Source organism: Dendropsophus ebraccatus, chromosome 2 (assembly GCF_027789765.1).
Source record: "Dendropsophus ebraccatus isolate aDenEbr1 chromosome 2, aDenEbr1.pat, whole genome shotgun sequence".
Lineage (NCBI taxonomy): Eukaryota > Metazoa > Chordata > Amphibia > Anura > Hylidae > Dendropsophus > Dendropsophus ebraccatus.
The window spans coordinates 137,238,171-137,310,259 of NC_091455.1; positions in this window are offsets into that span (position 1 = coordinate 137,238,171).

The window sequence follows — 72,089 nt, forward strand, 5'->3', positions numbered from 1 at the left end:
CGAGATGGGTAGGGTTCTGAATAGATATAAGAATCTTAGAAGAAAAAACATCTTAAAAGCAGCTACGTGCCCTATCCAGGATATCTCCAAAGAGGAAAACTCACTTCTTCCATGATGCTCCAAGGAAGGGGTTCCTAATTCTTTTTATACAAGGCTGCATGGAACGGTGTAAGTTTAAGGCCCAAGTAATTTTCAGTCAAATGTATAGGTGTCCTTAAACCGTGACCAGACCTCAACAGGCAGATTTAGTGGGAGTGCCCGAGTTTTTGAGGTGTTGAGGTGGTGGTAGGAAAGGGTATCAAAGTGCTGTATGAGGGACATGACAGCCAGCTACGAGCCAGTAGGATTAGACAACGTAAGCAAAACATCATCGGCATACAATGTCATAGTGTGAGTGGTGTGCCCGATTGTGACCCCGAGATTTCATGGTGTATCCTAATTGCCTGCGCAAGGGACTTTAATGATGAAATAGAGAGTAAAGGGGAGAACGGGCAGCCCTGCCTCGAGCCTTTAGTAATCATCAGGTTGTCAAACAGCACTCCATTTAAGAAAGGTTCAGCTGAGCTATAACACAGATGGAAGACAATATCTAACTCTGGAAGCCCATACAACCCAACACCACATTGTGTGGACAATCTGGTTGTTTGCTGGGCTTAGGGAACATTATGATTATGGCCTGGAGGTTCTCTTTTGGGAAGGTACCCATTTGCGTCTCGGACGTGGTGGGATGATTCAGGTGTAAGATCTTAGCTGTAGCCTGTTTGATTTTTCAACACACAGTCAGTAGTTTCCCTGCTTAATTATTTTGGGAATAATACTTAGCTTTAGTTCTCCTCAGAGCCTTTTCATAGTCTACTAGCAATAAATGGCGCAGGTCAGTGCGCAATTCGTTCAATGATTCAGCTCTACCAGGAGAAGAGTTTAGTTTATTAAGTGTCTCCATATTAGTAAATTGCGACAGGAGGTCTCGTAGCTTGGTTTCTCGTTCCCTTTTCATAAAATAGCAGAATTTAATGAAGTGGCCTCTCATATAGGCCTTGTGCGCATTCCATACGCTGAAGGTGCCTACAACCTCTGTGCCACTTTCGGCAAGGAAGTGTTCCAGTTCCCCGCTATAATTGGGCCATATTTATGATGTGATCTGACAAACATATACACATATACACTGGTGGGGGCCATATCTTTCTTGGACAGTGATAAGGTCAAAGCTGCATGGTCTTACCATTTGATGGCCTTAATAGATGATTTCATTGCTAAAGAGATAGTATATAGAGATGAGCGAACCTCGAGCATGCTCGAGTCCATCCGAACCCGAACGTTCGGCATTTGATTAGCGGTGGCTGCTGAAGTTGGATAGAGCTCTAAGGCTATGTGGAAATCATGGATATAGTCTTTGGCTGTATCCATGTTTTCCAGACAACTTAGAGCTTTATCCAAGTTCAGCAGCCCCAGCTAATCAAATGCCGAACGTTCGGGTTCGGATGGACTCGAACTCGAACTCGGTTTGATCATCTCTAATAGTATATCTATCTAACAGAAAAGGTCAATCCTCGAGTAACAATTTTGGGGTACAGAGAAGTATAAGAAATCACACTCAGAAGGATGATGAATGCACCAAATATGGTAAACATCATGCTTCCTCACCATAGGCTCCAAAAGGCCAGAAGCCAGCCCAGTGGCATTAGTAGTGTCCAGTGTGTTATCTACAAGCCCTCACAAATGATGGTGTGTCCTGTCTTATAATATTAATAATAACAATAATTATTTGTGTGGTGCACACAGATTCCGCAGCACTTTACTTAGTTTTTTTTTTTGCCAAATATTGCTCCCTGTCCCCAATAGGGCTCACAATCTAAATTCACCTATCTGTATGTTTTTGGGTGTGGGAGGAAACCAGAGTACCCGGAGGAAACCCACACAAAAGTCAAGTAGCCTAAATACTTTACGCAGGAACCCTCCTTGATTTCTATTAGGAGCATACAAGCATAAAATGGTATATGTAATGTTGTTGATCACATAGACTAGCAACAGAGCACATATAAAAGCAACCCTTAGGATATGAAAGTTGTTCCTTATGCGTCAAGGCTAAGGAATTATGGATCAGAATCGCTACACTTCTGGATTTTTTACTGTTGTGGGTATGGTTAATGTGGGGAAAGCAAACATGATTATGTCTGGAAGTGTCCTTGCCCACTAAATGAGTCTCCTGTAAACACATGACAGCCCACTTCATACTCCTGGTTTCTATCTAGAAAGTTAACCAATTATTCCGCCCCTTCAGCCCCTTAACATTAAAACCCATTATGTGTGCATTTGTGGTAACAGGCAGGAAAATTAAAGCATCTAGCTGTTGCAGTTGTGCAGAAGTACCGTTATTGCTCTGTACCTCAGAACTCTCAGGAGACATTCTCGGCCGCTGCTTTTCTGGGCTGTGAGCGGGAGTCGTCATCATGGCAGCTTGGTGCTGTTCTCCCCTCTGCTACATGCTCCGGGCTCTGAGAGGCAGAGCTACCCACTGCGTCACCAGCTAGATCGTCTGCCAAACGGTGCAGCTCCAGGTAAGAAGAGGATTGCCTGCTATGAAGAGGCGTTCTTCGCCGGGGTAAGCCAGGCTTGCAAGGCTGCAGGGAAGACAGGCCAGGTCCATCACTGCCGCCTGTGCCATCTTGCGCACTGGCCACATTCCTCATTTTGCCACTGGTTATGAGTGTTTGAGCCAGAGATCAGAACCCTGGCTAGGCTGCCAGACCACGCCCCCATAATGAGGTATTTCATGAGGTATAATGAGTGAAGTCAGAAATGGATCCAGCGTCAGTAAGATCCAAATCTCTAGGAAAAAAAACCTCACACCATCTTGCACTTTCTTTTTTTAAGTCAAATTTAAATTTTCTGTTTTGTTTCCAGTTATACACATTAACAGTGACATAATCTTGAGCATCACACTTATATTTCTTTTGTTTCATTTACAAAATTGACAATTCAAGTTGAGCTATGCCATCTTTAATTTATATGTGCATTAAATCAAAACCTTGAAAGCCTTCTAGGGAAACCAAAGACTCTTTTACTTCATCGATTTCTTTCTTTAGCTCCTGCAACTTAATTTTCTCTTATTTAACAATCAAACTCATTAGCTTTAGGGAGCATTCAAATAACATCTTATTCCACGCTTGCATGAACTCTTCATTAAAGACAGTAGTTGGAATTTTATGACTCCTTAACCCTCTAGGGATGCTACCTTTTGAATGCACATCCTTAAAGGGATCATCCTTTCTTCGAAAAATATGGCCACTTTCTTTTAGACATGTCACCACTCTTGTCTCCAGTTTGGGTGGGGTTTTGCAACTCAGTTCCATTAAAGTCAATGGAGCTTAATTGCAAAATACACCTGGACTGGAGACAAGTGTAATGCTGGATAACCGCTTTAGGCTAGGTTCAGACTATGTAACTGTGCGGCTGTATTTGCGGCTGTAATTGTGCGGCGGTATTTTTGGTGGTTCATGCGTACGCTGCAAAGTATACGATATACGGCTGCACAGTGCACACTATGTATGAATCTACGGCCCTAAACAGACCCGTAAAAAATGAACAAGACCATTGTTTGCGGCTGGAAATGCGGCCGTGGATTGACAGGCGGTCCGTACGGAGTACTTCAAAAATAGCGAGCAATGATGCCGAATGCCGATGCCTCTAATAGTTAATATATTAAATTAATAAAACACATTTTCTTTGTAATAAAGTCCCTTTCGTTGTTCAATAATTTAATTCTAACGAATTCATCATTGTGCAATTAAATATACTGTTAAAATAAATATATATATAAATAAATGTATATTTATATATATATTTATTTTTTGACAGTATATTTAATTGCACAATAATGGATTCGTTAGAATTAAATTATTAAACAACGAAACTGATTTTATTTAAACGAAAATGTGTTTTATTAATTGAATATTAATTAGTACAGGAAGCTCCAGTAAGCCGTTGATTCATATTGCCGGCAATAGAGCATTCTGTACTAATCATTACTTTACTTTAATTAAAACATCAAATGTTTTTTCTAATTATGTTATCACAATTGCATTATTAGAAGAAACATTTTGAATTATATGTGCCCTCAGCTGATTGGCTGATCGGCTGAGCGCACATATAAAGAGCCGGTCCGCAGTACAGTGACTTCATTGTGCTGCTGACCAGCGAAGAGACAACATCGGGGTGGGTATAAAGCTTTCCCCAACCCCTCCCCAGCACTGCACCCCTCCCAGCAAGGAAGGGGGGTCACTTAACCCCTTCCTTGCTGGGATGGGTGCAGTCTGACATCAGTCTGGCCCCCAAGGGGTTAAGGGGGATGCAATACATCCTCCCTTAACCCCTTGGGGGCCAGACTGTAAGCAGCGATCTGTAAAGATGCTGCCTACTGTAAGGAGCATAACACTGCTCACAATGATGGGTGTTGTGCTCCTGTTTGTGTGTTTTTTGTGTGTTTCTCCCTTTTTGTTTTTCAGATATCGGTATCCTGTGGATTACGTCGGATTCCGTGGACTACGTTGATGACCAGCGGTTGTTTTTTTTTTTTTTTTCTTATAAAATGGTCAATGAAGGGTGTGGGGGTGTTTTTATTTGAATAAAAAAATTTTTAACTTGTGTCTTGTCTTTATTTCTTTACTTTATAGACTTAGTAGTGGAAGCCGTCTAATAGACGGAATCCATTACTAAGTTGGGGCCTAGTGTTAGTCGGTATAAAATGGCTAACACTAACCCCCTATTATTACCCCAGTACCCAATGCCACCAGGGGTACTGGGAGGAGCCGGGTGCCAGTGGTCCCGGAGCGGCAAAATTGGCGCTCCTGGACCGGGCGGCAGCAGGCTGGTAATATTTATTTAAAAAAAAAAACGCATAGGGTCCCCCCTATTTTTATAACCAGCCGGGTTCAAAACCAAACGACAGCAGCCTGGTAACACCAGGGTGGGAAGAGCCATTGGTTTAGGCCCTCCCCAGCCTAAATCTTACCAGCCTGCTGCCACCCGGTCCAGGAGCGCCAATTTTGATGCTCCGGGACCACTGGCACCTGGCTCTTCCCAGTACCCCTGGTGGCATTGGGTACTGGGGTAATAATAGGGGGTTAGTGTTAGCCATTTTATACCGGATAACACTAGGCCCCAACTTAGTAATGGATTCTGTCTATTAGACGGCTTCCACTACTAAGTCTATAAAGTAAAGAAATAAAGACAAGACACAAGATAAAAAAATTTTTATTCAAATAAAAACACCCCCACACCCCTCATTGACCATTTTATTAAAAAAAAAAAACAACAAACAACCGCTGGTCATCGACGTAGTCCACGGAATCCGACGTAATCCACAGGATACCGATATCTGAAAAACAAAAAGGGAGAAACACACAAAAAACACACAAACAGGAGCACAACACCCATCATTGTGAGCGGTGTTGTGCACCTTACAGTATGCAGCATCTTTACAGATCGCTGCTTACAGTCTGGCCCCCAAGGGGTTAAGGGAGGATGTATAGTATCCCCCTTAACCCCTTGGGGGCCAGACTGATATCAGACTGCACCCATCCCAGCAAGGAAGGGGTTAAGTGACCCCCCTTCCTTGCTGGGAGGGGTGCAGTGCTGGGGAGGGGGTGGGGAGATCTGTATACTCACCCCGATGTGTCCTCTTCGCTGGTCCGCAGCACAATGAAGTCACTGTGCTGCGGACCCGCTAATTATATGTGCGCTCAGCCGATCAGCCAATCAGCTGAGCGCACATATAATTCTAAATGTTTCTTCTAATAATGCTATTGTGATAACATAATTAGAAGAAACATTTGATGTTTTAATTACAGTAAAGTGATGATTAGTACAGAATGCTCTATTGCCGGCAATATGAATTAACGGCTTCCTGGAGCTTCCTGTACTAATTAATATTTAATTAATAAAACACATTTTTGTTAAAATAAAATCAGTTTCGTTGTTCAATAATTTAATTCTAACGAATCCATCATTGTGCAATTAAATATACTGTCAAAAAATAAATATATATATATATATATATATATATATATATATATATATATAATATATACATTTATTTATATATATATATATTTATTTTAACAGTATATTTAATTGCAAAATGATGGAATCGTTTAAATTAAATTATTGAACAATGAAAGGGACTTTATTACAACCAAAGTGTGTTTTATTAATTCAATATATTAAACATGAGAGGCATCGGCATACTGCAGAGGATCGCAAACCCCGGTAATAGCGATTCATGTAAACTGTTTCCCTGCTTTCGCAAATGCATTCCAGAGGTGTTTGCATCACTTTCTTAAGATTTTATTTGTTATTTTTAGTTGAACCAGATTTCCAAGTAAATGACCGTATGTTTTCAGCCGCATGTCTATTTTTTCCCACGGCCGTAGTTTCATCCGCACATTTACAGCCGCATAAAAAATACAGCCGCACAGTTACATAGTGTCAACCTAGCCTAATGGTGAATACTTTGCTCCAGCCCCTGTAGGGTTAAAATGCTCATTATACCCCAAGAATAAATCTTTAAGGTGTGTAGTTTCCAAAATGGGGTCACTTATGGGGGTTTCCAGTATACAAGCCTCCTAAATCAAATTTTTTTTAATTTTTCATAATATTTTGATGTTTTTCACAAAAAACACACAAAGTAGTGACCAAATTTTGCCACTAATATCAAGTGCCATATGTGACGAAAAAACTATCTCAGAATCGCTAGCATACGTTAAAGCATCACTGAGCTATGAGCGCATAAAGTGAGACAGGTCAGATTTTGAAAAATGAGCCTGGTCATTAAGGCCCAAATAGGCTTAGTCTTGAAGGGGTTAATATGTAAGGCTATATTCATACGTCTTCTTTTTTGCCATTTAAGGCTCTTTCCTTGGACACCTGTCATTTTAGCACCAAAACTCATCAGTTTTGTGCGAATCATGGCCGTAGTGTGAATAAAACACACAAATTTTGGTGCAAAAATTATGGCTGTCCAGAAAAAGACAGCAAAGCGGTCAAAAAAAGACATTGTGAATACATAACCAAAATAAATTTGTCAAGCATAAGTAACATAAGCATTGCATTATTATTTTTTCTGTAATTGATTCTTCAAGTGAGATTGAGAAAATCTGAAACATAGTAAATTATATTTTGCATCATAGCAAATGAAGGACAATACAAGCAATAAACCTAAATAGCATTCCTTGTGAGGCACATTTAACTTGAACATGGGGGAGCCATAGTAAATATAGAAGCAGATTTGCAGATACATAGGATATTGTAAAATATAGTAATCAGCACATCTGCAAGCCCGGGAGGTTTTGAAGCATTCACTCTCTTCAATCACAAACTTGCTAAATTGAGAAACCCATTACAAGCAGTATTGCAGATTTAAAGCACTGTATTCAGGAGAAAAATTTAACACTGTGGTGGGCGTTAGTGGGGACTGTGTTTACAGTATTGTCAATGTAAAAAATTTGGATTTGGAGTCACACACAAAATTAAAGTGGAAAAACTACACACTACAGGCTGATCCAACTTTGATGTAATGTCCTTAAAACAAATCAGAATTAGGTTCAGTATTGTGTGTGGCCTTCACATGCCTGTATGACCTCCCTACAATGCCTGGGCATGCTTCAGATGAGGTTGTGGATGGTTTCCTGAGAGATCTCCTCCCAGACCTGGACTAAAGCATCCGCCAACTCCTGGACAGTCTGTGAAACAACGTGACATTTGTGGATGGAGCAGGATATGATGTCCCAGATGTGCTCAATGGGATTCAGGCCTGGGAAAGGGGCGGTCCAGTGTATAGCTTCAATGCCTTCATCTTGTAGGAACTTCTGAAACACTCCAGCCACATGAGGTCTAGCATTATCCTTCATTAAAAGGAACCCAGGGCCAACTGCACCAGCATATGGTCCCACAAGGGGTCTGAGCATCTTATCTCGGTACCTTATGGCAGTAAGGCTACCTCTGGTGAGCACATGGAAGGCAGTGCGGCTCTCCAAAGAAATGCCACCCCACGCCATTACTGACTGAAAAACTGGTCATGCTAAAAGATGTGGGAGGCAGCAGATCAATCTCAGCGGTGTCTCCAGACTCTGCCACGTCTGTTACATGTGCTCAGTGTGAACCTGCTTTTACCTGTGGCGAGTGGCGAATTTGCCAATCTTGGTGTTCTCTGGCAAATGCCAAGCATCCTGCACGGTATTGAGCTGTGAGCACAACCCCCATCTGTGGAAGTCAGGCCCTCATACCGTCCTCATGGAGTTGGTTTCTAACTGTTGGAGGTCATTTTGAAGGGTTCTGGCAGTGCTCCTCCTTGCACAAAGGGGGAGGTAGCTGTCCTGCTGCTGTGTTGTTGCCCTCCTACGGCCTCCTTCACATCTCCTGGTGTACTAGCCTATCTCCTGGCAGTGCCTTCAGCCTTTGGATACTATGCTGACAGACACAGCAAACCTTCTTGGCACAGCTCACATTGATGTGCCATTCTGGATGAGCTGCAGTGGGTTGTATAGTCCAAAACTGACTAAAACAGCCAGAAAGCATAGGTACTGAGAAGTGGTCTGTGGTCCCCACCTGCAGAGCCACTCCTTTATTCAGTATGTCTTGCTAATTGCCAATAATTTACACATGTTGTCTATTCCATTTGCACAATATCATGTGACATTGATTGTCAATCAGTGTTGTTTCCTATGTGGACAGTTTGATTTCACAGAAGTTTGATTTACTTGGAGTTGTATTGGGTAAGTGTTCCTTTTATTTTTTTGAGTAATGTATTTTCTTCCAGCTTGACTAATGTTGGGATTTGTCAGCAAGACTAATTCAGGCCAGTTAAGTTTTTTTTTTTACTTTTCTTACATGCCATTTCACACATGCCTAGTCTCCAGGCTTCAAGGAATGCCCTCCTTCAACTGGCTCTAGTTCTGGAATAAGTGCAAAACCTAAGCTTGTTATGAGGGATACAATCCAGTTTTTAGGCCTTACCAAACAGGATTTTGTAGGGATTAAGTCCAGCATTTCTCTGGAACGTTGATGTGTATGCAGTATCCCAGAACCCTTGCACCACTGCTGGGTCTTAACTATGTTTGCATCGAAGGTATGTTTTGCTGAGTTCCCCTGTTTTCCTCTAGTGTAAGGCTGCATTCACACGTTCTGGGAAGTTGTCCATGCTCACGGATCCGTGCGCACGGACAATTTTACAGCCCATTGCTTTCTATTGGGCTATTCAGATGTTCCGTGATTTCACGGTTCCGTGATCCTTTCCGAGTAATGACATGTCCTATTTTTTAACGGAACGGATGAACGGAAAGGATTCCCCATAGAAATCAATGAGATCTGTGTTTTTCACGGATGTACACGGACGTGACATCTGTGTTCATCCGTGAAAAACACGGATGTGATGTAATCAATGTAATTTAAAATGCTTTAACACAGATCCGTGAAAAAAAAACGGTCACGGATACAAAACGGATACAAAACGGATGCAAAACGGATGAAAAACGGACTGTTTTGCACGGATCACGGAGGTTGCTGCCGGGAAAAACACTGAACGTGTGAATGCAGCCTGAGTGTAGTATTGCTTTTTAAAGGTCTATTTAAAGGTCTGTGTAGGGGTCAAGTATCTTACTTGTAAGTGCATGAGAGGATGATTGCCAGCCAACTCCCTCCTCCTCAACCTATCAAGAGCTCTTTCTAGAATTTTCTAACTTATCATGTACCAAGGAACCTTAGGTTGATTTCCTCTAATGGAAGACTGGCCTCAGTTTCTCCTTTTTAACTCTATCTAGTTCCCAGTGGGTTGTGTATCATGGTACTGTAGGTGAACTAAGGAAAACTGTCTCACCAAAGCTTTGGCCTGCTAGTCAACTTCAGGGGACCCAACCCATCTACTTTGTGGGAGCTTGTCCTATTCATGTCTACAAATTCCTTTCAGCTGAACGAGAAATTTTTTTTTTTTTTTTTGCAATCAGATTATTTTAATTGAGAGTTTTCAATGAATGATAGAATAAACAGAGCAGTATGCCACATAGGGCTCCAGCAAATATTGTTCACTTATAGCAATACACTAAAAAACCACATAAAAAAAAAACACTAATCAAAACACAAATACAAGATAAAATGCTAATATAAGGAACACATTACTGTCTAAAACATCCCAGCCATGCAGCCATTTAAATTCCAGACATTCAAATCAGAAAGTTAGATAGATTTGTAATTTACTTCTATTTAAAAATCTCAAGTCTTCCCCTACTTATTAGCTCCTATATGTCATGCAGGAAATGTTTTATTTTCAGTCTGACACAGTGCTCTCTGCTGACATCTCTGACCAAGACAGGAACTGTCCAGAGCAGAAGAGGTTTTCTATGGACATTCATAGAAAACCGAGACAGAGTTCCTGTCTCGGCCAGAGATGTCAGCAGGGAGCACTGTGTCAGACTGAAAATAAAACAACATTTCCTTCACAACATATACTGTAGCAGCTAATAAGTAAGGAAGACTTGAGATTTTTTTTAATATAAGTAAATTACAAATCTACATAACTTTCTGATATCAGTTGATTTGAAAGAGAAAGATTTTCACTGGACAACCCCTTTAATATTGTCATCAAGAGGTCTCTAGGGTATAGTCTCAACACCTCTACATATACTCAGAATTTAAGGGCTGTTCAAACACATTTGTATTGGGTTTCAGCATATTTACAGAAGAATGGCAGTAGGTATTCCTGGGTTATCTAGCCAGTGATCCCAGATAGACATTTACGCTTCAGATATACCCCTCTCTCCAAATGTATTACAGCATTTAACCTAGAAATCATTTAGAAACTTTATTGATGAGCGAATACTGTTCGATCGAATAGATATTCTATCTAATAGTAAGGTATTCGACCTATCGAATATTATCGAATAGTTCGCCGAATATTCGAAAAATATTCGATAAGCGTTAAAATCCCCCAGCTTCCAGTTGTTACCTCCAAGTGGTCGAATAGATGTTTTTCAATAATCGAATACTTCCCATTGACTTTAATGGTATTGAATATTCGATCGCTTATTCGGGAGATATTCTTACAAATATCAAATATTTGTAAAATTTTAATATTCGCTCATCACTAAGAAACATAGATTAGTGTCGGCAGAAGAAGACCACTGGGTCCATCTAATCTGCCCTTTTAGTATTTCCCTTCTTATTATCTTAGGATATATGTATGTTTATCGTAGGCGTGTTTAAATTCTGTTATTGTAGACTTACCAACCACATCTGCTGGAATTTTGTTCCAAGTATCTACTACTCTTTCAGTAAAATAATATTTTCTCTCATTGCTTCTGATCTTTCCCCCAGATAATCTTTCACTGTATCCTCTTGTTTTTGAGCTCAGTTTTTTTTACTAAAAACACTTCACTCCTGAACCTTATTTAATCGTTTAACATACTTAAAGATTTCAATCATGTCTCCCCTTTCCCTTCTTTTCTTCAGACTATACAGATTCAAATGCTTAAGTCTTTCCTGATATGGTTTATGCCTCACACCATTTTTGTAGCCCATCTTTGGACCCGTTCTATTTTATCAATATCCTTTTTTAGATGAGGTCTCCAGAACTGGACACAGTATTCCAGATGTGGTCTCACGAGAGCTCCAAACAATGGGATTACAATCTTCCTACTGGTTATACCTCTAGCTATACAGCCCAGCAAGATTTGCTTTCCCCACCGCCTGGTTGCACTGGTGACTCATTTTAAGGCTGTCAGAAATCACTACCCCTAAATCCTTCTCTTCTGAAGTCTTTTCCAACACAGTACAGCCAATGTGATACTCGGATAGAGGATTCCTCCTCCCCATTATTTTACATTTGGAAAAATTGAACTTCAATTTCCAATGTTTGGACCACTTATCTAGCAAAGCTAAATCATTTTTCATATTACTGACACCTCCAGGAATATCAACCCTATTGCACACTTATGTGTCGTCAGCAAACAGACAAACTTTAGCTACCAAACCTTCTTCTATATCATTTACAAACATATTAAAAAGAATAGGACCCAGAACAGACCCTTGTGGCACACCACTTGTAACTTATCTCTGCTCTGAATATACACCATTAACGACAACCCTCTGTTGTCTAACCTTCAGCCAACCACAAATACACTGAACTATCCAGGGATTAAGTCCAATTTTATCCAACTTCTCCATCAGCTCTTTATGGGTAACTGTATCAAAGGCTTTGTTAAAGTCCAGATAGGCAATATCCATGGCGCCACCTTCATCCAACACTTTTGTGACATAAAGAAATCAAAAAGATTAGTCTGACCATCCCTCAGTAAACCCATGCTGGTTTGTATCCATCAAACTGTTGATTCTTAGGTGATCCATTATCTTCTTTTTTAGAAGAGTTTCCATAATTTTTACTACTACAGATGTTAAGCTCACTGGCCTGTAGTTACTGGGCTCTTCTCTACTCCCCTTCTTGTGGATGGGCATAACATTTGCCTTTCTTCAATCATCAGAGACATGTCCTGTTAGCAGGGATTGGTTATACAGATCTGTCAGGGGGGCAGCAATTACAGATCCGTGTTCTTTAAGAACCCTGGGGTGGATACCATCTGGACCAACTGCCTTATTCAACTTTAAATGGGCAAGTTCCTCTGCAACTTCAGCCTCTGAAAATACTGGAGCTGAACCCAAATAACTGGAGGCAATGCTGTGTCCAACCATCCTGTGATTGTGAAGTTCTCCTTCCTGATTTCCTGATTAGTGGGCGATTAGTGGGCGAAGCAGGACCCAGGACACCCTATGCATTAGATATACTGTAACTGTGGCAGTAAATGGTAGAAGTTGGCAGTAAACAAGTGAACACCAAGCAGTTGTGTGAATGCAAAAGATATTGCCCGAACGGGGACTACCAGTTTGGAGAAGTGCAACTAGCCTGCATGGTCTACTTGGGAAATCTCAAGGGAATAACTCCACCTTTACTACTGGATCTTGCACTCTGTGATCTTTCCAGCATTAGATGGAAATTCATAGCTGTCAGTAAGGGTAATTCTTGTATTTTAAAGTCATGCAACCTAGCCAAAGTTGCAAGAATTACCCCAACAGCATACTGTCCTAACTAGACAGGACCCCTTCTGGTAGCCCCCTAGTCTAACCTCAAGTCTTCTATCTAAAAACACTCAACAGAGATTTTTCTTTGCAAAACAAATACTATTCTTTCAAAGTCTGTACTGCTCAACAGGACCTTACCAGTATTAAAAGGAAAACACTGGCAATCTTCTCAAGCACAAAAAGCTGCTCCTGAACTTACCAAAAACGTGCTGATTGTTCCTTTAAGAAAGCTGCCAGTAAACTTGTTCGGCTATTTAAGTCATCTGGACTTAGGACATATGAGTAAATGAGTACCATTAGTGAGATGAGCTGATGTGGTATTTTCTAGTAATGCCAGTAGAATATCACTAGGAAGCAGATAGTGAATAGAGAAATCACTGTTGCTGTAATTTAGTGGCCTGAGGTTTATCTAACGCGAAGAAACAAACAAACAAACATGGTGTAAAGTGAAACTTGCTCAGTTGCCCCTAGTAACCAACCAGATTCCACCTTTTATTTTCAAAAGAGGAATGTGAGGAATGAAAAGTGGAATCTGATTGGTTGCTAGGGGCAACTGAGCCAGTTTCACTTTACACCATGTTTGATAAATCTCCCCTATTGTCTTGGACACATTATAGGCTTTTCTCAGAGGTACAGTATGTTGTTCAAGAGGAGTATATGGTTCACAAACAACATTTTTAGGTGACCCAAATAAAGATAACAGGATTGCTTTGGTTAAACATGAAGAATATTTGAAAAGCTCAATGATTAGAGATGAGCGAGAATGCTCAGTCCAGCATACTGCTCGGTGCTTGACTGAGTACCTTGTGCTGCTTGGGTCAAAAAAAGCTTGTTGAGGGAGCAGCCTTTCAACAAGCTTTAAAGCTGTAGAAATTCATTATGTATTCATATCCTAGTGCCAATCATATCTTAGTGTCAGAAGCATGCACTTACAAGGCTTTATACCATATTTATTGCATCATAGCAATGTAACCTTATAAATGCAATAATAGCATTAAACGATATCTTAGTATCATAATGGAAGAGGTGGTTGTCTACTAACTTGTAATCCATAGATAAAGACATACTAGCAGAGACAATGCCGTTACCAAGTTTACCGCTGATCAAGCTTGTTAGAAGTGCCTAAGGCTACTCAAAAACTTAAATGAGCATCAGGATAATATCTGAAAAACAAAGCTCAGGCATTTGATGGCTTGCCAAATGCCAAACTTTATTGTGAAAATCTACTTAGTTTTACTTACAGAGGTATTTAGGGGATGTTTTTCTCTTACTGTATCAGGGTGCAGTTAAATAGAAAAAAAGCCTCTATGTACTATACCTCTCTCACTATCCCTACCATACCCGCTAATTCCATTTCAGTCTTGCACTGCACCAGGTTCCCTTTTGTCTGTTCTTGTGTGATACAGACACAAAGGGGGGCATTTATTATGCAGCTAAAAGGTCTTTTCAAGGCACAGATGAGCCTAATCAAACCATTTGTGCCTCTTGCGGCAGAGGGACGAGCAAGGGGCGCAACGGGTGGTGGAGCGGCAGAACGCAGAGTAGGAGCAGCCTCTGCATGTGCCAAATATATCATTTTTCCGGAGGATTTAATCAGTAAAACCTATGCCAGCCCTGAGCTCGTGTAGGTTTCACTTTATTCGTGTGGAAGGGCTTTGGTGTTCAAAGGATTTATGTAGAGGTAGTGTGCCTCTACATAACTCCTTAGAACTCCGGTGCTGCAAGTACATATTTAAACCTGCAGCAAAAAAAACGCCAGATTTAATAAATGTCCCCCAAAGAGTTGCAATATTAGTAGGATGTTCCAATGTTCCAATCTTATCAGATCCAGTTGTGCAAGACACTGGGAAAGGCACTGCTGGAAGGGACCAGGGATCATGACCACCACTGCTGCACCCGGACCACTTCACATGGATGGTTCATATCAGCAAAAGCAACCAGTATGGAATTTACAAGGAGTACAGATTGGCATTCAGAAGTTATATTTTATAGGTTGTAAGCTTAAGGCCATGTTCACATGGCATAAGAGGTCACAGAACGGCCGGTCTCTGAAAAGATCATCCCAGCCGGTACTACAGTATCAGCCAGATGATCTTTCCTGCCGCAGGGTTCTGATGCGGGCGCATCCGTACACGCCCGCATCAGAACTCCCCACTGCACGCTATGAAGCTTGCAGCCGCAGCCACTCGCTTCATAGTGTGCACTGAAATGGTTTTCTACGGCCGCTATTCACTGAAAAGTGGCCGCAGAAGACTGACATGTCAGTTGTTTGCAGCGCTGCTAGGGGTCCCGGACGGAACGTGTACTATGTGTGTGCGCTCCAGCCGGGACCCCATAGACAGCCAGCCAGTGTATATTCTCGTATTAACTATGGCCATTGTTGCAATCGGCAACAACTGCCATAGAAATACAAAAAAAATGTTGTGTGAACATAGCCTAAAGCTTTATTTCAGGAACAGTATGCAATGCATTTTGGGGAGGGTTTCCAGACAATGCTGCAGACTGTAGGGAAAAAAGTAAAGCACTTTTTTTTCTTTTTTTGTTCCACAAAAAGTACAAGAATATTAAAAAAAATGCATCTAAAGATGACCAAAACCTTTAAACACATATCATATATTAATGTTTTTTGAGACAGGGTTATAAAGAAAAAAAATCGCAAATAGAATTTTACCCATAAAGTGTAAAGATACAGAAAACTTGAAAATGAATAAAAATAGAATTTGATAGATAACAATTTTCTGTTTTATATCAATATTGGGAAAAATTAATTATCAATTAAGCACAATGGAATATTGGAGCTTTTGTAAGTATAAGAGAATAATATGTTTGAAAAAAATCCAAGAAATGCTAAGATTGTTTAAGAGACATAGTAATTTATTTACAAATATAGTGAACTGAGATAATCATTACTGAGTCAGAGCTTTTGTAAACAAGAATATTGTATCTTTAACCCTAAGAGGATCGGGCCAATTTAATTTTTTGCGTTTTCGTTTTTTCCTCCTTGTGCTTAAAAGGCCATAGCACTTGCATTTTTTTTTACCTAAATACCCACATGAGCCCTTATTTTTTGCATCACTAATTGTACTTTGCAATGACAGGCTGCATTTTTTCATAAAGTACACTGCAAAAGCAGAAAAAAATTAAATGTGTGGTGAAAATGAAAAAAAAAAAAAAAAACACACACACACTTTTTATTTATTTATTTTTTACACTGTTCGCCCTGGGGTAAAACTGTCTTGTTATATATGTTCCTCAAGTTGTTACAATTACAACGATATGTAACGTGTATAACTTTTATTTTATCTGATGGCTTGTAAAAAATTCAAACCATTGTTAAAAGAGATGAGCGAGTAGTGAAATATTCAACTTACGAGAATTCGAATGGAATAGGCACCGAGATTAGACTATTCGAACAAATATTCAATCCCATTATAGTCTATGGGAAAAAAATTCTCGGCACTTGGAAATCAAAATTCGACCACTTGGAGGTCACCAAAACCTCCCTAAACGATGCGAACACCTCCGGAATGATACTGGGACATTAGGGGGAGCATGTCTGGGTGCACCCAACACCCCAAAATCGCAGTATAATGCCACTCTCCACAGTTTATGGCAATGTTTACACATTTTGTTCGTATTTCTTGCACAGCATTACATACATGATTCCAATGTGCGTCGGTAGAGCGTTAATTTATTCACGCGTATCACGCATCATGCTGTACAAACGTTACTGGAACAGCATGAATGACGTGCCTTTTTGTGGGCTACTGGAACAATATGTATCACATGCCTTTTACTGCGCTACTGGCACAATAGGTTTTACTTGCCTTTTACTGGGCAACTGGCACAATAGGTATCACATGCCTTTTACTGGGCAACTGGCACAATAGGTATCACATGCCTTTTACTGGGCAACTGGCACAATAGGTATCACGTGCCTTTTACTGGGCTACTGGCACAATAGGTATAAGGTTAACGTGCCCTTAGTGGGCCAAACCAGGGACACTATAAGTCCCTTGTAAACACAGGGTACTGGAATGAATACAGCTGATGCTGCTGCAGCTGCTGCTGTTATATCATCTGTTTCTTAGCACTGAGAAGTGCTTTGGATGCAGACTCCAGAGATGACTTTTTTGCTGGATATTAGCCCTGAAAAAGACTTTTGGGTTCTGTAGTAAGCCTGCCTAACCAAAACGCTATTAAAACCCTCCCCTCCCTTAAAATCTCTCCCTGCTCGAAGAACTCTCCCTGACTAGGTTGAAAGCGCATCTGCGGTCGAGAAGCGGAAGTCAAGTCTTAAATATTTGAGGTCATGTGGTTCAGCCATCCAATGAGGGTAGATGCCATTTTCGCGCTGCGTGCATACTCCCATGGTCCCTTACGGCCTCCCTGCATGGTGATTGGATTAAAAAAAGCGCCAAGTGCGATGGGAGGGCTTGAATATTCACCGCATATTTGACACACTACTCGATTGTATTCAAATCTTTTGAATACCGTAATATTCAAACGAATACCTACTCGATCAAATCGTATTCGCTGATCTCTAATTGTTAACAAATATATGGTCCTTAAAATCGCTCTATTACCTTGCTTATAGCACTTTTATCCTTTGGTCTATGGGGCTGTGTGATTTTTTGATTTGTACTTTCTATCGGTACCTTGATTGCGCATATGCGACTTTTTGATAGCTTTTTATTACAATTTTTATGGATTTGATGCGACCAAAAATGCGCAATTTTGGTCCCAAATTTGGGACTTTTTTGCGCTTACGCCGTTTACCGTGCGAGATCAGGAATTAAATAAATTAATATTTTGGGCGATTATGCATGTGGCGATACCAAACATGTTTATGTATTCATTGATTTTTAAGGGGGGTGATTCTAACTTTCATTAGGGGAGGGGGCTTTTTACTAATAACAACACTTTTTTTTTTTTTTTTTACACCTATACTAGAAGTCCCCCTGGGGGACTTTTAGGATAAGTACACTGATCTCTCATTGAGATTTATGCAGTATATTTATCAGAGCGGGGGCGCGACATGGCACCAGTCTAAAGTCCCCTATGTGGCCCAGGACGTACGGGTACGCCCAGGGTCGTCTAGGGGTTAAAATAATACATTGTTTATTATTATTCATACACAGTGTATGAATTCCAGATTATGTAAATATAAACATGTTAAGAATAAGTGCATGTGGTATTTCCACGATTTTACTTTACGAGCATTTATTTTTAACATAAGTCTGTCTTCTTTTAGTTTAACGGCATAGTACTGGGTAGTCCTGCCCCAGTGAACTAGTAGAGTTGATGAAATTTTTAATGAAATAATAAAATTAAGTAACTAGAGCTCCACGCCCTCTAAAAGGATCCTCTAACTGTGCATTTATTATAAAGAGGACGGGAAGCTTGTGCTGCTGTTAGGACTAAAGGAAAAACAGATTAAGGGTATCTTCACACCTACCGTATCGCAGTAGAAAATCTGCTGCGGATCCGCAGCAGGTTTAACTAAATGAATGAACACAGCATTAAATACGCACTGTCAAATCCGCTGCGCATCCGCAGCAGATTTGTAAGTGCGGATTTATTGCTGTTTTCATTCATTTCGTTAAACCTGCTGCGGATCTGCTGCGGATCCGCAGCGGATTTTCTACTGCGATACGGTAGGTGTGAAGGCACCCTAACATTAGAAATCAACACTTCTCTTATGTCCTAACCAGCAGCATAATGATGCCAAGAACTGCTTATCCCAAAGAAGAAAAAAACTAACCAACAAGATGTGGTGAGATTCATAACCCCTTTTAATTCTCAGTGGTACCAAATGAAATCTATCCTTGCAAAATACTGGCCAATTCTGCAATCGGACCCCATCATAAAAAAATGGATTGGAGATTGCCCGTCAATTACATACCAACGGGCTAAAAATCTGAGGGACGAATTGGTCCATAGTTATCACAGAGGGGTATCACTGAGAAATGTCTTTGGCTCCAAGGGACCCAAATGGGGGTGCTCACCATGTGGCAGGTGTGTTGCATGCCCTAATGTGGAGAAAGCGGAGGAATTTACATCAAGTGATGGTTCTAAGAAATTTAAAATCACTCAACACATTGACTGTAAATCAGAAGGGGTTATTTATTATGCTAAATGCCCCTGTGACCTAATTTATGTGGGACTAACCTCACGACAATTGAAGATCCGCGTGAGAGAACACGTTCATGATATTGTGAGAGCCAGAGAAGAGGATGACCTGACTACATTGAAACCTATACCAAGGCACTTTAAGATAGCACATCAGTGTGACCCAAGTGGACTGAAGATTCGTGGAATAGATAAGATATACATAGGAAACCGAGGAGGAGATTGGAAGAAGCGATTGGCCCAACTGGAAACCCGATGGATTACAAAGATTGACTGTATACGCCCAAAAGGATTAAATGAAGTCTTGAGTTTTGCCCCCTTCCTGTAGATCATAGGTAGTCCATATGATGTTGGTACTACTCTTGTTGTTTGTTTTTAGATTCATGATTTTAACGTATTATTTCTTTTCATTACTTTTTTAGATTGTCGATGCTTTCTCTGCCCTTATCTGTCTTTTGCCCGCTTTAGCGAATGAGAGGCTGATGTCTTGAATACAGAAGAAAATTTAAATATATAGTGTCGTGCTGCCTGAATATGTGGTTTTATATGTCTCTATTGATGGTACATTGGGAGTGGTATGGGTATGTTGGATCATTTTTAGTGGGTATTTCATTGGGGATCACTGCACATGGGTTTTGGGGGGGGGGGGGTGAGTTGGGGTTTATGACACCATTCTATATTTTATTTATATATTTTTTTAGCACTGGTATAGTTAGGGAGTTACTTTTTGTATATTGCACTGGCTCACATATTTTCAGTCACATGGGCACATATAAATAATTTGATATTTGGATTTCAGCATGTCACTTATATATACATGTGTGTTTCTACCTTTTACACTGTAGTTTTATGAATTTATATATATATACACACATTTATAGATATATTTATATATTTCTATTTTCATATTATACGTCACAATTTATATATCTTGTTGTTATTATTTATTTATTTTTAATTAATATTTTATATATTATATATACATATATTTCTATATATACTTGTAGTTATTATGATTTAATTTATACACATCTGTACATTTAATATTTGCACTATATAGTTGATATTATATATATATTCTTGTGGTCTCTATGTTTATGCCCATTTTTTATATACTTTTGTGATTTCCAAAGTACATGCCTATTTCTAATACCCTACCCAATATATGTGACATACTTGGACTTGACAATGATAACCAGCTTCTTCATTCGCTATTAGTTATGCACCTAGGTGGGTTCCTGAAGCCATTCTTGCATAGGGACGCTGAACTCAGTGCGTCTAGCGTGCGTCGCACCATGGCAACGCGTCGCCTTGATGTTTGTGTGTCCCACCGTCAGGTGACTACGTCACTGGGGGTGGGCGGACGGACGGAGCGGCGCCACGTCAGTGGCGTGATGACGCGGGACGCATGACGGAAGCGTCCATAGATGGGAGTGTGGCTGATGGGTATATAAACTGGGAGGGTAGTGAGTGTAGCCACGCCCCGTGATCAAGCGAACGCGAAACGTGCGTTGGGGAAGGAGGAGGACCACGCAGTCCCCGGACTTAAGGTATATTGGGCACTAGCTTGTGATTTCCGTTGGGAAGCTGGTTAGGCACTGTTGCTCCAACCTTGTATATATGTAGGTAATAGCCGTCCATCTGTAAGAGGGTTCACATTTAAACACCGCTATAGCATTTTTGCACCTCGATATATACCCTGATTGCTGCTATTTATTTATTTATTGGACATTGTATCCGTGGCACTATGCACTTTGTAGTAATTTTACTCCTTGGTTGGGCCGTTGATTAAATGTACCGTGCTTCCCTTTACTATTTATCCCTGTCCGGGTGATCTCTGTGGCCTACCTATGTCACCTGTCAAAACCTGTTTGTATTGATTTCTTGAAAGTCTTATGTGTGTTTTTATGAACTTTACATGAATTATTAATAAAGTTTGTATTGTTTATTACATTTTTTGTGAGCTATCATTTTTCTAGGATATTTTATTTTATTTTTTTTAAATCTGATTCAGCAGCATCAGACTTTATTTAGATAAAAAAGCAAACACATTTAGTAGTAGTGTAGTGTAGTGTAGTGTACTACACTAGTGGTGTATTACACTACTAGGAGTGTAACAAAATTCAGCTGGTCACAGTTCTGGCCAATGCATGTCAGATTCTGTAATTGATACATTAGGGGAGGCAGATTTTTTAAGTCTCTCAGAGAAAAAAAAAAAAAAAGAATTAATTCTCAAAACTGCAGCTGACTGGAGCCATGCAGATACCAGGACCATAGGACAGACCTATGGAATGGAGATTCATCAGCTACTGATGAAGTAAGCGAAACGTAGGCTGTCTGTGCTGGAGAGTGGTAAGATGTCAGTGTGGTAGCTGGTGCTCACCCCCTTCTTTCTGTGTTTGGCTATTTTATTTCTCATTCCTTCTGTTTATAATTTGGGCTTGTACTTATTGTTTGCTGGACAAATTAGTGGGCTTATTTTGTTCCACTACATATACTTGTGTTTGCCCTGTGTGTTGGCCCTGCATGTACAGGAGGTTATCCAATCTATCTATATATATATATATATATATATATATATATATATATATATATATATATATATATATATAGCTGTGCCTTACATGGCACATTATTTATCCTTAGTCACATATACCCCACTTACATCTATTCCCCTCTCCAGTTTTGTACTTCTGTGTATCTCATGGGGATAATTATGTAATTTATTATTGATTTAAATAAAGAAATTGTTTTATTCACGTATTAGTTCTGCAATTTTTTCTTTGGTTGATATTTAATATTTGAATTGCAAATGTATTATTTTGTGGAAGACTTTTTTGGGGTTTCTATTTCAATTAAAGGTAACCAATCACTAAGAAATTTTCCCTGCAGCTATAAATACATTCCTATATAGCCCCTAATGTGTCTCCAAGCCATATAAGTTATCGCTACTAGTGTTACTTAAATGGCCCAAAAAAACGTACTTTGTAAGTCTTACCTATGTAGGCATCAGGATGGTCCTCTGTTGTTAAGTAGTCACCACTGGCGGGTAAACACTTCCTTAATTCTTAATTCTTAGTGATTGGTTCTCTCTAAGAGGACAGAGTACTGGAACGATACCTAAAACAATTACCCAAAGAAGGAACTTCGGGGCGAGATTTGTCAGAAGCCTTAGCAATATCCTGTCAGAGTGTCTGATAGATGCAGTGAAGACAAAGTTTTTTCTTTAGCTCTCCCAGAAAAGTAACCTTCAGGTACAGCTAATTGTGTAGGACTTCTGCTAAAGGTTCAGAGTAGGGATGGTCCGAACCTGCCAAGGTTCGGGTTCGTATGAACCCGAACGCTCGGCAGCAGATTCCTGCTGTCTGCCCGCTCCGTGGAGCGGGCGGATACAGCGGGAGGAACGCCTGGCAATGCCGTCGCAAAACTGTATTGTTTTCACACAATGGAAGACTATACAAGGAATTATTACTCCTATAATCCCTTTTATCCTGTTTTTATATGAATATCAAGGTGTGTGACGTCATTTCAGGAACAGGAAGTGCCTGAGCGTCCCTGCTGTTTCTCATTGTGTGTCTAAACATCAGAGAGAGAGGAGCTCTGTGCTAGTTAGGGAGGGAAAACACATAGATAGATAGGCAAACAAGTAGATAGCTACAGGGAGGTAGAAAGAGGGAGAGATAGGCAGAGATAGGAAGTAAAAAATTTGTGATATCTAGGGAGAGATAGGGAGATAAAAAAAAAAAGACAGAGAAAAGTGAGAAGAGCCAGAACCAGCTACCGTTTTGTGACTGAGAGGAGACGCTAGTTTTTGCTGCTTTGGTGGGTGCCGTCAACCCCGTATAGCTGCAACCAAAAAAGTTGTTAAAAAAGCCCTGTTCGTTTGTGATAACCTGTCCATTGTTGCTTTGCTGGGTCCTGTCAACCCACTATAGCTGCAACCCAAAAAGTTGTTAACCCCCCCCCCTAAAAAAGTAAAAAAAAAAAAAAAAGGTTGTTTGTTTGTTCGTTTGTGATAACCTGTACATTGCTGCTTTGCTGGGTGCTGTTAACCTCGTATAGCTGCAACCCAAAAAGTTGTTAAAAAAAAAATAAAACTGCTGCCTCTTCCTCCTCAAGTAGCCTCTCCTCAATAATATTGGCCTGGAATCGATCAACTGCTGCCTCCTTCTCCTCAAGTAGCCTCTCCTCGATAATACTGGCCTAAAATCAATCAACTGCTGCCTCCTCAAGTAGCCTCTCCTCAATAATACTGGACTGGAATCAATCAACTGCTGCCTCCTCCTGCTGCTCAACTTGTCTCTTCTCAACAATAATGGCCTGAGAGGCGAGCAATCTACTGCTGCCTCCTCCTGTTCCTCGACTTGTCTCTTCTCAACAATACTGGCCTGAGAGTCGAGCAATCAACTGCTGCCTCCTCCTGCTGCTCAACTTGTCTCTTCTCAACAATAATGGCCTGAGAGGCGAGCAATCTACTGCTGCCTCCTCCTGTTCCTCGACTTGTCTCTTCTCAACAATACTGGCCTGAGAGGCGAGCAATCAACTGCTGCCTCCTCCTGCTGCTCAACTTGTCTCTTCTCAACAATACTGGCCTAGGTGCAATCAAGTGCTGCCACATCCTCCTTGTAAACTTTTTTTTTTTTTTCAATATTTTTTGTCACTATTTTGGCACTTTTATTCATTATATTTTATTATTATTATTCCTATTATTATTATTATTATTATTATTTATTTTTTTTCTTATTATTTTTGCACTTTTTTATCCCACTTTTTTCATTGTAATATCAACTTCAACTAAACGAAACTATACCCTATCACACTCCCACTATTGTAGCTGCAATTATTCAGCTGTTAGAGCAAGGTTCGTTTTCGGTTCGGTTCGGACGAATCCGAACTTCATGAAAGTTCGCCAGATTGAACCGAACCGAACTTTTCAAAAGTTCGCTCATCCCTAGTCCTAAAGCATTGGCTAAAACAGGTCTGAGAACAGTAAATCTCTTTCTAGTAGTCTTCTATAGGAATCTGTTTGCCAAAAACAAGAATCAACAAGAATCATCACACAAAAACACACATAGATTGAACACACAAACATAGTGTTAGGACAGGGAGGTACAGACAGGACAAGACAGTGGGCCCTAGGCCTCAACCCACCCACTGTCCCTAACTACTTACCTCAGTCGGCCCTAAGCGGCCGCCGACAACCATGAAGGCGTTCCCTACGCTGAATATGTGAAACACAGAACAAGACAGACAGACAAATACAATATGGGATAGTAAGCAAGCCAAGTCAGAACCAAATGGGAAATGCAGAACAAAATCAGCAACCAATTTGGATAGTCAAAAGTCAGGTGGAAGGCCAGATAACAAGTTGAGCAATCAGAGGGAGTTAGGAAGGGATAGGCAGGAATAGACAAGGGGGAGCTGAGATCAGGGTATTAATCTAATAGCCAGCTCTGAGACAAATCCTCAGCTTTGTTTTATGCTGACCAAGAGCTCGGTCCAGTTCCTCATTGCTCTGATCCTCCAGGCTGCAGACAGGCAGAAAAACCAGTCAATAAAACAGACCAACCAGCTGTGTTAATCAAGTCCCCCAGCTTCTCAGCTTAACTCTGCATTGCCAGGAAGCTGAGAAGCAAGCGGGTGTGTCACACAAAAGCAAAACAGGCCCAGTTCACACCAGGTTACTGTACAATCCTGACACATGGTGTACCACTTGAGTTCAACACTAGTGTTTAATACTAGCGTGTGCTAGTCTCAGACCTAGACTATGACAAAATCTAAATGACTGCAAGAAAGTCCTCTAGATAGTAATAGGTGCTGTCAGGATGACTCTCACTAGGATTTGTCTGCCATACTTTCCGTGAAGAAATATATCATAGTCACAGTCTTTGGATACCCTTCAATAATCTAATGTCGCCTTTCACTCAACCCCGTGTAAGAATTCATATTGGCATCTGTGACATAATTTTCATTGGGCAGCCCACTAGATTCTACAAGGTGCTGCTTGTGCTGATAAGGCTAATCTTCAGGTTGTCAAGTTGAATCTCATCAGATCTTATCTGGAATAAGTGCTCTCTTTCCCAAAAGAACAATCTGATGGCTACCAGAACCTGCCGAAGATAAATCATCAAATGCATTACTTAGGGTCTGATCAATACTGTAAACAAGCGCGATCTGCTAGGCACTGGGCCTATTAGGCGACCTGATAATCATTTGGATAGGGCTGCATGGACATTGTTTTTGATGTCCGTATAGCCCTTGCCCAAACAGTTTATATTACTTCTCCATGCTCCCGGTCTTCTCCTGTGCTTTGCTTCCTCCTCGATCCTGTATGCTGCCCCTTCAGAGCGGCACATCTGAGCTGAAAAAGTGCTCAGCCAATCACTAGCCAGAACCCCCATGATTACAAGCAAGCACAGGCTACACTCCTAGAGGCAGAGATGCACAAGTCATGTACCATACACAGTACGTGAATTGAAGTCAAAGACAGGAAATTCTAAACCTCAACACCGCTAAAAATGCTTGAAGCTTTCTCCGATGTCTGTAAAATATCTATAAACTTGGACTGCCCAGAGTGGAGAAAAAGGTTAAGTGCAAAGCAGCTAATAACAAAAGCACAAAATAGCAGACTACAAGCAGCCTTACAGATATGGAAACTAGCATGCAGTTTCAGAATCTCTCAAGTCTAGCAAGATAAATTAACACAAAATGGTGGGCATAAGCAAAGCAGCCAGCAAACCAGCTGCAGAACAGGAAAAAATAAAGGGTGGGAGGGGCCTAGACAACCTTTTATAGGGTGTGGGGCTTTAGTTATTGAAGAGTGCCTTATAGATGCAAATGAAGCATGCCTTACAGATGGTCCATAGAGTGCCTTAGGCCGAGTTCACACAGTGTATGACAGTTAACATTCTGTGACACGGCCGCTGTCTGTAAAGTTCATCCTGGCTGGTACCGCCGGAAAACTTAATTTCGTTTTAATTGCAATGCGAGCGCATTCGGAAATGCCTGCATTAAATTAACTGTAGCAGACAATGTAAAGTGCTATGGCTATGTTCACCCAAAATTTTTGAGGCAAAAATATGGACATATTTTGATAATTACGACCGTAAATAAAGAGCATAATCATTATTTACAGTCAAAATTATTACGGACATATTTTTGCCTTAAAATTAACGAGTGAATGCGTAACCATCCTCAAATATTGCATTATTGCATTTTCTTTTTCAATTTCACCTAATGAATAATATTTTTGATTTTGCTCTATGTGTTTCAGTTGAAATGAAATGTGTCATTACAAAGTAACACTGATTCTAAAAAAATAAGCCCTCATACAGCTCTGCACATGGAAAATGTAAAGGGTTCAGGTGGCGAGTATGTAACAGGGGCATAACTGTTCTGTGTCTTATAAAATAGTTCAGAAAATACAGTCCTGTGATTTTAGTGGATTAAATGGTGGGAATAGTTGCTTTAACATGGGCCCTCAGTGGTAGACCCAAATAGTGATTTTCCCTGTTAATTTGCACAAAAAGAAGCTTAGGCAACAACTAGAGATGGGGCAACTCAAGCATCCTCAATTCAGATCCCTTGGCAGGGAGTCCTGGAAAACACGGAACTTACGTAGTGCTGCCTTCTAAGGAATCCCGGACGGAGCTTATACACATGGCATACACACCGGCCGGGATCCCTAGCGCCATCACAAGTAACTGACATGTCAGTTTTCTGCAGCCGCTATTCAGTGAATAGAGGCTGCAGAAAAACTGTCAGTGCACACAATGGAGCATGCAGCTCCGGACGCACAATCCATTGTGTGCAGTGGCGAATTCAGCAACATTAAAGATCATCTGGCTGGCACTGCACACTCTTATAGAGTGAGAACATAGCCTATGGTGACTGAATCCATTGTGCTCATCTCTAGCAGCGACAGTTCTGTATTTACAAAACAAAGGGATTTCATGTGTGTGAATATAACACAGGTCAATGTATTTAATGGAAAAGATTATATTGTCCTATTTCCCAGACCTCCTTTCCACTACTTCTCATGCTCTTCACATAGCAGAACATTATTATCAATTTCTGCACCTTTAATTGCATACATTATACTAAATGATCGAGTGAAATTCAAGTGTTTCCATGGAATACGCTGTCACTTGTATGTGCAAGCCTCATTTGATGTGTTTGCCACAGTAAATGCTATGTCTAAACACAAGATTATGATATGATAGTAGTATGCAAATTATCTTTTTTTTTTTTTACAAATGCAGATTTCTTCTGGGAATTCGTACAGTTAATTGAAGGTTGATCGCCGTAACATTTACTTCGAAAAACACTTCAAGCAGGAATGACTAAGTCAGATATAAACATGGGTCAGGTAAATGAAAGCTGTATGTACTTCATAAGACTGATAAGTTTTAATGTTAGGAACTGGAAAAGGTCTAATTAAACAAATCAACAATTGCATTTCCTACATAACAATCACAATACTTCAGTCAAACAAATATTTATAATCATGAGGGTTTTTATCAATTTCTTTGTCAGAATAAAAAATGACAAAAAGAAAGGAGAAGTTCAGGCAAACAAACAAAAAAAAAAAAAGCAGGCGGCAGGAGAGAAAATGACCATCATTGATTTCTTACCTCCCTCCGTGCCTGTGATGTGCCGCCGAACCGACCTTGGGACTCCTGCAGGAAGGCTTTTTTCCCTTGGGTTGTGATGACATTAATCAGTGACTGGAGCAGCGTCTCGCTGTCAATCAGCTGGGCCATGGCACTGGCTGAGAAGAAGATCCCAGAGGCTGGTGGGGGTCCCGGAGAAGCAATGCTGCTTTGGACATGCACAAGGACAGGGGAATAGTGGTGGTTATTATGTTCTCCCCCACTCCTGCTTTTTCCAAAAAACATTGCAGCGCCGGACTTCCCCTTAAAGTATTAATCTTGCCATTGATTAGTACACAAGAAGTGTATTTAATGCATATACACTACCGTTCAAAAGATTGGGGTCACCCAAACAATTTTGTGTTATCCATGAAAAGTCACACTTCTTAACCACCATACGTTGAGAAATGAATAGAAAATAGAGTCAAGACATTGACAAGGTTAGAAATAATGATTTGTATTTGAAATAATATTGTTTTTACATCAAACTTTGCTTGCGTCAAAGAATCCTCCTTTTGCAGCAATTACAGCATTGCACACCTTTGGCATTCTAGCTGTTAATCTGTTGAGGTAAGCTGGAGAAATTGCACCCCACGCTTCTAAAAGCAGCTCCCACAAGTTGGATTGGTTGGATAGGCACTTCTGGCGTACCATACGGTCAAGCTGCTCCCACAACAGCTCAATGGGGTTCAGATCTGGTGACTGCGCTGGCCACTCCATTACCTATGATAGAATACCAGCTGCCTGCTTCTGCTGCGCTGGTGCGCTGCGCTGGTGCGCTGCGCTGGTGACTGCGCTGGCCACTCCATTACCTATGATAGAATACCAGCTGCCTGCTTCTATTAAAGTCTATTGGTTTGGAAAATTTAATGTGTAACTGGATTGAAAACTGGCTTAATAATCGTACCCAGAGAGTGGTGGTCAATGATTCCTACTCCGAATGGTCCCCGGTAATAAGTGGTGTACCCCAAGGGTCAGTACTGGGCCCTCTTCTGTTTAACTTGTTTATTAATGATATTGAGAATGGAATTAACAGCAATGTTTCTATCTTTGCAGATGACACCAAGCTTTGTAGTACAGTACAGTCTATGGAGGATGTGCAGATGTTACAGGATGACTTAGACACACTGAGTGTTTGGGCGTCCACTTGGCAAATGAGGTTCAATGTGGATAAATGTAAAGTTATGCACCTGGGTACTAATAACCCACATGCATCATATGTCCTGGGGGGAGTTACACTAGGAGAGTCGCTGATGGAGAAGGATCTGGGTGTACTTGTAGATAATAGACTACAGAACAGCACACAATGTCAGGCAGCTGCTTCTAAGGCCAGCAGGATATTGTCATGCATTAAAACAGGCATGGACTCTCGGGACAGGGATATAATATTACCGCTTTATAAAGCTTTGGTGCGGCCTCATCTGGAGTATGCCGTCCAGTTTTGGAACCAGATTCATAAAAAGGATGTTCTAGAGCTGGAGAGGGTACAAAGACGGGCAACTAAACTAATAAGGGGAATGGAGCATCTTAGTTATGAGGAGAGATTAAAAGAATTACATTTGTTTAGTCTGGAGAAGAGACATTTAAGGGGAGATATGATTAACTTATTTAAATATATAAATGGCCCCTACAAGAGATATGGGGAAAAGATGTTCCAGGTAAAACCCCCTCAAAGGACAAGAGGGCACTGCCTCCGCCTGGAGAAAAAAAGGTTCAATCTCCGGAGGCGACAAGTCTTCTTTACCATGAGAACTGTGAATCTGTGGAACAGTCTACCACAGGATCTGGTCACAGCAAAAACAGTAGAGGGCTTCAAAACAGGGCTAGACAGGTTCTTAGACCAAAATAATATAAATGCATATGTATAGAACCTATCACCCCTCCCCCTTCCCTGTATCCATCCCCTCCTTGGTTGAACTTGATGGACATTGGTCTTTTTTCAACCGTATTAACTATGTAACTATGTAACTATGTAACTATGCTGTAAATAGTTCTTGCACAATTTGGAGGTGTGTTTAGGGTCATTGTCCTGTTGTAGGATGAAATTGTCTCCAATCAAGCGCTGTCCACTGGGTATGGCATGGCGTTGCAAAATTGAGTGATAGCCTTCCTTATTCAGAATCCCTTTTACCCTGTACAAATCTCCCACCTTACCAGCACCAAAGCAACCCCAGACCATCACATTACCTCCACCATGCTTAACAGATGGCGTCAGGCATTCTCCCAGCATCTTTTCATTTCTTCTGCGTCTCACAAACGTTCTTCTTTGGGATCCAAACACCTCAAACTTGGATTCATCCGTCCACAACACTTTTTTCCTGTCTTCCTCTGTCCAATGTCTGTGTTCTTTTGCCCATCTTAATCTTTTTCTTTTATTGCCCAGTCTCAGATATGGCTTTTTCTTTGCCACTCTGCCCTGCAGCCCAAAATCCCGCAGCCGCCTCTTCACTGTACATGTTGATACTGGTGTTTTACGGGTACTATTTAATGAAGATGCCAGTTGGGGACCTGTGAGGCGTCTGTTTCTCAAACTAGAGACTGTAATGTGCTTATTTTCTTGCTTAGTTGTGCAACGCGGCCTCCCACTTCTTTTTCTACTCTGGTTAGAGTCTGTTTGTGCTGTCCTCTGAAGGGAGTAGTACACACCGTTGTAGGAAATCTTCAATTTCTTAGCATTTTCTCGCATGGAGTAGCCTTCATTTCTAAGAACAAGAATAAGCTGTCGAGTTTCAGATACAAGTTCTTTTTTTCTGGCCATTTTGAGTGTTTAATTGACCCCACAAATGTGATGCTCCAGGAACTCAATTTGCTCAAAGGAAGGTCAGTTTTGTAGCTTCTGTAACGAGCTAGACTGTTTTCAGATGTGTGAACATGATTGCACAAGGGTTTTCTAATCATCAATTAGCCTTCTGAGCCAATGAGCAAACACATTGTACCATTAGAACACTGGAGTGATAGTTGCTGGAAATGGGCCTCTCTACATCTATGTAGATATTGCACAAAAAAACAGACATTTGCAGCTAGAATAGTCTATTACCACATTAGCAATGTATGGAGTGTATTTCTTTAAAGTTAGGACTAGTTTAAAGTTATCTTCATTCAAAAGTACAGTGCTTTTCCTTCAAAAATAAGGACATTTCAATGTGACCCCAAACTTTTGAACGGTAGTGTAGGTTCATAGGTTTATGTGTATGGCATAAATAAATAAGAATTAAACCCCAATTAATTTATATGACATTTAGAACACATGTACATCATAATGTCAGAGCAGGAAATATGGAATGAGTGGTGGGTGCTGACTTTAAACTAAAGTCCATCACTCAATCACTCCTGCTACATGATCCAACCTTGACGTGTCAAGCAGTTGACATAGCAGCCAGGTGATTAGTGAATTTTACCCACAAATAATTTCTTATAATAGGGATAGTGTAATAGGCATTGTTAACAATATTAACAAATAAAACAAGGTTAGCCATTCAGGCTGATAATTGTTTAGTATAAAAGCAGATGTTGAAAAGTCACGATCAGCCGACATTCATGGTATCGGCTGATAGTGGTCTTTTAACATATTAAAAGATCTTGATATGTGCAGCAATGGTCTGCTGTCCATCGCTCCATGCAACAGGAGCGGAGACAGCAGACAACCGCTGACTTCAATAGGCCACCCAAACAATCTCAGTATCGATTGCACGGCCCCTGCTGCTGCTCACAGCTCACTGTCTATGTAATAGCACAGGCAGAGAGCTTGAAGCAAGGCAGAAGCAAGCGCAGAGCTTACAGGTCAGTCCTTGCTTCCCCCGCAACATCAGGATGTGGAATATAGCCTTTAGGGCTATCTTGCAGCAGCTAGAAGAGATAGTATCAGATCTATAGTTGGGTGTTCATAGTTATCAGAGAAAATGAGCTGTGGACATTTCTGAAAAGAAGGGTAATGTTCTGTTACTTTTTAATAACTGTATTTACCACTGTCCAAAAAATTTTAACGATGGGGGCAGAGCCACCACAGATTCACAAAAAAATAGGTGCCTACATTTACACTTTTAAAAAGTGTGTGAGTAGACCTTATCAATTTTGTGAAGGTTAGAAGAGGTAGTGTACCATCTAGTGTATATATATATATATATATATATATATATATATATATATATAACCAATTCTTATATATATATATATTTTTTTTTTTATTAAAAAATGAGGTTCTTAGCAAACCATTTGATCAAAAAGAATGTACCAACTCACCATGTTAAGGTGACACCAGAGAATCTGTAGAATCTTATATATATATATATATATATATATATATATTGTAGGGATCTTCCCGGGGGATGGTGTGTTTGGACACAGTTCACAGCAGACTTGGACTTGTAAAACAACAGCTTGGCGTTTATTTTCAGCATAAACAGTTCATAACAGAAATATAGCAACACTGTGCTTTAAGAACAAAACAAAAAGGTCTTGCCCGTCTGGGCGCTAACTAACAACGCAGGTTACCTCTCTGGCACTTCAGTGGTCAGTTTTGCGGGGTGTGAACAGGCCCCAACAGCTGCTGTCTTCCCGGCTCTCACCAAACAGCATGCAGGCTGTTCACTCCTGGCTGAGAGAGAGAGACCTGTACACTGAGCACAGCTTTTGCCTTCTCAGGCTGATTGGGATCAGAGCTCACCTGATCCCAAAACCCACACTGGATCGAGGGGGAGGGAATGGCAAGTCCCACTACCAAAACCTACCTGCCATTCCATGTAAGTCCAGGCCCGGCAATAATAAATAATAGCTCAGCAGCATAACACTGCTGAGCACAGATGCCTCCTGGACTCACCATCTCACACTGTGTATCAACCTGGGTGAGATGTACATCCCCTCGAGCACTTTACCAGTGACATGTCCACATATCCCCCCCCTCTTCTTCAGACCGGAGGGCTGAGCGTATTGTCCCCACAGGCAGTGTACCCTTGATAGGGCGTCAGCATTTGCCTGTAATTTCCCTGGCCGGTGTTCCACAGCGAAATTAAAGTTTTGTAGGGACAGAAACCACCTAGTCACCCTTGCATTCTTCTCCTTGTTTATTTTCATCCATGTTAGGGGGGCATGGTCTGTCACTAACTTAAACCTCCTGCCTAGTAGGTAGTACCTCAGGGATTCTAGGGCCCACTTCACTGCCAGACATTCTCGCTCAACTATGGCGTAGTTTTTCTCGGCCGGGGATAGTTTCCTGCTTAAGTACATCACCGGGTGCTCCTCGCCATTCACGACCTGTGAGAGGACGGCACCTAACCCTGTGTTAGAGGCGTCTGTCTGTACCAAAAACTCTCGCCTAAAGTCAGGGGTAACTAGCACAGGCTGTTGGCACAGGGCAGACTTGAGGCTTTGAAAAGCCTTCTCGGCCTCTGGTGTCCATGTCACCATTGCGGACTTCGCACCCTTTGTCAGGTCAGTTAGTGGGGCTGCAACTGAGGCAAAATTTGGCACAAACCTACGGTAATAGCCCGTAATACTCAGGAAAGCTCTGACCTGTTTCTTTGTGAGGGGTTGAGGCCAATTCTGTATTGCCTCGATTTTATTTAGTTGTGGTTTCACTAACCCCCTCCCAATAATGTAGCCCAAGTATTTGGCCTCCTCTAAGGCTAGTGCACACTTCTCTGCATTGATGGTTAACCCCGCATCACTTATGGCATCTAACACCGCCTGGACCTTACAGAGGTGACTTTCCCAATCCGGGCTAAAAATGACCACATCATCGAGGTAGGCAGCGGAGTAATCACGATGTGGTCGCAGAATCAAGTCCATCAACCTCTGAAAAGTGGCAGGGGCTCCATGTAACCCGAATGGCATCACTACATATTGGAAGAGCCCATCAGGGGTGGAGAATGCAGTCTTCTCTCTAGCCTTAGGAGTGAGTGGGATCTGCCAGTAGCCCTTAGTGAGATCGAGGGTAGTTATGTACCTGGCATTACCCATCCTTTCTATCAACTCATCTACCCTGGGCATGGGGTAGGCATCGAACTTGGAGATCTCATTTAACTTTCTAAAATCATTACAGAACCTCCAAGTTCCATTGGGCTTTGGGATTAACACAATCGGGCTGGACCACTCGCTCTGGGACACCTCAATGACTCCTAGGTCAAGCATACGTTTTACCTCGGATGATACCGCCTCCCTCCGTGCTTCTGGTATCCTATAGGGCTTAAGGTTTACTCTGCTTCTAGGCTCAGTTTCAATATGATGACTAATGAGATGCGTACGCCCTGGTAGGTCAGAAAACTTGTTTTTATTTTTCTGCAGGAACTCCTTAGCTTCCTGCTTCTGGGATACTGATAGGGTGTCACCAATCCTGACCGGAGGGATTGGTGGTGACAGATGACCAACAGGCTTTGTCGCCACCAAGGATTCCCTGTCTTTCCAGGGCTTGATCAAGTTTATGTGATAAACTTGGAAAGGCTTCCTTCTACCTGGTTGGTGTACCTTGTAGTTGACCTCACTGATCTTCTCTACAATTTCATAGGGACCCTGCCACTTTGCTAAGAATTTGCTTTCTACCGTGGGAACAAGTATGAGTACCCGGTCACCTGGGCTAAATGTCCTGATTCTTGCAGAACGATTGTAAATTCTGCTTTGGCCCTCTTGCGCCCTCTGGAGGTGTTCCCTTACTAGGGGCATTACAGTGGCTATACGGTCCTGCATTTGTGCTACATGCTCTATAACACTCTTGTATGGGGTGGACTCACTTTCCCATGTCTCTTTCGCTATATCCAATAAACCCCTAGGGTGACGACCATAGACTAATTCGAAGGGAGAGAACCCTGTGGACGCTTGGGGTACTTCCCTAATAGAAAACATCAGATAAGGTAGTAAGTGATCCCAATCACGACCATCCTTTTCCACCACTTTTTTTAACATATGTTTCAGGGTTTTATTAAACCTCTCCACTAACCCGTCTGTCTGGGGATGATATACAGAGGTACGTAGGTGTGAGATTTTAAACAGTTTGCATAGCTCTTTCATCACCTTTGACACAAATGGTGTACCTTGGTCAGTCAAGATTTCCTTGGGGATCCCCACCCTGGAAAACATATAAAACAATTCCCGTGCAATTGTTTTAGAGGTAGTGTTTCTTAGGGGTACAGCCTCAGGATAGCGGGTCGCGTAGTCCAACACCACTAGAATGTACTGGTGTCCCCTAGCCGACTTTACAATGGGACCCACCAAGTCCATTGCGATCCGGTCAAAAGGTACCTCTATGATGGGGAGTGGGACCAAAGGACTGCGAAAATGCGACACTGGAGCGCTAAGCTGACATGTGGGGCACGACTCACAGTATTTTTTTATGTCAGCATAAATCGCAGGCCAATAAAACCTCTGGAGGACTCTCTCCTGCGTTTTATCTGTCCCCAAGTGGCCCCCAAGGACATGATTATGGGCCATGTCGAGTACCTGACGCCGGTACGACTTAGGCACCAGAAGCTGTTCCACCACCTCATCATTAATTTTAGTGACTCTGTAGTAGAGATCATTAGTCATAGAAAAATGTGGAAATTTTTTCTCAGCTTCTGGTTCCTGAGGTACCCCATTCATAACAGTGACCTGCTCTCTCGCATTTTTGAGAGTGGGGTCCTGTAATTGTGCAGTACCAAAATTATCCCTAGACACCTCTAAGTCTGGAACATTTTGCGCAGTGGGAGGAGCCTCTTCCTCACCAGCCAGGACCTGCAAAGGAAAAGCATCATATTCCTCCTGTACATTTTTATCATTTACCGTGGGTAATGCAATAGGCTTAGGGGTCTCCTCACTCCTTTCAGGGGATTGTTGTTTTCCCCATAGAGCCCAGAACAAAGGAAAATCACGCCCCAATATAACATTATGCATAAGGTTTTTAACCACACCCACTTCATATTGTACAGCGCCTAGTTCAGTCCCGACATTAGCCCGTACTATAGGGTAAACCTTTGTATCGCCATGTATGCATACCACACTCATATGTCTTGCTGGCACAAAGTCCCCAGTCACCAGGCTGGCATGCACCAGGGTGACAAGGCTTCCTGAGTCCAGCAACGCCTTAACAGGAAAGTTATTTACAGTAATGTTGCAGACTTGTGGTTCAGTCTCTAGTCCAGTGACTGCAACAAAAGACGGCTCCGCAAATAGCGACTGACGCCGGCTAGCGTCACACTCCATGGGCTCAGAGGTAAGAGGGCAATGGGCAGACATATGTCCCGTCTCGTGGCATCTCCAGCACTGGATAGGGCCTGGTCTCCTTGGCAGGGAGTCCTTTTTAGGGCCACTTAGCCACCGGGGTCCCCCACCAGTCTTTTGCCCCTGAGACACCTCCTGAGCGCTCTTCCCTCTATCAGCACCCCTCCACACTCCCCCAATAGATGGAAGTCTCTTACCAGATGATGGCACAGATCTGGCACTCCGGGGAGGTGACGGTGCTGCAGGAACATCACGGAGGTAGTCCTCGGTCGCCTGGAACCTCTCCACAAGGCTGACGAGTTCGTCGGCACTCCTAGGGTCGCCTTGTCCCACCAAGCGTTGCAGATCAGCAGGAAGTGCGCGGAGGTAGCGATCCATCACGACCCTCTCTAGGATCTGTGCAGGAGTAGAGGTGTCTGGCTCCAACCACTTTCTTGCCAAATGAATCAGGTCGTACATCTGGGACCTCGCTGACTTGTCCAGACTGTAGCTCCAGTTGCGGACCCTCCGGGCACGGACAGCAGCAGTAACTCCTAGTCGGGCGAGTATCTCTGCTTTTAGCCGAGGATAGTCCTTGACCTCTTGCTCACTGAGGTCATAATAGGCCTTTTGAGGTTCGCCTGTTAAATAGGGCGCAATCACTTCTGCCCACTCAGTGGAGGGTAGCTTTTCTCGCTCAGCCACACGCTCAAAGACAGTTAAGTAGGCCTCAACATCGTCATCAGCAGTCATCTTTTGCAGCGCACGCTGCACAGCTCTTCTTACAGACAAAGTCTCTGGCGCGGCTGCTGCCACCAGCTGGGGATTAGCACCTGCAGACGCCTCCTGCTTTGCTATCAGGTGCTCAATAAGTCTCTGTTGTTGAGCCATTGCTTGCTGATGTGCAGCCATTGTCTGTTCATGGCGCAGGTTAGCGTCTGCCAGAGCCTGTTGTTGCTGCCTATTAGCCTGCTCATGGCGAAGGTTAGCGGCCTCCTGATCCTGTTTAGCGGCTGCCTGAGCCTGTTGTTGTGCGGCCAATGCCTGTTGCTGTTGCAGACTCACTTGCATTAACTGCTTCATCATCTCCTCCATGTTGCTTGTCTGTTTTTGGAGTGAAGCAGCAGCCTTCACCCAGGACATATGCCGCTGTAGCCAAGTTGCTGCACACCGTTGCCCCTAGCAACCGTTTTGCCCGCATCCTCCACCAATTGTAGGGATCTTCCCGGGGGATGGTGTGTTTGGACACAGTTCACAGCAGACTTGGACTTGTAAAACAACAGCTTGGCGTTTATTTTCAGCATAAACAGTTCATAACAGAAATATAGCAACACTGTGCTTTAAGAACAAAACAAAAAGGTCTTGCCCGTCTGGGCGCTAACTAACAACGCAGGTTACCTCTCTGGCACTTCAGTGGTCAGTTTTGCGGGGTGTGAACAGGCCCCAACAGCTGCTGTCTTCCCGGCTCTCACCAAACAGCATGCAGGCTGTTCACTCCTGGCTGAGAGAGAGAGACCTGTACACTGAGCACAGCTTTTGCCTTCTCAGGCTGATTGGGATCAGAGCTCACCTGATCCCAAAACCCACACTGGATCGAGGGGGAGGGAATGGCAAGTCCCACTACCAAAACCTACCTGCCATTCCATGTAAGTCCAGGCCCGGCAATAATAAATAATAGCTCAGCAGCATAACACTGCTGAGCACAGATGCCTCCTGGACTCACCATCTCACACTGTGTATCAACCTGGGTGAGATGTACATCCCCTCGAGCACTTTACCAGTGACATGTCCACAATATATATATATATATATATATATATATATATATATAATCTTTGAATCTATATTTAGCCTCTCTCTGACTATAAGTCTACAAAACTGGGCATACAGGATCAACTAACCTCTGTGTAAAACACCCACAGGATCTGAGTGGTGTGCACGGTTAAAAAGAGGTAGCCGCACCTGCCACATGTGACACAAAAAGCAAACAAATAGCCAGCACTGCTTTTTATGTCAGAGAGACATGTCAAAAGTTTGGGTTTGCTTGGGTCTGAGTGTTCAGAGCATGACCAACTTTGAGAACAAGCTCAGCGCAGTCCTTTTCCGGTTCTGTGTCAAATTCTAAAAGCCTGACTCTTTTCACTGGCACAGAGCAAGGAGTAGACATACCTAAAAAAAAATTTTTAATGACAGTGACACTTTAAAGCCCTTTTTTGTAGAAAGATTCATTGGGATTACTTGCAGGGTAACAAGGTTAAAGGTAGCATCTGAGTTTAAGACTAAAAAGAGACCTTTACTATTGATGCAAAGATGATGAGTTTTTTTGTAATCGAGTTTAGCCGTAGGCTTGATTTGAAGGATAAGTTGTTCAGATGGAAAGTGCATCTAATGTAAGATCCTTGATAATTTCCTTCAGATATTGTATGATCTTTGTGTAGACATCAAACAAAAAAATTGTCTGGGTATTAGTAACAAATAATTTTTGGTGGGTTCTCAGTACATATAAACTACAGTAAGCTCTTAAAGGGGAACTCCGGGTAAGACAGATTTATATTGAAACCATGGGCCACTCTCTATCTCTGTCTTTTCTGTTGCCTGGCAAACTGTAACACCTCATTTGTGAACCCACCCACCACTGACTTCACACAGCGATCACCTGGCCAAGGGCAGGGAAACAACAACCTCTCCTGAGTGGTATAGGGGAAAGAAGAAACCATCTCTCTCTCTCTCTCGCTCTCTCTCTCTTCAGGATACGGTCAGAGCTGTATTTACCACTAGACACCCATGGTCCAGTGCCTAGGGCAGCACTTTGCAGGGGGGCAGCACCAGGGATAAAGTGGAAGGGAACAACTTTTTTTTGCTTTAGTCTTCCCCCCACACCTTTCTTGCCAGTAAATCCGGTGTCTTTTGGAAGGGGGGGATGTTGGTATTGGTCTGGTCTAGTATGGTGGTGTTATCCAGTCACAGTATGGCGGTATTGGTCAGGTCTAGTGTGGTGGTGTTGTCCAGTCACAGTATGCTGGTATTGGTCAGGTCTGGTGTGGCAGTGATAAATGTGACGCCTGGAGCTATTACTACCAATCTACCAATCCTGGGGTGAGAATTCCTTCAGACAATATGCAGAATGCTCTAATCATTGATGCAATGTTTCAGCCACATGCATTTCTCTACATGTAGAAACATTGTCTGAATTGAGTTTTTCATGGTTTTTAACTGCTTAAAGCACACACAATTTTGCTTTAACGAGGATTATTAGCCATATGTCTATTGGTTACTGCATAAGGGTCTGGCATCTGCTGCATGTGGTGCTGTACAATAAATGTGGGAACGCGGCCTAAGACCGGATACCAATATGATGTTCAGAAACTAGAAAATCATGAGGCTAATTGGTGAGTGAAGATGGAGCGTCTTCAGGTTTAGTGCCTAGGGCTGCAGCAACTTTTAATACGGCCCTGGATATAGTCTAATAATACAACTATATCCTGAACGAAAAAAAAGACATTTTGTGCCAAAATCTATATCAATAATAGTCAATGCCATCATAAATATAGTAAATGCGATTTATTATTTAAAAATCTTAAACAGTATAGAATGATGAAATCTACACTTGAAAGAACAGCACCCCAGGCTATACAGCATGAAGTAATGAAAAATGCAATTAATGCCCCATTGCACTTATAGTAATCTCCTATAGGTGCACCCCCTGATAAAGGAGATTAAACGTGTGTCAAGGCTTGGCGGTATTCCAGGCGAGCAGCACACTATTTTATGGGTACGTTCTAAATCCCATCTATGTTTACTAATGCGCTTGCCATTTTACCTGTCAAAGTTACATATGTACACTGTTAGAGCAGATTAACGCATTTACTTGTGATCTATGGTATTACAGTGTTAGTAGCTTTGTTACTGGTTTACTATAAAGAACTGTTTGCAAAATAGTATATTGCATTTTTCATTACTTCATGCTTTGCTGTTCTTCCAAGTGTGAATTTCAGCATTCTGTACTTTTCGACATTTTTAAATAATAAAATTATATTTATTATATTTATAAAGTCATTGTGGGACCTGTATGAAGTCCGGCGTTTTCTGCGCCGAACTTAAAAATGCCCCCGCATCTCTGGCGCTACAGAGATTTATGTAGAGGCGGACTGCCTCTTCATAAATCCTGTGCGAGCCGGTGCGCACGGCCGAAAACCTACGCCAACTGAGGGTTGAAGTAGGTTTTCGGTGTATCTTTAAAAAAAAAAAAAAAAAGATAAATTGCGCCCCCCGTTCCGCCCAATCCCCTCCCCGCCCCCGGGGAACCCGGCGTAAAGAGCCGATTTGCAAATATTTTATTCGCAAAAAGGCTGATTTGCAAATAAAATATTTGCAAATCGGTTCTTTACGCCGAAAAAAAAAAGTACGCCGGATGATATATGTCCCCCATTGACTATTATTGATATAGATTTTAGTACACAATGTTTTTTTTCACTTAGGATCTAGTTCTAGTCTATGTAGATTAATAGTCAATAGAATGAGAGCAGCATTCCAGGAATACAAATGTGATGGCGCCAGCAGTGTGCACCATGTTGAACACAGGTGCAAATTAGATAATTCAGTAGGGCCACTGCGGCACTCCAGTTGGGATTTAAAGGGGTACTCAAACTAGAAGTAAAAAAAAAAAAACATACTGCAGAAGCATATAGCATTGCTTACCTGTCTGACCCAGTTCAGAAACTAAAAAAAAAACATTTGTTTTAGGTGTCTTAGTTATATACTTTGTGGCTGGTTTTTGGTTGAGCAGTTGCTCAGTACTCTAGGTTCCAGAATGCATTGCTTCCCCTTAGCTGTTCTTCATAGTCCTAATTATTTAGTTGCAGTACTTTATTACTTTGCAGTCCTGCATCATGTCATTTCGGTGCTACCCACACAGCACGCTGTATTCTCTACCTGTAACACCAATTTTGGAATGAAGTAAAAAAAATAATTAACTGAATTTGTTCAGTTTTTTTTTTCTTCTCCTCTCCACTCATGTATAATAATCAAGCATCTTTTGTCTTTGAGGTTGAGCCCCGCAATAAGGACTTTATCCAATAATATCTTACACTGGATGTACTGTTTATACCTCATTTTTTTGTGCTTGTGGGACTGGCAATGGCAATTCATTGCAGTGCTGCTTCATTTTTGTGAAGACGCTGCAGTATTGTGCTGCAATAAAACTCTGGGTGTGGACACAGCCCTAATTTCACTGGGGATCAGTGAGGTTGAAACGCCTGCTTCTTTCACTCCTTGCCTGCTCAGGTGTAGGTTGGAGGGTCTGGTCAGAGATGGTGAATCACTCATGGGTGGGAGATCCAGCTAAGCCCCCTGTGACATCAGAGATGATGTGTGGTCACAGGAAAGGAAAGCTGGGGTCAGTACACATTTTTTAGTCCTTCTATTTTCCATTTCCTGTCAGCGGTGAAGCACAAATAAGCCACTGAAACGAGGACTATTGATAATAACATATTAGAAAGTTATATATCTTTGGGTGATAGTCTAATTTAAATACAATTTTCTTATGAGGGAGTACCCCTTTAAACAAACACATTTGTTTCTCCAATGGATTTAGTCCCACATTAGGACCTTCTTCAAGCAGTGCAATATACATGTATTCACTCCAAATATATATTTGTTCAGCATATAGGTAGTTATTTAGCAAACAATATCAATCAATAAAGTGCAAATACAAAAATTGCTGGTGTCATAGTATAAATTTACATAGTATAAGACTATTGGAGCGATATAGTGTATATATTAAGGAGTCTAATGTGTGCAACTATTCTAATGAGGATTGGTGTGTATTTTGTTCCGATATCTTGTGACTAATTCATTAAAATGCAGCACTGCCATAGTGAATGCATCTAAAAAAGTCGCACAAAAAGCCGCAAAATTGCAAAAAGCGCAATCATATTCACCTGGTATTGACCAGACGTAAGCCTGCACCTGTTTGTGCAACTTATTAAAAAGTCCCAAACAATAAATTGGGCGTTAATCCCAGATTATTTAAACTTTTGGGTGAATACTCATAACAGGCAGATTAAAAAAAGTTGCATCTAAAAATTTTTTTCCAGTTGAATATTGTTTCATAAATAGAACTTAGACCAAAAATGGGTGAAAAATCCAATTATTCCCCCCAAAAATAGGTGCAAAGCCCTTGATAAATTTCCCACATAGTGTTTACAATCATAGTGATACTATACTAGGTGAATAAAACAGATAAATAAGTTCTCAATCAGTTCATTAAATATAAAGGAAACAGATGGGACATCTACTCACCAGGATGATGTTGGCTGGCCTGTCATAAGTAAAACAAGTGAAAACATAAGTCCCATGTTGGCATAGCTATTATCTGTAATGTTTATAAACCAAGACATTGTGAATGTCTATAGCACAGACCGATCATCAGGGAGCACAAACTCCTTTACTGATGAATCGCACATCAATTGGACATTAAAGGGGTTGTCCGGCGATAAAAAATTATTCACAGAATAACACACATTACAAAGTTATACAACTTTGTAATGTATGTTATGTCTGTGAATGGCCCCCTTCCCCGTGTCCCACCACCCCCACCTGTGTACCCGGAAGTGTGGTGCGCTATACATTACCTGTCACGTGCCGACCACGGTCTCCGATCCTCAGCAGTGATGTCTTCTTCGGGAGGCCAGCGGATCTTCCCGAGTGCCGGCCGCCCTCTGCAGCGTCATCCGAAGCTCAGCCGCGATTGGCTGAGCATAACTGTGCTTACGATCGGAGACCGTGGACGACACGAGATGCAGTGAGTATAATGCACCACACTTCCGGGTCTAGCGTGGGTGGGGGGAAACACGGGGAAGGGGGCCATTCACAGACATAACATACATTACAAAGTTGTATAACTTTGTAATGTGTGTTATTCTGTGAATAATTTTTTATCGCCCGACAACCCCTTTAAGGTGCCGTTCCTATATGCAGCGCATTGTATCTTACAATCAACACCTTCCTGCAACTACCTGGGGCAGACTTTAATCCAATCCTAGCAGTTTATTCATTTACTGGGTGAGTGGTATTACCAGGCAGATTACTATTTTTACATTAGGAGGTTTTTTTTGTCTGTTTTCCTCTTTTGGCTTGCACTTGCAGCTATATGTACTTATATGTATATTTTTCACTGCACTTTGAGTATTTTTTTCACTAATATACAATAAATCACAGCATACACAGTATACAGCCATCCCTTGACCCTACCTTCTTATCCAGCTACCGCCCCATCTCACTTCTCCCCTTTGCCTCAAAACTCCTGGAACAACATGTCTACCTTGAATTATCCTCCCCTGTTTTCATCCAACTCACTTTTTGACTCCCTGAAATCTGGCTTCCACCCCCACCACTCCACAGAAACTGCCCTCACCAAAGTGGCTAATGACTTGCTAACTGGCAAAACCTCACGTCAATACTCTGTGCTCCTTTTCCTTGACCTATCTTCTGCCTTCGACACAGTTGACCATGCTCTCTTACAAATTCTCTCATCCCTTGGTGTCAATAGCTTAGGCCTCTCCTGGATCTCCTCTTACCTCTCCAACCGCACTTTTCGTGTCTCCCAAACCACCTCCTCTTCTCTTACCCTTACTGTTGGTGTTTCCCAAGGCTCTGTACTTGGGCCTCTTCTCTACCTATACTTCTGGCCTGGGACATATCATAGAACCCCACGGCTTCAGGTACCATCTCTATGCCGATGACACTCAGATCTATCAGATGTCACCTCTTTGCTATCCAGGATTCCAGAGTGTCCATCGGCCATATCGTCCTTCTTCTCCTCCTGCTTTCTAAAACTCAACATGGACAAAACAGAACTTACCATCTTTACCCCAGCTCGCTCCACCCCTGTCCCCCAAGTCCGCTGCCTCGGGGTCACCTTTGACTTTGCCCTGTCCTTTAAACCCCATATTTAGGCCCTGACCACCTCCTGCCGCCTTTACCCCCAAAACATTCCCAGAATCCGATCTTTTCTCACCCCTGACTCCATGCTCTCAGTATTTCCCGCTTGGACTACTGTAACATCCTTCTCTCTGCCCTTCAGTCTAACTCCCTTGCCCCCCCTCAGTCTGTCTTTAATTCTGCTGCCCCACTAATCAACTTTTCCCCTAGCCTGGCCTCTGCCTCTCCCCTCTGCCAATCCCTCCACTGGCTCCCCATTGACCAACGTATTGACTTTAAATTGTTGACCATGACGTACAAGGCCATCCACAACCTGTCCCCCCGTACATCTCTGACATGATATCCCGCTACTGTCCCTCGCGCAACCTTTGATCCTCTAGTGACCTCCCTCTGGGCTCCCCCCTTGTTCGTACCTCGCACAACCGCCTCCAAGACTTTGCCCGAGCCTCCCCCATACTCTGGAACTCACTACCCCGACACATCCGGCTCTCAACCATCATCAAGTCCTTCAAAAGTAATCCGAAAACCCATTTCTTCAAACTAGGCTACAACCTACAATAATTCTGCATCACACTTGACTGGCTGCACTTTACCTCCTGTTTCTCTCCCCATACCTTATAGATTGTAAGCCCTCGCAGGCAGGGTCCTCTTCCCCCATGTACCAGTCTGTCTTTTGCCTTCATGTAATGTGTTCTGACCTTGTATTTTTCCTGCTTGTTACCCCTATCTCTTGTATAGCGCTCTGGAATTAAGGGCGCTTTATAAATAAATAATAATATTAAAAATAATAATTCTTTGTGCCTAACCTGGTTGATTTGACACACCATCAACTTGTGTCTATTATAACGATTATGTATTATCTATGATTATCTGTCTTGTAAGCCATCCAATGTATGTACTGTATTGCTTTATGCTCCCCTTCTTTTAAATGTTAAAAAAAAAAAAAAAGGTTTTGTATGTAACAATAAAGCATTATTTGATTCAATAATTTAATAGCATTGTCCAGCATTGTTTTGTTCAAAGGATATATATATATATATATATATATATATATATATATATATATATAATGGATATTGTGTACTAAGAGTCCTTTTTAGGTCGCCTGTGTAGAGATACAGATATAGGATCACACCATTCACAATAGGTGATCATCACAGCTCCCCTGTCTTCCTCACTGCACACTGACCTCTGCATGGATCACAGAGCGTACCTAGAAAACTTTCTCATAGAAGGGGTGGAATGGTAAACAGCTGTAAAGTATATCTCTAATTGTAGACTCTCAGGCAACATGGTGGTACTCATAATAATATATATATATATATATATATATATATATACATACACACACACACATTTAGTTTAGCAATAATACATTTAGTTTCTTAAACAGCTTAAAAGTGAAAAGTATTGAAATTACTATTGTACTGCAGAATATTGAACAGTATAAACAGAGCTATCATTTATTGTATATCATTCAGAGAAGAGTTAGCCCATTTAAAATATGAATGGTAAGTATATTTATTTTTTTAAGCACAGGGTTTGGGAAAGATATTTTATTGTGGATAGGTGTGTGCATCTTGATGATCACCAAGATGTTGTAGCCTTTTGTATTTTTTTATTGGTACTAATAAAAATCTTTGAATATGATTTCAATTGATTTTATAATTTGAGTCATCTTTTAGATGAAGGTGGTTTGATTACAAGCTGTTTATGAAGGTCATTGTAACATTAACTGTATATTTAAAAGTTTCATCTAAGTCATGTGCATCACAAGTATTGTGCCCAGCTGATTGCTAATTGTAATGTTGGCATTGATGTCATTAGCTACATACTTAATAAAGAAACATTCATTTCGGATAATCACTTTGGGTGAAGCTTTACCCTGAGCACTAACAACCATGAAAAACATTTCCAAAGGTTGTCTATAGATAGATGTGACTGTCTATAGTTTGTCTGTAAAAAACAGGCTACAATCTGCTAATAAAAAATAAATAAATAAATCTTTAGCCTTCTAACAAGCTGAAGAGAAACTCTGGGGAATTCCATTTCCTCGTAGTTTCCCTGCTCTGTCTGAATTATTCCTTCAATTCAACTAATAAGAGTATTGGGGAATTGTACATAATACAGCATATGTTTAAATAATAAATGAAGTTGTGTTTATATTAAGTATTCACTCTGCTGGGGATGGTTATTTATTCTTTAGTCATATTTCCAGGTATTTCAGCTTTCATTTTGCTTTGACATCTATTGACGAGTTAATGTACTGTACCACCCCTGCAAAAATATAGAATTATATTTACCCACATATTTTACCTTGTCACAAAAACATAAATTACAGATTTGCCACAAAAAATACTTAACGTCTTAAAAATGCAGCCAATTATAGCCTTTACTACAAAGCCCCATTTTTCAAATATGACCCTGACTTACTTTGGGTAGTAATAACATTGTGAGTAGAGATGAGCGAATAACTTGGAATATACACGAATTGCATACAAATGAATTTCATTAAAAATGGCGGCGAGCAAACATGTTCGTATGTTTGTACAAATATGCCACTAATTGTTTGTGTTCACCGATACGAACAATTTGTTCAATGATTGGAATGGTTATGGCAATCATTTTAGAACATGCAAACATTTATCTTGTGATGTACGCAACTGCCTAATATTCACAACTGCGTAATGTTCGCAACTGGGTAAGTATAAGCTAACATGTGCGGTCACTATTGTGGCTGCCATATTAAGTGAATTTGCGAAGTGAGTCTGGCGAATTTGCGAATCACAGTGAGGCAAATAGGGGGAAATCGATCAAAGCGTGTAAAATATACAGTGGTGTAAACTGCAACAAATTACAACTAAGCTTTCAGCTCTGATAAAATGAATTGGTTGCTGACGGCAGTTTACACTAGTGCATATTTTACACCCTTTGATAAATCTGGGCCTTCAAATTTTTGGAAATTTGAAGTTATCTACTTGTAAGAAAGATAGTCATGCCACATGAATGAGTAAGTAATTTACGTTTATATTATGTCTAGTTTATGTTGGCATAATTTAGTGTCTATATATTTACACTAAGTAAAAAAAGACTTCCGTTATTACTACATTTCAGTTGACCTCAATACAATGCATTAAAGTCAATGGAATGACGGCTGCCCAATGCATACAGTCAGGGGCATAGCTAGGGGTTCAGCCTAGGGTGGGCGAGTGAGTCTCAGTGGGCCCCCAACCGATTATGTTACCCATAGGGAACCTCAGAAGATGACAATGCTTTCTGAATAATAAAGGGTATTTTCTACTACATTATTCATAGTGAACAGGGACTGAGTGGAAAATACTTTCTACTTTTCACATATATAACCATGTAAAAATTAAAGGGGCTATCCAGCTTTGCAAAAACATAGCTGTCTTTTTCCCGAAACAGCGCCACTCTCCTCCAAAGCTTAGATGTGGTAGTGCAGCTTGGTTACACTGAAAGAGAAAAGAACCAAATTGTAATACCACACACAACATAGAGGAAGCGATGGCGCCAGTAGTGGATTATAATAGGGGCGTTTCGGGCGGCAGCCCGGGGCCCTGAGCTCCTGGGGGTCCCATGACCACCCAAAAAGACTTATATCTTCAATGGTGTACTGTCTCCTGGCTACACTTCCGCCATGATTTGCAAAAACCACAGGTTTTTTTATGGCAATTTTGCACAAATCAGGACATCATGACATTATCTATCCTGTACTATGAACGCCAGGCTAGTGCTGCCATAGTTACAGTGGGGTGGGGGGGCCCAGGCTTGGTGAACAGCCCGGGGCCTATGGTAAAGTTAATCCGTCCCTGGATGGCGCTGTTTTTGTTTTCTTATTAACCATCCATCCATTCTTCTATCTTTTTATCTCATATCTATCTGTCTAATATCTATTGGGCAGCATGAGGACTACACTATAGCTGATGGTCAGTGATCAAATAGGCAACACCCAAAGGATCCACACTACCAATAGAGTAAATGTATAGTACAAATGCTGGGTAATAACAATAAATAGTCCCATGCAGTTCAAGACAACTATACTAAATAATCTATATACAAAAAAGCCAGACTACAACAACATAACTAAATGGAATAATTACTTTACTAATTCATAGAAACAATACATGACAATACATTAAAAATGTAGGAGAAATCAGCCCTGATAATCATGGTGTACAGGATATATGAGAGCAGCCAATTTTTGCCTCCATGTAAGTATTTAGACCCAATTTTAGCCCTCATATAGTTTGCCTCTATGCTCTCATAGTAAAAATGCCACCATCTATTCCCTAACATAGTAGATTAACCCCCCCCCCCTTGTTCCTCCATATAGAAGATAGACCCTCCCTGTGCACCCCCATATAGTAGTCAGGCCCCTCAGGCACCTTCATGTTGAAAGTCAGCTTCTCTGTGCTTCCATAAAGTAGTTAGGCCTTCTGTGTCCCAATATAGTAATTATTTCCCTCTGTTTCCATGTAGTAGTAGTAGTAGTTAGGGCCGTCTGTGCCCTCATATAGAAGTTAGAATCCCTTCTGTGCATCAATCCCCCCCCCCCACACACACACCCTCCAAAAAAAGGTAGTAACCTCCATGTAGGCATTCCCTCCAGCACCATCTTATGTAGCTAATTATTCCTTATGCAGCCACCCCCTTCCCCAGCAGTAATCTACCTGGTAATCCTCCTGGAGGTGGTTAGACACCCCCACCACGGGGAGTAGACTGTACTGTACCTCCAAATTAAGTACCCCCCTTTCAGTTAGCCAGCACATCCCATACACCAGCCCCCATGAATAACATCCTTCCCAGGAGTCAGCGCCACCCACCCACATAGGTCTCCTTACTAACAAAAAAATTAAGAAAAAAAGCCATACTTACCTGCTGTGTGGTTTCAGTACTGTAGTCTTCTGATGTCAACTCTCTCCCTGCTCTGTTGCTCTGTGAGCGCACGAGTGACATCACTCATGTTCCACAGCTCTAAGGGAGGGAACGGGCTCTTGTGGCCACAACAGTGATTGGCAGGGTGAAGAGCCAATGCTCTCCTCGCCTTGTGAATCATCCTGCTGCATTCAACTGTATGTTCTCCTTGCATACAAGCGCATACAGCTAAATGGTCAGACACAACATTTGGTAGCCGTGTGGGCCCCCCAGGAGCACTGGTACCTGGCCAGGGGCCACATACAGCCAATTTGTTAAGTCTGTCTGTAAAAGCAACAGCTTTTGTGGATAACATTGACTGGACTAATCTTCAGTGGGCCCCTCTGCCTCCACCAAATTATGCTACTGCGTACAGTGTATTAAATAATAGACAATGTTTGCTTGGACGTCAAAATAATGATCATGACAATTATTTGTGGACGTCTTTTGAAAACAACGGATGTGTTTTTAGTTGTTCACGCACATTTTTTTCTCTTTTCACTGTGCTTTTACTGCCTTTACTATTAAATTCAATGGACTTTTGAAAAATGATCTGGGGTAGATGAAAAACTGAAAATGGCCCTTGGAGGGAGGAAGAAGACTCCCCAGACCCCCCCCCCCCCCCCCCACACACACACACACACACACCTTGTTGTGTTTTGAGGTTTTTTTCCTTACCCTAAAGGTTGGGTGGAGGTTTAGGGGGAAAATGGGAAAATTAGAAGAAATATTTTATTTATGTGAACTATGTGTATACTCTATGTATATTATAAAAAATAAGTGGAACTGTCAGGATTGTGCAGTAACCTGGTGTGAACTGGACTGGCTTTTACTTTTTTGTGCCACACCTGCTTGCTTCTCAGCTTACTGCCAATGCAGGAGTTAAACTGATCATGGAGAGAATTGATTTATATAGCTTAGTAGGTCTTTAGACTGATTGGTTTCTCTGCTTATCTGGAACCTGGAAGATCAGAGCGCCGGTCCAATGGAGATCTGACCGGGTTTTTGGTCAGCATAAAAGGAAGCTAGGGCAGTTTCAAGCGCTGGCTATTAGGTTTCATACCCTGGCCCCAGCTCCCCCTGTCTATTCATGCGATCCCCGTCCTAACTCCCTCGGCTTGCTCGACTTTGTTACCTGACCTCTGGCTTGACTTTTTGACTATTCGATTGTAACCTGATTTTGTACTACGCTGCCCGTTTTGTTCTGAGCTTGCTTGTTTGACTATCCGCTATTGTGTTTGTTTGTCTGTCTTGTTCTGTGTGCACGTATCTAGTACGGGGAACATCTTTGTGGTTGTCCATGGCCGCCTAGGGCCAATTGAGGCAAGTAGGTAGGGACAGTTGGTGGGTTCAGCATTAGGGCTCACTGTCGTGTCTTGTCCCTACCTCCCCTGTCATGACAGGAACATTGTATAGGCATGTGTACTAATGTATTATAGTTTATACTTGTCTACATCCTGCTTTTTACAATCTTCTTTTATATTCTGACTTCAATTTGTGTTTTAATTTCACTTTTTTGTACATTGTTATGTGGGCTGCCATATTGCCTGGGATGTTATTACCAACATTTAGTGACATGCTTTACAGCAAGACTCATGGGCATAGACAATAGACAGACTCAGCACCCTTGAGACATGTGTAAAACATTATTAAGCATGCTCTGTGACCTTTGAAAAGGTCATTCCACAGGGAGCTGCTTTTGTCTTGTATTGATAATAACTATCTACTCCCACACAGGTGGACTCGCAGTGCCTTGTCCTAAGCAGCAGATGACCACTGTAAAAAGCTGTCAGTACCCTGTTCTAGGCGGCAGCTGGCCACCTTAAAAAGGTGAATCAGTCATCACTATGAGGTTAATTTATTGATTTCATACAGTTCTGTCACAAACACTGACTGCTTTATTGTGCTTCTTTGCATTTTTCCATTGACAACTCTGTTGTTGGTGCTGTGTTTCTTTCAATTAGCCTAGTCTATCAGCTTGATAAGATCTGTAAGCACTTTCCCTTTTAACGGCAGACTAATATGCATTTTTATAGTACTTACAGTTGCAATCACAGTTATTCAACCCTCTTTGCAAATTAGGTTTATTTGCAGAATTTAAAAATGTTCAGCTGTTGTAAAGAGCTCAACGCAACTCAAGTGGTTTCTCCAAATTCAACACAAAATGGCACTTTTAATGACTACTACAGTCAGAATTATTCAACCCCCTGCACAGAATCTCTCATCAGATCACACATTTGCAAATCAGGTGTTGTCTTAAACATCAAGGTCTTCATTAGTTGCATCACGTGTCCTTGAGATAAATCATATCAAATACCTGGACTGGCTAAGGATTTCTACAGTGATGTTGGATGGCATGGTAGAAGTATGGAAATAAATTGAGATGCTGGTCCAAAATGTTAAGTGAAAAGACAATTGCCTAGCAAAAATTGATAAAAAAGAGGCAAAGGTAGAAAAGATGGCAAAGGCGCTGAATGTCCCTTTAGATACAAAATGAAAAATAGTTTAACATAATTTAAAGTTAAAGGAACCTTGGCAAAAAGAGGAAGCTGTCACCAGGTGCACCAAGTTCCTGAGCAAGATAAGGTCCTTATATCCAAAATTCAAACAAGAGTGTGCCTGTCCCTGTGTTATAATGCCTTTAGTGAGCATAATCTACCTAAAAGGCTCCAACTATTCAGTCCACAGCTTGTCTTAGAATAGCTGAACATAGGTCTTACTGTTCAGCACCAGTCAGGCTCTGTATGCCTCTGTGTGCATTCAGTCCACTGGCTTATCTCATGGTGGCTGGGCTAGATTGAGGTCTACTTGTTATTCACACAGCAGGTTCCCCAACACTACATGTCACTGGCGCATTTCCTGCTCTGGTGCTAAGCTGTCTCTATTATGGACACATCATTCCACTAGATTGTAGTGCATTGCTGACTGCTACAACCTTTTTCGGGATCGAAGAGTGTGGCTTTGCATGGATTCTATGTTTCCTAGTGCATACCAACAGTGGCAGTGTATAGCATTGTCTTCATGTGTAATACTCAGCTATGTGCACAGGGTCGTTTAAGACTTACTTTAAAAATGTCAGTTGTACAGGCAAATTGAATCTAAAAGATCAGATGTTTGCAAAACCAACTGTTCTTGAGATGTGAAAGGCCCCAAAAGAAAACACAAAACAAATCCCTTGCACTTAATGTTACCTCTGTAATAATTAATTCCTATTGAATTTGATTAAATAGGAAAAATAACAGTTTTTTTTGTGGAAGTTCTAGGGTTTGTTCCCACTACAGAATTAGCATGGAAATTCCATCAGAGTCCCCGCTGCAGGCTCCACTTAAAGTTCCAACTATCCCATTGATTCGATAGGATGTCTCACACCCATTTGTCCACCCTCCCCCCCCCCCCCCAAAGAATTGACATGTCAATTCTTTCAAGTGGTGCAGACCCCGCTTGATATTCTGTGCTAATTCCGTAGTGTGGATGGACTCTTATACCTTAAGGCTATGTTCACACTACATAAAACTACGGCCGTAGTCCTCGCCGCAGGACTACAGCGGTAATTTTGAGGGTGGAACATAGCCTTATTTGCAATGGGATCCCGGCCGGAGCGTACACACCGGGATCCCATGCGACGTCGGATAAAATTGACATGTCAGTTTTCTGCGGCCGGAATTCACTGAATTCTGGCTGCAGAAAGACCTGTCAGTTCACACAGTGAAGTGAGCGGCTCCAGCCACTTGCTTCACTGTGGGCTATGGGAAGCTCTGATGCGGGCGCGTGCTGATTCGCCCGCATCAGAGCTCCACGGCCGGAAAGATTACCCGGCCGGTACTGACTGGCTGTTCCGTGACCCGGCCGGGGTCACGGAACGGCCGGGTGTTCACAGCGTGTGAACATAGCCTAAAAATGTAGTCCAAAATTTTACCCACAAATAAACATGGTGCAAAAGAAGAGGGCAATAATATATCTAGGAAAAGTTAAATATACAGCCTTGTAAAAGATATGAGCTTTTGATGTAGTCTCAGATGACAAACAATAAAATAAAATGAAATGAAATGAACAGTCTCCTTACTTAGGTAAAAAAGAATCAAGGTATTGGACAAAGCAGCTTGAAATAGATGGAGATACAACATATAGAGCCAGACAGATCAATGCTGTCTCTCAGCGGTTTCCAAATGTTACAGACTTTTCTACACAACATGCTAACTGCTGTCATTATATCTCTGCTTGTGATTTACCGTCAGAATGACCCAAAATCAGCGCATCCTCTGACACATCATCATCACTCATCCTCCTGAGAAAACTAGAACATCTTATTCAACCCACATCAGAATATAATGTAAGGGTGGGCTAACAGCAGGCAAATGAACTGGAGACAAGTGAAGCCATTATCCTTTTAAATGATCCCTTCATAAATGTCAAATGTACTGTTAAATTAATATGAAGGTGATAATTCTCAATATGTAATTAATGTCCTAAGGTACATTGGGCCTATTTTACCATTCAATATAGAATAGTATGGGAAATCATTATTCATGGATAATTGGTTACCTGATAAACCACCTTAAAATAAAATACACGTCCCTTCCCTCTTTTCAGTGTGGAAGAACTACAACTTAATGCCATATACCTAATTGAAAAATGCATATTGTACTGAGAATATAGTTCTGTAACATGTACAGCAAAAAGTAACTGGTGTATAGAGAGTGCTTCTGTGCAGTGTGTTTATAAGTATATGAACTATATGAATACAGATCCTTCTTCGGCTCTGCTTCATGTCACTATATTCATTGAAAATATACAAAAATACCACTAGGTGGCGCATGTGTAATATAGTGTATAGAAGGAAGTTTTACTGTAGTTTAGCTCCATGAAGATTCTGGTCACTACGACCAGAAAGTAATAATGATCCCTAATCCTCTGTGCATGTGAAAGCAGCTCATTGGGATCTAGACAATGTTTAGTTTAATAATGTAAAGTAAAATTCAGCTCTCATATTTCTAGATTTATTGTAATAGGTGATAAGTTACAACACAAATGTTAATGTAAAGTTATACTGAAGAGCAACTATATCTTTTACCGCTGTTAAAAGTTCTAATTGACCTATATCTTTTATGATCCCTCCATTTGAAGTGATATTCCATTTTGGAGCGACTGGAGAGATAATGAGAGGATTCCCTGCTCTACTTGGCATTGTTCCAGCTTGTATAAGGAGTTTTTCTGATAATAACATTATATTAGGAAGTTGCTGATAATCCAATTTGCTGGTGTAATATAAAAAAATGGCTCCAGTCAAAGCATCTTTTAATATAGGGTGTATTAACTAACTCAGATATGTACAAAAGGGAGGGAGGTTACAGGTTTGCTTTTTATCACATATTATATCAATGTCTGACAAAATAATACATTGCTCAGTAAAGATTATAAAGAGATGCTAAACACTTTTTAAGGTTCACTTCATAAGACATTTGAGCTTTCCACTACAGTACCTAAGGGTTCCTTCACACCTACCGGATCCACAGCGGATCTCACTTCTGCGGATTCGTAGCGAGATCAGCTGCAGATCCGATACTATTGACCCCCTATGATAACACATACTCGCAGCGGGATTGACATCCCGCTGTCAGTATGTGCTTTAACCCCCCGCTTCCCGCAGCCCTGCCGCCCGAATCTACCATCCTCAGCCGCATTAGCCCATCCCCGGCCGCATCCAGCAGCCCGCCGCCGTCTGCATCCCCCATCCCCGGCTGCATCCCCCATCCCCGGCCGCCTCAGTCTATCCCCGACGCATCCTCCCATCCCCGGCCGCATCCCGCCGCCGCCCGCATCTCCAATCCCCGGCGCATCCTCCCATCCCCGGCCGCATCCCGCAGCCCGCCGCCAAGAGCATACAGTACCTGCTCGGCGGCGCGGCTGCAGTGAGGCTCCCGGCAGCCTCACTGCAGCCGCACCGCCGAGCAGGTACTGTATGCTCTCGGCGGCGAGCTGCGGGATGCGGCCGGGGGTGGGGGGATGCGCCGGGGATCGGAGATGCGGGTGGCGGCGGGCTGAAGGATGTGACCGGGGATGGGGGGATGCTCCGGGGATCGGAGATGCGAGCGGCGGCGGGCTGAAGGATGTGGCCGGTGATGGGGGGGATGCGCCAGGGATAGACTGATGCGGCCGGGGATAGACTGATGCGGCCAGGGATGGTAGATTCGGGCGGCAGGGCTGCGGGCAGCGGGGGGTTAAAGCACATACTGACAGCGGGATGTCAATCCCGCTGCGAGTATGTGCTATCATAGGGGGTCAATGGTACCAGATCCGCAGCGGTTCTCGCTTCGAATCCGCAGAAGTGAGATCCGCTGTGGATCCGGTAGGTGTGAAGGCACCCTTAAGAGGATTTTCTGAAGTAAGGGCAACTTCACAGAGAGCAAAAGCGCAGCAGAGATGTCAATTCCTTGAGTGGAGAGCGACGGAAGGAAAGGCGTGCGAGCCCTCCCATAGACACAGAATTCCGCCGCTTTTGCTCCATGTGAAGTGGCCCAAAGGCTAGAAGTATGCCAGTGTATAAATAGGTTCCATGTTAACAACTTTCCAAATGCTGAACAAGTTAAATGTCTTCAATGTCTTCCCCCTGTGTGACAGTCTATGTGATTTCTAACATATTTGTAGATTACTTCATTTACCAAAAATGACTCCTGACCCCACAAAAAACAGATCTAAATCTTGCCCACTGGGTGTCTCCCTTCTCTGCAATCTGTTAGGAGAATTCTGTCTCCACTAGGTCTCGATAGAACACAGAAGACTAAGGGTACTATTACACCAAGCAATTTTCCGACGACTAACGATTAACTATCTTAAATGACCGCTAAGGCAAACGACCCGAAATCGTTCACGAAGTACACAAAACGATGATCGTTATTTATGATCGTTCTTGCGGTCATTTAGTCGTCGCTATTGCGTATGTTTCAGCTGTGAATTTTTATTCCACCAAACGATGTGCGAACAATGTGCGAACGATGAGCGAACGATCAAACGATAAAAAGGTCCGGATCCTATTAAACGATCAATAATTTCTCGTTGGTCGTTTAATCGTTGCCTGCTATTACACAAAATGGTTATCGTTCAAATCCGAACGATTTAACGATTTTTCGAACGATAATCGTACCGTGTAATACCACCCTAAGGCTGGGTTCACACTGATGGCTAAGGTCTGGTTCATACTGTGTTTTTGTTGTCTAACTGATCCATTTAATGTAGAAAACAGATGCATTTGTGTGCATTTGTTTTTTCATTGACTTCCATTATTAAAAAAAAAAAAAAAGGATAAAAAAGCTTAAGTGTAACATTTATTATCTACAGTAATGAAAAAGCCGAAGAGAGTATTAGCTGTATACCTGCAAGCTAGGTCAGTCCGCCTGCTGAAGATGATCCAAAAAGGTGAAGCAGGGCCCTCTCATGTCTACCCATCCATATGCTGCACAGATATGCCAGTGTGTGCCTACTGTTGTGTGCCCACAGTGCTGCTGTTTAACCCCCTTTCCGCTTTCCAGCAGTTTAGTACAACATTGCTGCTGCTGTTCCTTGCATTTCTGCTCACACAGGACCTTTTAATGTTGCCCCTGCCTTTCTGATTATTGTATACACAACACTCTAAGAGCACTGTCCGCACAGCCTAATATATATGCCATGGAGCCTCAAATAAGAGTCTCGAAACACAGTACTAGCCAGATATCCTTTCAGGGAAGGGCCTAACAGAGGGATGATTTCTGTAAGAAGACCACCAAATCCAACATATTAAGTGGCCCTTTTAGTCAATATCCAACTCTTTTACACGTTTACAAGGGATTGTCCAGAGAAAATATTTTTCTTTCAAATCAACTGGTGTCAGAAAGTTATATAGATTTGTAATTTACTTCTATTAAAAAATCGCAAGTCTTGCCATACTTATTAGCTGCTGTATGTCATGAAGGAAGTGTTTTTTTTTTTTTTTCTTCAGTCTGACACAGTGCTCTCTGCTGACATCTCTGGCTGAGACAGGAACTCTGTCTCGGTTTTCTATGATTCCCCATAGAAAATCTCTCCTACTCAGCCAGAGATGTCAGCAGAGAGCTGTGTCAGACTGAAAAGAAAATATTTCCTGCATGACATATAGGAGCTAATAAGTATTGGAAGTGTCAGGATGGTATCTTTGCGGAGCGTTATGCGTCCCACTGCTCGTGCTGTGCGGCCGAGAAGGCGCTGATATTCTCTTATTCTGTTCTGAATTTTGTTTTGCTGTGTCTGAACACTGGTTTATTTGCTCTCTTTGGGAGACACACCTGACTTCACCTGCTGAGTTCTGTCTGTACCAGATATACAGCCACCTTTTTATACCATGTTCTGTTTTTTCTTGTGGTGTTATATGGTTTGAGGACTTGATGTGAGAGATCAACTTCTCCCATATACTGATTGTAGTCAAGAACACAATCAGGTTTGTTCACCACGTTTGTGGTACCACGTACAGTGACTGAGGTGGTGCTATTCCTGTGAATTGTGGTCAAAATAAGGACATGGCGTTTGTCCTTATATTTGACCAACAACATATTTTCACAGGCATAGACCTTGCTCTCCCCCCTTTGCATCAGTTGTCTAACAGGGTGACTTGCGAGGCCTCTTTGATTTTTTCGGATCGTGCCGCAAGCTACAGTAGCTCGGGCAGCGAGGGACTGAAACAGGGGGATGCTGGTATAAAAGTTATCAACGTACAGGTGATAACCTTTATCCAGCAGTGGGAAGATCAGTTCCCAAACGATCTTTCCACTAACTTTGAGTATGGGGGGGCATTCTGGGGGCTGGATTTGGGTGTCCCTACCCTCATATACTCTAAATCTGTAAGTATACCCCGAGGTACTCTCACAGAGTTTGTATAGTTTCACGCCATACCGTGATCTTTTATTGGGAAGATACTGGCGGAAATGGGGTCTTCATTTGAAGCTCAGGAGGGACTCATCTACTGAGATGGGATATACATCTGGGATATACATCTCAGTAAATTTGGCTGAGAAGTGCTCTATGACCGGACGTACTTTGTACAGTCGGTCATACGAGGGATCATCTCACGGGGGGCACCTTGCATTGTCATTGTAATGCATTTTTTAGGAGGGCTTCAAATCGAAACCGTGCCATGGCCATACTGTAAAGTGGAGTATTATATATAATATCCCCACTCCAGTAATGCCGAATTGTGTTTTTTTTTACTAGGCCCATGTGCAGCAGGAGCCCCAAAAACTTTGTGATTTCGGCTGCATCAGTAGGGGTCCAAGCCATGGGCCTAGCAAAAGAAGAGGATGGGTTCTGGGTGATAAATTGGTGCGCGTACAAGTTTGTTTGCGCCACCATCAAATTTAAAAGGTCATCAGAGAAATAGAGCTTGAAAAAGTCTATTTCTCTGAGACCTGTGGGGTTAATTTGGATTCCCGCCGTTGCCATAAAGCCAGGAATCCGGGGCTGATAATTTTGGGGGTCTGGGGTCCAGATGGGATCACCTGTCGGGGGGGCGGGGGGTGGTATGGGGTGACCTGTCTGGGGGGCAGGGGGCAGGATGGGGTCACCTGTCTGGGGGGCAGGTGGCGGGATGGGACGACGTGTCTGGGGGGCAGCCCGAGGCGTCCTCCTTGGACGCTTAGGTCGATAGTCATCATCACTGGATGATGATGATGATGATGATGATGATGATAATGAGGATGAGGATAAATGGAGGAAAGAAGGATCGGAGGCAATAAGCGCGTATGCCTCCCCCACCGAAAACACTCTCTGGGACATTATTATTCGGGGATTGGTATATAGGGGTCAGGGCCGGATTAAGGTTGGTGGAGGCCCTGGGCGACAATTTTTTTGGGGCCCCCCCCATTCCCCCCCCTCTCAAAAAAAACAAAACAAAACTATACTGCAATCTATACAGGTGGCTGATTACTGTAGGCGACTTAGCACAGACCCCTTCTCACTCCTGGCTGTGTGGCTCAGCATCCTCCTATGTTGTGCATGTGATGGTCACTAGAGTGCAGAGGAAGATGCCAGGCCTAGAGACAGGAGCGGGGAAGGCTGACTATCAGAGTGTGTTCTCACATTGCATTATTATCACAAACACAATGTGAGAACCCAGCACCTTCTGTGTGTTCTTACCCACTGGGTAAGTAGCGTCGTTCTGCTAGATTGGCGCTCGCTTACAGAGCCTTTTATAAGGCTGGATCAGCCATCGGTCGCACATCACTATTAAACGTAGCGATGCACGGCCGGTGGCAGATTTTTGAACATGTGGGGAGATTTTGCTAGGGAGAAGCAGTGTGGGTATTATGGCTTAGAGCAATATAGTCTAACATATTTTTTTATTTTACCCTGGGGCACCCCTACCGAATAATGTGCTAAAAAATACAAAATTCAGTGACTCACAGGTGATGTCTTCTTTGATCTGAAGTGTCACTTTCCTTTTCCTCTCCATCTGGCCTGGACCACCATGATGATTTCTTCCAGCTACAATTCGTCTCTTTAGAACCTGCCAGACAAACATCTTAGGCTCCGCACTTTTTCAACAACTTACTTCCTTTTTCCCAACCTATAAGGTCTCAAACAGTAGTAATTCCACTTTTTGGTGTGATTTCCAGTAAAGTGAGTAAGTACTGTATGTGAGTTTCCCGTGTATGTAGAATTCCCTTGTTGTGCGCCCAAATAGTTATAAAGTCCCTATGTCCCCATATAGTAGTAATTTCTCCTGCTGTGCCTCCATATAGTAGTAATGTCTCCTGCTGTGCCTCCATATAGTCATAATGTCCCTGGCTGTGCCTCCATATAGCAATAATATCTTCTGCTCCTGCTGTGTCCGCACTTAATGTTATACTGTGTGCAGATGTGCTGTGTGTGGGTTAGCAGCACCTGGGGCAAGGAAAAGTACTTGCGCCCCCAGTGCCCCTAGCATTGTAATTAACGATTTAGTGGTGCTCATGTAGCTATCCCCTGTGGTGTGCTGATAGCTGTAGTTCCCCCCCCCCAATCCCCGTGGTGTGCTGATAGCTGTAGTTCTCCCCCCCCATCCCCTGTGGTGTGCTGATAGCTGTAGTTCTCCCCCCCATCCCCTGTGGTGTGCTGATAGCTGTAGTTCTCCCCCCCATCCCCTGTGGTGTGCTGATAGCTGTAGTTCTCCACCCCCCCAATCCCCTGTGGTGTGCTGGTAGCTGTATCCCGCCCCCCAATCCCCTGTGGTGTGCTGCTAGCTGTATCCCCCCCCCCTTAATCCCCTGTGGTGTGCTGGTAGCTGTATCCCCCCCCCCTTAATCCCCTGTGGTGTGCTGGTAGCTGTATCCCCCCCCCAATCCCCTCTGGTGTGCTGGTAGCTGTATCCCCCCCCCAATCCCCTCTGGTGTGCTGGTAGCTGTACCCCCCCCCCCAATCCCCTCTGGTGTGCTGGTAGCTGTATCCCCCCCCCCCTTAATCCCCTCTGGTGGGCTGGTAGCTGTATCCCCCCCCCAATTCCCTCTAGTGTGCTGGTATCTGTATCCCCCCCTTAATCCCCTGTGGGGTGCTGGTAGCTGTATCCCCCCCCAATCCCCTCTGGTGTGCTGGTAGCTGTATTCCCCCTCCCCCAATCCCCTCTGGTGTGCTGGTAGCTGTACCCCCCCCCCCCAATCCCCTCTGGTGTGCTGGTAGCTGTATCCCCCCCCCCCAATCCCCTGTGGTGTGCTGGTAGCTGTATCCCCCCCCCAATCCCCTGTGGTGTGCTGGTAGCTGTTTCCCCCCCCCCAATCCCTGTAGTGTGCTGGTAGCTGTATCCCCCCCCCCAATCCCCTCTGGTGTGCTGGTAGCTGTATCCCCCCCCCCCCCAATCCCCTCTGGTGTGCTGATGTAGTAAAAAAAACAAAAAACACTCCACTCACCTTTCCTCGCTCCTGAGCTGGCCGGGCCCTCTGCCATCTTCTGCAGCGCACGTCTTCTCCGGCAGGCGGCGCGCGATGAAATGACGTCATCGCGAGCAGCCCGCCAGAGAGAAGAGGCGTGCGCTGCCTCCCCGGAGCTGACAGGCACAGCGCTCTCCTGTGTCTAGCGGCAACCGGACGCAGGAGAGCGCTGGAGCTGGTGAGGGCTACATTTCCACGTTCCGTGATCCTGTCGGATCACGGACGTGGAATGCATGTACCGGAGCCCCCCCCGCGGCCGGACAGCATCTGTAATTAGATGCTGGGAGGCTCCCAGCATCTAATTACAGATGCTGTCCGGCCGCGGGGGGGCTCCGGTACATGCATTCCACGTCCGTGATCCGACAGGATCACGGAACGTGGAAATGCAGCCATAGATGCACCAATCTGAACCCGGAACTCTGCTTCCGGGTTCGGGTTGGTGGGGGCCCCTTTGTGGTGGGGGCCCAGTGGCACGTGCCCCTGGTGCCCATTCCTTAATCCGGCCCTGATAGGGGTATGTAAATGTGATGTAGTGTAGTGGTGTAGTGTAAAACTTTTTTTCAAGTAGTGTAATGTGTAATGTGGGGTAGTGTAGTGTAATGTAGTGTTTTATACGTGCTTTTTACAGTAAGGGAGGAAAAAAACCTACGCCAAAAAAGGAGTTGCTGATAAATGCCGCACTTATGTGCGGTACTTATCAGCAGACAGTGGCAGTAGGATATAGAAAAAAAAGGGGGGAATAGGGGAAAAAAAAAAAAAACCTACGCCAGCGGTGGAAGGGCGCTAAAAAAAAAAACTGGGGGAAAAAAAAACTACCTCTCCACCCCAAAGCCACTGAATAGTGTATTATATACACTAATCAGCCGCTAGGGGGAAGTTCAAGGTACCTGGCTGAAGATCGTCGAAAAAAGCCGACGGGAGCCGAGCGGAGCCGACCGAGAACAACGAGCACGCCGCGGGACCACAGATCTTCCGTCCGGACGCCGGGATCTGGTGAGTATGGTGCCTGCACACCACACACACCTTCTCTGCACCTCTCAGCTACCTAGCTGAGGGGTGCAGAGAAAAGTAAAAATATTTAATTTACTGTGATCGCCACCATTGGCCGGCCGGGCTTGGCCGGCCAATAGCGGCGATCTGGGGGATGGCACTGTGGCCCCCTCCACTGTACACACTGATGGTGATTGGTGCTGTCTCGGACAGCACCAATCACCATTGAATTTCGGGGCCCCGGGTCACCGATGACCCGGAAACCGGAAAATCACTGTAGTTGGCTGATTTGAATAAACCAGCCAATTACAGCGATCGTCGGCACGGGGGGTGTAATCCACCCCCCATGCCGACAAGCTATGATGGCCTGCTGTATGTTACAGCAGCCATCATTACCCGATCGCTGTGTGTTTACACACAGCGATCGGGTAAACCGCAGGCGTAAATGTACGCCCGTTTGCGTTAAGTCACAGGTTTTGGGGGCGTACACTTACGCCCACGGTCGTTAAGGGGTTAAGGACATGACAGGAGAAATACCAAAGCCAGGTATCCATTAGCAGACAGCTGTGTCAGGGTGTTGCCCCTTATCTATGTGGAGCATGATTCTGGCTAGACAGGAGCAATGCCTAGTAGACCAACGCAGGAAAACAAGCACTGATCTCAGGGAAACCAGCTAAATAAGACACTGTGAGCTGCTAAAGTGCTCAATGCAGTGAAAACCTAGGTGACTCAATTAAGAGTCTTGGAACAGCCAGATATCCCTCCAGGGAAAGACCAAGCAAAGGGGTAGCCCCTGCCAGGGTCCGTTTACATGTACAGTGTTTTCAGCTGCATGTTTTTTGATAATATATGTGTTGACATTTGTTCCTAGTTTCAACCCCCAAAACAAGCAGGAATAAAGCAAAACATGCAATATGTAATAAGTTTTTAGCTTTAAAATATGCAGCATCAAAAACATGCAGCTGAAAACACTGTACTTTTGAATGTACCCTAAAGATCTATTCTCATATACAGGATCTGTAGCAGATTTGTTGCTGTATTCAGTTATTTAGCTAAGGGCCTCTTACACGAGCCGAAGTGTTGTCACACATCTTCTTGTGGGAACAGTGGATGTGTGACCGATAGAAATTGGAAACTGACAGCATGGAAATTTATATATGAGGATATATGCATATATATGGATATATGCATTCATGCATATATTTGTGCTGTCAGTTTCCAAATCGGCAGTGAATACATACTTAGTCTGCTGCTGTGTGATCTGGCATCCCACCCTGCGGCTCTCCTACCCTGCTGTCTCTTCAGGCATGTTAATTCTTAGAGCAAAAAGCGGTGCCCTCCTATAGAGAAACATTGTCACACTGAAGCAGGCATGATTCCACGGCAGAGAGCTCCGCTGCGGAATTCCACTGCATTTGCTCAGTATGAACATACCCTTAAGGTCTTTTGTGACCTCATAGGGGAGCACAATATGTAACATAATCAAAAGAATAAATACCTGAAAAAATAATATATATATATATATATATATTCATTCATTCACTGGTAATGAAATAAAATAAAATAAAATTTGTCTAATCATGATGCAGGGGTAACTTAAAGCGTAACTATAATTTCAGTAGCCAAAAAATGAAATTCCACAAATATAAAGCCCTCGTGTTACCCTTTAAAAAGAGCACTAAACTGCGTTGATAGTGTGTACGCTCGCTGAGATATCCCCAGTTGTTTGGCTCAGAAGAATAAATGAATTTTTCTTCTGGCTGAGAGAAAGTCCCTCCATTCACTGATCAGCACCTTAGCAGATCACACATAGCAGGATTAGATACAGCCCCAACATACAGTATCACAATGTAAGATTAGATACAGAGCCCCAGCAGATGGTATCACAGTGGGATTAGATACAGTCATCTGCTCTCAATACACTGTAGGATAATGTCAGCCATGGAGGTGGGGGCACCTGCTGCAGACATCTGATAGTAAATGTTATATGTACTATGGAAGGACTACAGCTGTGTTGTGCTGGGACTTGTAGTCCTTCCCTCAGTGACTCACCCACTCTCCCTCATGCAGTACATTGGAGTCATGGTGGCACTGGATACACTTGTCCCTCCATCCAGCTCTTCCCCTGCGCTGTTATCTGATCCTCCTGTCACAGTCTGTACACTCAGGGCGGATCTCCAGGGAGGGGGCGTGTCCAGCAGGAATGCAGAAATAACTCAGAGCCAGGGAGAGAGGGATAATCAGCCTTATGTATTTAAACTGTTCCTTTTAGGTTATTAATGTATATTGCAAAAATTCTTATCATGACCTAAGCTAACTAAAGCTGAAAGGTCAAAATATTTTATAGTTACGCTTTAAGGATGGGTAAAACAAGGATTTTATAAGGATTTATATGTGAAATATGAACTAGACCTCGAAGACTTCACTAAATTAATTTTCCACTTGTTTTCAGTATTTCTACACATGACTTACACATACACTACCATTCAAAACTTTGGGGTCACATTGAAATGTACTTTTTTTTAAGGAAAAGCACTGTACTTTTCAATGAAGATAACTTTAAACTAGTCCTAACTTTAAACAAATAAACTCTATACATTGCTAATGTGGTAAATGACTATTCTAGCTGCAAGTGTCTGGTTTTTGGTGCAATATCTACATAGGTGTATAGAGGTCCATTTCCAGCAACTATCACTCCAGTGTTCTAATGGTACAATGTGTTTGCTCATTGGCTCAGAAGGCTAATTGATGATTAGAAAACCCTTGTGCAATCATGTTCACACATCTGAAAACAGTCTAGCTCGTAACAGAAGCTACAAAACTGACCTTCATTTGAGCAGATTGTGTTTCTGGAGCATCACATTTGTGGGGTCAATTAAACGCTCAAAATGGCCAGAAAAAAAGAACTTTCATCTGAAACTCGACAGTCTATTCTTGTTCTTAGAAATGAAGGCTATTCCATGCGAGAAATTGCTAAGAAATTGAAGATTTCCTACAACGGTGTGTACTACTCCCTTCAGAGGACAGCATAAACAGGCTCTAACCAGAGTAGAAAAAGAAGTGGGAAGCCGTGTTGCACAACTAAGCAAGAAGATAAGCACATTAAAGTCTCTAGTTTGAGAAACAGATGCCTCACAGGTCCCCAACTGGCATCTTCATTAAAAAGTCCCCGCAAAACACCAGTGTCAACATCTACAGTAAAGAGGCGGCTGCGGGATTTTGGGCTTCAGGGCAGAGTGGCAAAGAAAAAGCCATATCTGAGACTGGGCAATAAAAGAAAAAGATTAAGATGGGCAAAAGAACACAGACATTGGACAGAGAAAGACTGGAAAAAAGTGTTGTGGACGGATGAATCCAAACTTGAGGTGTTTGGATCACAAAGAAGATTGTTTGTGAGACGCAGAACAAATGAAAAGGTGCTGGAAGAATGCCTGACGCCATCTGTTAAGCATGGTGGAGGTAATGTGATGGTCTGGGGTTGCTTTGGTACTGGTAAGGTGGGAGATTTGTACAGGGTAAAAGGCATTCTGAATAAGGAAGGCTATCACTCAATTTTGCAGTGCCATGCCATACCCAGTGGACAGCGCTTGATTGGAGCCAGTTTCATCCTACAACAGAACAATGACCCTAAACACACCTCCAAATTGTGCAACAACTATTTACAGCAGAAGCAGGCAGCTGGTATTCTATCGGTGGCCAGCGCAGTCACCAGATCTGAACCCCATTGAGCTGTTGTGGGAGCAGCTTGACCGTATGGTACGCCAGAAGTGCCCATCCAACCAATCCAACTTGTGTGAACTGCTTCTAGAAGCGTGGGGTGCAATTTCTCCAGCTTACCTCAACAGATTAATAGCTAGAATGCCAAAGGTGTGCAATGCTGTAATTGCTGCAAAAGGTGGATTCTTTGACGAAAGCAAAATTTGATGTAAAAACAATGTTATTTCAAATACAAATCATTAATTCAACCTTGTCAATGTCTTGACTCTATTTTCTATTCATTTCACAACGTATGGTGGTGAATAAGTGTGACTTTTCATGGAAAACACAAAATTGTTTGGGTGACCCCAAACTTTTGAATGGTAGTGTACATTATATTTTCCTTTTTTTATTATTTTTTTGCTGAGGTGAAAAAAAAATATTATTAAATTATTATGAGCAGTTGTGAACTTAAAACTTTACTGCATAATCATCAATATTCAGAATTCCTAGTTCCATCTGGATCATCAAACGTGGATGCACAGATGTTGTGTTTCTCCTGCTAAGTGATGTCTGACTGTCTGGGACATCACTTGATGGGGGGAGCAGACATTTAAAAAATTCAATTAGCAGAAGATAATGTTTGCAGATGGTGTAGTTATGATATTATGTGTATAGTACTTACTACATTATAGTGTATAATACTTGCACATGTATTTACAAATCTTGATTTGGTTCATAATCACATATGTTCATACACATTGTAATTGCCATAATAACCAATAAACTCTATAAAAACTGTACAAGGTTTTTTTTATACATTTACATAATTATTTAGAGTTAAAAATTAAAGGGGAACTCCAGGTAGAGGTTAAAAAAATGAAACTTCTGCAGAAGCATAAATAATTACTTATCTATCTATTCCATTTTTGAAACTACCAAAAATCCATTTGTTTTGGGGGGTTTTGTTCTGTTTTGTGTTTCTGCACTTCCTGGTTTATCACTTGCACTCAGTACTACAGGTTCCAGAATGCAATGTTTTCCCTCAGCTGTTCCTCACAGTCCTCCACCCTTCCTATTACCCGCCCAAAGCGGTTGCAGAACATCTAGGCTATGTTCACACATTGCAGTTTCATTGTGTTACTGAATTATTTGCAGTAATTTATGATTTCATTGTGGTCCCACCCACACAGCACGCTGTATTCTCTACCTGTAACACCACACAGCATGCTGTATTCTCTACCTGTAACACCACACAGCACACTGTATTCTCTACCTGTAACACCACACAGCACGCTGTATTCTCTACCTGTAACACCACACAGCACACTGTATTCTCTACCTGAAAAACCACAAAGCACACTTTATTCTCTACCTGTAACACCACACAGCACACTGTATTCTCTCCCAGTAACACCACACAGCACACTGTATTCTCTACCTGTAACACCACACAGCACACTGTAATCTCGACCTGTAACACCACACAGTACACTGTACTCTCTACCTGTAACACCACACAGCAAGCTGTATTCTCTACCTGTAACACCACACAGCACACTGTATTCTCTACCTGTAACACCACACAGCACACTGTATTCTCTCCCAGTAACACCACACAACATGCTGTATTCTATACCTGTAACACCACACAGCACGCCGTATTCTCTACCTGTAACACCACACAGCACGCTGTATTCTCTACCTGTAACACCACACAGCACGCTGTATTCTCTACCTGTAACACCACACAGCATGCTGTATTCTCTACCTGTAACACCACACAGCACGCTGTATTCTCTACCTGTAACACCACACAGCACGCTGTATTCTCTACCTGTAACACCACACAGCACGCTGTATTCTCTACCTGTAACACCACACAGCACACTGTATTCTCTCCCAGTAACACCACACAACATGCTGTATTCTATACCTGTAACACCACACAGCACGCTGTATTCTCTACCTGTAACACCACACAGCACGCTGTATTCTCTACCTGTAACACCACACAACATGCTGTATTCTCTACCTGTAACACCACACAGCACTCTGTATTCTCTACCTGTAACACCACACAGCACGCTGTATTCTCTACCTGTAACACCACACAGCACGCTGTATTCTCTACCTGTAACACCACACAGCATGCTGTATTCTCTACCTGTAACACCACACAGCATGCTGTATTCTCTACCAGTAACACCACACAGCACACTGTATTCTCTACCTGTAACACCACACAGCACACTGTAATCTCGACCTGTAACACCACACAGTACACTGTACTCTCTACCTGTAACACCACACAGCAAGCTGTATTCTCTACCTGTAACACCACACAGCACACTGTATTCTCTACCTGTAACACCACACAGCACACTGTATTCTCTCCCAGTAACACCACACAACATGCTGTATTCTATACCTGTAACACCACACAGCACGCTGTATTCTCTACCTGTAACACCACACAGCACGCTGTATTCTCTACCTGTAACACCACACAGCACGCTGTATTCTCTACCTGTAACACCACACAGCACGCTGTATTCTCTACCTGTAACACCACACAGCACGCTGTGTTCTCTACCTGTAACACCACACAGCACGCTGTATTCTCTACCTGTAACACCACACAGCACACTGTATTCTCTCCCAGTAACACCACACAACATGCTGTATTCTATACCTGTAACACCACACAGCACGCTGTATTCTCTACCTGTAACACCACACAGCACGCTGTATTCTCTACCTGTAACACCACACAACATGCTGTATTCTCTACCTGTAACACCACACAGCACTCTGTATTCTCTACCTGTAACACCACACAGCACGCTGTATTCTCTACCTGTAACACCACACAGCACGCTGTATTCTCTACCTGTAACACCACACAGCATGCTGTATTCTCTACCTGTAACACCACACAGCATGCTGTATTCTCTACCTGTAACACCACACAGCACGCTGTATTCTCTACCTGTAACACCAACAGCACGCTGTATTCTCTACCTGTAACACCACACAGCACCCTGTAATCTCTATCTGTAACACCACACAGCACACTGTATTCTCTACCTGTAACACCACACAGCATACTGTAATCTCTACCTGTAACACCACACAGCACACTGTATTCTCTGCCTGTAACACTAATATTGGAATAAAGTAAAGAACTTTAGAATTTTTTTTTCTTTTTATTTCCATGCACATATGATCAAGCGTCTGTTATCTTTGAAGTTGAGCCCCACAATAAAGCTCTGATGCTCTCTGCCGTTTAGCATCATTTACTTGTGTTACTACATCATTTTTGTGAATACGCTGCAGTACTGTAAACACAGCCCTAATTTCACTCCACACTTCTGCACAACTCGAGAAATCAGTGCTGGAGCTGCTTCTGGCCAGGCAGAGATGGTGAACCACTCAGGTGATTGGGGGATCCAGCCAGGCCTCCTGTGACATCACGCCCTACCCCCTGTCTGCATTATCAGCAAACACACACAATGTGAGACAGAGGCATGGAAGATTTGTCTCCTAAGGTAGGAGAGCAGAGGGAGCAGGAGACAATGTGGATTAGTACAGGGGCCATTTTTTTCGCTTCCTGGATTTCTATCAGCTACCAGTGTGGCAGAACACACATATGTAAATATATTTCCTTTCAGGTAAATTACACATTTTAAAGCATTTTTGCAGTTAATGATCTGTCAGTTAGATTTTGATTGGATGATTGGTTCAGATGCCCTAATAGCTTGCCTGGCACCCTACGCTACAGCATTATGAAAGCCACATACTGAGCACTGCAGAAAATGGAGGAGGGGAAATTCCCAGAGGACAGATCCTGCAGGCTGCCTGGGCCACAGACGGTTTTGGTGAGTCAGCACTGTGAACATTAGTCATTTTAATAACATGAATTTATTTTAAAACTAATGATGGAATCAACAGCCGAATGACTGGTCTGCGTGCTCCCCAGCACATACAGCTCTACCTTATAAGATGGAAACTGCTGCATCTTCATAGCTTCTCCAATTAAAGACCTTTGCCGTTTGGTCTGTAAAGACAGTCAATTGCAGGGATCCCTGGCCAGGCCAAATAGTGATAGGTCTATGCCTGGATGTCAAGACCTGTCACCACTCGATGATGTCCCTATTGTTAAACCCAAATCATGCAGTGACAGTTTAACTCATTCACATACATGTGCGTGGGGTTGCATTAGGGGGTGGAACATCTTAGGTACATGGGCTAAGGTATGATTGCTAATTTAACTCTTGCCTTGGTCATCGCTAGCATTGTTAATCAGGGCACTAGCATCCCCAACTAGCTAGTACCTTTTTCCTCTGCAAATGTGCCCTCAAGGTGCACTTACAGGTGAAAGCCAATGAAGCAAAGAACTAGTGGTTTCTCACTTTGTTGCTTGCCTTGTGGAACATAGAGTCTGTGGTGTGGCCTACAGGAGGCCAAAAGATGTTTCATCCTGCCCCCTGCTCAGACACATGCATTAAGTCACTTGTCATGATTAAGTTACATATGTCTGGTGTTAGAATCATGGGGAAGAGCAGGTCCGTGGGAAGGGAATGGAAAGGAGGTAAGTGTGTAGTTTATTGTATTTATTTATTTTTCACAAGGGGTTCTTTCTACACTTGAGGGCACCGAAAAAGGGAGAGGGGTATCTGCTGTGAAGCATATACCTGTAGGGCACCAGATACAGTATCTACCTGGGGAGAAGCTTCCTACTAGAAGATTTCTATCTACCTGTGTGTGTGAGGGGGGGGGGCACATGGATACCTATAGGGGAGTAACTACCTACTGGCGAAGTCACCTATTTACCTACTGAGGGCACATATTTACCTGTAGGAGGGTCACTTGGCTACGTGCTAGGGACATTTACCTACTGGGGGAGGTATCTACTGGGGAAGAATTCTTGCTATGTGCACCAGCTACCTTCTTAGGGCACATATCTACCGACTAGGGGCACCTGGCTACCTACAGGAGGGAAAATACCTTCTGAGGAAGGGACCACTATAATATCACTGCATGAGGTAATATTGGTCTGTGTGCATGATGTTTTGTTCAATAATAGTATGGAAAAAATATTCTGACACTATAAGAGAGATATCTTCAATGCACTGACTTTACATTGGCAGTGAAGTGCAGATTCTGCACTCTCCAGGTGTAGGTCCTAGCTGTATATTTTTTTTATTTTTTAAGTCTGATTGACAGATGTCAAGCTCATCAGTTGCCATTTGGTAACCGTTTTTCTTCTTTAGAGTGGTTTTAAAACATGAGTTGGTAAATTAATATTGCATTGTTCTATAGAACTACACATTTTACTGCATTTATATTCTGTTTAATTAAATGTTTTTTATAAATTACTGGCTATTGTTAGCAATTTCCCAGCGCAAAGTGTTTTATATTTATAATGTATATAATGTATATTTCCTTGTGGCTCAGTATGTTTTTAAGACACTGACCCAATGTTGCTGGTAAATTTGCACAGAATTCTTTGTGGTTTTCATAACAAAATAAAATATCCACAGGGACAGCTTATGTCTAGAAAGCTTCCTATTTATATCTACCTAAATAAAGGGAAATATTTATTTCACTTTAGTGTGATAACAGTAAAGAGAATAGGCAAAACAGAAACACAATTATATTGAAGGTCAAATAAATTTGGCATAAAGTGGATTTAAAAAAAAAAAAAAAAGCTTATACTGCATGAAAGCTTAAAATAAGTGTACAAAGTTAAACAAACATCTAATCTGCTGATATATCTCTACAGGGCATGGGACACTCAGGGTGAGGGTGGATTTCTTACATTAATCCCCATTTTCATGCAGTTTATGATTAAATCCCTATGCTATGAGGCAGCTTAGAGCACTGTTCCCCAGTTTGGTGCACTGCCCCTTCAAATGGAAATCTGCAGAGCGGGCAGGCAGGGGGGTGAGTCTCATAGCCAGTGCAGAAGTCTCCCCCCCAGTACACCAAACAGCTTCAGTAGCATAGGGGTTTAACTACAAACTGCACAAAAATGGTGCCAAGGATGAAAGTAAGAAACGCACCTTCATGCTCAGCGCCCCATGCGCTATAGGGACATTGTTTCCCTTCCACCAGATATTTTTCCAAAAGTCATTTTGATTAGACATGTACAAAAGTGCTGAATTTTTTTTTTTTTTTTACATTTATTAATCATTCCATAGCAATCAAGACCCTTACTCAGGTACTAATTAGTGATGAGCGAGTACTAAAATGCTCGGGTGCTTGTTACTCAAAATGAATAGTTCCCGATACTTGAGTGGAGTATAGAGAGTAACGAACCCCTTTGAAGTCAATGGAAAAATCAAGCATTTTTGCAGGGGACCCAAGTTCGGTAGAGGGAAGGTCGTGTGAAAACCAGTGAACCTCAGAAAATGATGGAAACACAACGGAAATGCACAGGAAACAGCAGGGGCAGCATGTATGGATGCCTCTGAGGCTGCCTAATCACACCATTACACCAAATTCTGGGCAACAGCCTGGTTAAAACCGAGTTAGCATATGAACCACC